General features: G+C 38.1%; 2 protein-coding genes across 2 annotated transcripts; both read right to left on the bottom strand.

Annotated features, from left to right (window-relative positions):
- Nucleotides 1-4,296: 4,296 nt before the first annotated feature.
- On the bottom strand, nt 4,297-48,160 carry STX7 (syntaxin 7). The gene is made up of 10 exons (XM_039324087.1): nt 47,927-48,160; nt 37,429-37,569; nt 23,983-24,052; nt 23,285-23,375; nt 19,378-19,515; nt 17,125-17,177; nt 15,039-15,129; nt 13,892-13,964; nt 9,439-9,521; nt 4,297-5,938 (listed from the first exon to the last, which is right to left on the bottom strand). Exons 2-10 carry the CDS (start codon nt 37,511-37,513, stop codon nt 5,840-5,842), a joined length of 783 nt encoding a protein of 260 aa, XP_039180021.1. The 5' UTR covers nt 37,514-37,569; nt 47,927-48,160; the 3' UTR covers nt 4,297-5,839.
- Nucleotides 48,161-57,106: 8,946 nt separating this feature from the next.
- On the bottom strand, nt 57,107-58,154 carry LOC120298656 (trace amine-associated receptor 5-like). The gene has a single exon (XM_039322620.1). It carries the CDS (start codon nt 58,130-58,132, stop codon nt 57,107-57,109), a length of 1,026 nt encoding a protein of 341 aa, XP_039178554.1. The 5' UTR covers nt 58,133-58,154.
- Between the last annotated feature and the right edge of the window lie 2,794 nt (nt 58,155-60,948).

Here is a 60,948-nt window from a genome sequence, read left to right as displayed (position 1 = left end):
GGCATTCAGAGTGAAAACTCTACAGTGGAAAGTCATTCATTAAGAGAGACTCAAAGGCCAAACAACTATCTTGTTGGCTTCAGCAAATCATGTTTTTAAAAAACCGGGCTCCCTAAGTAATGGATACAAGGGAGACAACTGTGTGCTCTTAAAAGTGTAGATGGACCAATCCTTGGTTTTACTATCTAAGTTACCGTAAATATTCATGTGCAAAAACTAGTAGTTACAAATAGATTCAGCTTGTATTTAGAAAACAGATCAAGGTATAAAACTCCCAAACACTTTTTCTTCAGTATAATTGTGGTGACAAAATATCAGTCTGAAAAAGTGGAACTCCTAACATAATATTCAAACTTGACATTTTTCAATTTCTTGAGAATATGGAGTTCTTCCTTGATTAGTGTGATAAATAAAGAACTAAACTATATTGGAGCAGTCATCTCTTCAACTGAAATTGTACAAGAACAAGATTCTCTTTGTGCGATTCAAGGCCACACAACTTTTGGCATCTATAGAATGTTAAAAGTGTGCTTTATGTGTCCTCATAAACTTCAGCGGTTGGCTGATTTTCAAAAATGCCTGCTTGGTGCATATGGCAAGTCACAGACCACACTTTAACAAAATACAATGAGGTTGATAATTGTCACTTTTCTAATCCTTCTAGGATGTTCTAACAGTCTACAATTTTCATTTACCTTGTTTGCTAACTGGTAGCAAGCCATTATTTTTGTTATGCCATGATGGTTTATGAAAGAGCCCAGGGACATCCTTGTAAAAAAAAAAAAAAACTTTAAAATCAGATAGGACAGGAGCCCAAGAATGCCAGAGATTATGCCCAGAAGCATTTTTGGTCCTTCTAGCCACCATTATTCTGATTGAATTTCATCATGATAGCTCTTTGTGGCTGGAGATTCTGAAGCTTCTCATTCATACCAAAATCAATGTTTCATTATATCTGATAGAATTGTTTGACTAGAAATCAGAACTAGGATTATTGGGGAAAAAATCCACCTAGAGCTTTTCTGCATCTTGATTTAGCCAGTTATCAAAATCACCAGTAATATTTTAATATAGACAAGTATTCATGTACTTATATCCTGCCTGTCTTGTTATCCAAAGGGACTCTGGAAGGCAAGTATCCCTCTGTATTCTCCAATCTTCCAGTTTCAACTGGAAATAACAGAGTTTGTCCCCCCACCCTTTTACGATACACCAAAGTCAATCCAATTTTTGCTTTATGGAGGAACTCAATTAAGATTGGCATGCCAAATGTAAAAGTTCTTGGTCATGCTCATCTACGTTATTGCTCAAGTTATCAAGCTACCTCAGTTGCCATATTTTCTGAAATGCATTCACAAAATGAATTGCACATTGTTTATCCTGGCAGGGCTTTAATATTCTTTCCGCTCATGCTTGATTCAGCAGAAAAGGCAGTTTAGTTTGAAAAGTGGGGGGAGGGGGGAGGTTGTTAGATTTTTCTTTAAATCCCACCTTTATAAGTAACTCAAGGCAGTGATCACACATAATATTCCTTCCTCCTCCTATTTTCTTCACAACAACCCTATGAGGAGGGTTGGGTTGAGAGAGAATGTCTGGTTCAAAGTCACCCAGCTGGCCTTCATACTTCTTTGTATTAAAGAGACTTAAGCAAGGCTGGTTTTAGGTCTAGGCAACCTAGACAATTGGCAGGGGTCCCAAAATTAAACATTTCTGAAATACAGAATACAAAAGTGAAAAGTGGTAACAGCATAACCTCTGTGCAGTATGTGCCAAAATCAAATATAATTTTGCAAAATTATTGCCATATGAAAACAGGATGTGCTGATGTAATTAAAATTGGGTGAAAAGCCAAAAGCCAACATGGTTTTGTCAAAAACAGATCATGCCAGACAAATTTTATTGCAGTCTTTGACCAGGTAACAAAATTAGTGGACCCAAGGAATGCTGTGGATATAATTTACTTGGACTTTGAAGGCATTTGATAAAGTAGATCACAACCTACTACTTGATAAGATAGAAAAATGTGGGTTAGACAGCATCACCACCAGATGGATTCGTAGCTGGCTGACCGGCCATATTCAGCATGTGGTCCTCAATGGAACTGCATCAACATGGAGGGAATGTGTAGCGGGGTATCCCAGGGCTCTGTTCTGGGTCCAGTGCTCTTCAATATCTTCATCAATGATTTGAATGAGGAGATAGATGGGGAACTCATCAAATTTGCAGATGACACCAAGCTGGCAGGAATAGCCAACACTCCAAAAGATAGGTTTAAGATTACAGAAGGATCTTGAGAGACTTGAACATTGGGTGCTAAAAAAGTGAAATTCAATGGTGAAAAAAGTAAGTTCTATATTTTGGCAACAAAAACCAAATGAACCGGTATAGTATAGGTCAGGGGTAGACAACCTTGGCTCTTTTATGACTTGTGGACTTCAACTCCCAAAATTCCTGAGTCAGCATGGCTGGTTCAGGAATTCTGGGTATTGAGGTCCAAAGTCATAAAAGAGCCAAGGTTGACTACCCCTGGTATAGGTGGCACCTTGCTCAATAGTAGTAACTGTGAATTTCGGAGTCCTAGTGGACAATCACTTAAATATGAGTCAGCAGTGTGCTGCAGCTGCCAAAAAAGCCAACACAGTGCTAGGCTGCATTAACAAAGGAATAGAATCAAGATCATGTGAAGTGTTAATACCACTTTACAATGCCTTGGTAAGGCCACATTTGGAATACTGCATCCAGTTTTGGTCACCACGATGTAAAACAGATGCTGAGACTCTAGAAAGAGTACAAAGAAGAGCAACAAAGATGATCAGGGGACTGGAGGCTAAAACATATAAGGAACGGTTGCTGGAATTGGGTATGTCTAGTTTAATGAAGAGAGGACGAGGGGTGACATGATAGCAGTATTCCAGTATCTCAGGGGCTGCCACATAGAAGAGGGAGTCAAGCTATTCTCCAAAGCACCTGAAGGCAGGACAAGAAGCAACGGATGGAAACTAACCAAAGAGAGAAGCAACCTAGAACTAAGGAGAAATTTCCTGACAGTTAGAACAATTACTCAGTGGAACAACCTGCCTCCAGAAGTTGTGAATGCTCCAACGCTAGAAGTTTCTAAGAAGAGACTGGACAGCCATTTGTCTGAAATGGTATAGGGTTTCTACCTGAGCAAGGGGTTGGACTAGATGACCTCTAAGGTCCCTTCCAACTATTATTATTATTGTTGTTGTTGTTGTTATTATTATTTATTATTATATAGTAAATATGATGAACATATCAGAGAAAAGGGGGGAAAAACTGAAAATCTTTAATATAAAACTCAAAAACTAAAAACAAAATCCCTAGAGGGATCCTTCCTGAAATTCAAAGCCAGAAGATGAATCAAGCTATAGGGGATGTCAGAATATGACTTCGCCTAGTGCACCAAAATGTCTAGAGGTGGCCCTGGACCTAAAGAGGCTTCCATGGGTACATTAACCTTGATTCTTAAAGTACCAGCCTCCCTTTAGGTTGATATTCCTATTAATAAAGCCTAGAATACTGGGGAAAAAATGAAGTTAAATGGAGAGTCTCATATGCAGCTGAGACAAAATGGATGTAAACTTGCATTGTCCAGTCACCGGATAGGAAGGAAGGTTCTTATATGGCCATTTAGAATGGAGCAGGTCACAGTCCCGGAAAAAAAAAGCCACCCTTTCCATAGTCAAACAACTAATGATGATTCTACATTGCCTCAGCAGTGGGTGGAGAATGAAGTAGAGGAGACATCATGAGTTCATGTCTGTCAGAAATAATTAGTAAGAAATGTTTGTGCCATGTAAGCAGAATGCAAGGACAAAAACACAGATTAATTAATCTAGGCAATTTCTATTTATGTTCAGGGAACTTAACCAAAATGTGTTCTGGTTCTCCCAAGGCTCAAATGTGCTTTTAGAAATTTAGACCGGAGAGTTCTTAGTGATATAGCTTTTACATTTTTTTTTTCCTGTAAAATGACAAACAGAATTGTAGTTGACTCTCTGCACGAGGGGAAATATTGCATGTATGATCTTTAGCTAAATTGCTAGGGTCCCTTGAGACAAGGGGACTGCCTTATGGCAAAGACCCATCTATAAAAGAGAAGCAGTGTAACAGCACTACCACCATCAGGACATCTGTAGAAAATTCAAATAATGCAGTATTATTTTTCCTAGCCTTGTTGGTGTTCTTTTTCTGGAGGATGTTTCATCCTATGATCTCCCCTCCTTCCAAAATGTTATACATAAGATATAACAACAAAACATAAACAGCAACATGTTCACTTTTTAAGGTATCTTTATTTAGATGGTATAATCCAGGTTTAGTTTTAGTTCCCCCCAAATCTTAAGTCTCAAGAGTTTATCCTGTAAACTGCTGTACAAAAATGTAACATTTATATAGTAATTTAATAAGTTTAATTTATATAGTACAATTCAATACATTTTAAAAAAGCAAAGAACTGATTAGCTGGCAAATAACATCTTTCTAAATTTAAGTTATCTCAAGATGGCACCCAAAAAAGCAGTTTTAAAAACTTTTAATCTTGAGACAATTAAACTTTATATAGTTATTCAGAAATCAAACGTTTTAATACCCAAGTAGTTACATGATGAGGAAAAGAGGATTAACTGCTTTATTAAAAATTGGATATAAGATCTGCTGTTCATAGTGGCAGTTGTTTGAAATAGTTCAAGTATAATTCAAATTGTTCTTGATTGCTCTACGCAAGATCTCCCCCTTTAATCTGAAGTCATGCAGATAGGGAGCCAGATGATTTGACTATGTTTCACTCCCAGTTTAAAAGTTTCTTGGGGGCCCTGTGGGTCACAAATATACACAGGAATGTAGGATTTCAGATCCGTGACTCAATCCACTCACAGAGCTCCCACTGCCTCATTCAGTTGTGTCCCACAACATAATTAACAATAGTTCTCTAAAGAGAGAAGTGCAGACTACGGGCATCTAAACCATATAAAGTTTAGGTAAATTTGCAGCAGCTATACATGTTAACTTTGCCCATAGCCTTTAAACTTCAACTGCCTAAGGAGTGCACAAATGAAGGTGCAAACAACTAATTTTAAGTGTGTCCCAAATGCTCAACTTTAAAGTTACATACACAAATCTACATTCCCCAAGCTTTCTTGTTCAATGAGAATTGGTCAGGCTTGCTGATACCCAGTATCATGTTTATACATCGAAATGTGGCAATAGAAAGACGACGTTTATAAGCAAAAGAGAAACAGCAGAAATGCATTTCAGAAAATGACAATACAAGAACCTATTAGAACTAAGCTTGGCACAGAGTGAACTAAATGGACGTAGATCGTTCTATGATTTATGGAGTCAATAAACGATACGTGATATCTCAAAGATGAGACATATGACATGTCTATCAGAAAGACAGCCTTTGTTTTTTAAAAAAGTATTTGTTCCTATAAAGTTGCAGTTAAATTGATAGATTAAATTGGTGCTTGACAACTGACAGCACCCACCCTCTATCTAGCTTTTGATCCACTTGTGAAAGGTTGACCCAGTTGATCCAATAAGGTAAAAATGTCCTTGTATGCAGTATTCCAAGTAGTTTGGCCCAGAGGAGAAGAAATGAAAAGGAGGTACTATATAAAAACTTGCCTATCCCAGGGTTAAATATTGGTGAATTAGATAGACGTGATAACTTCAAATTAATCCTAATATAGAAGCCAAGAAAAAGCACTCTTGGGATTAAAAATGCACCTTGTGATAAAGCAGAAATTATCAAGCTTGACATATCATTTACTGAACAGCTTTCATAATGGGACATGACCAGAAGCTCTTGCATAATTTAACCTGACTTTAATGATGCCCATATAATTAACCCAAGGACCGTTAATCCTATTGCAAGTATAAGAATGAGGATGCATATTTTCTTCCGGGACTTGCGCTGAATGAGAGTAAAAAAAAAAAAAAAAAAAAAAGGAGGATACTGTTAGGTACAGGAATACACATTCTATCACATTCAATCTCTCTCAAATGAGTGCTTCAATAAGATGCTTTTGCCTGTTTCAATATTGGGCTTTTATGCCATAGATTCCCTCCACACCAATTTATTTATTTAGCGCAGGGGTCCCCAACCTCCTGTCTGTGGACCAGTATCGGACCACGGCATGCCTGCAACTGGTCCCCACAAATAAGCGAAGCCCCATCTGCGGGATGCAGGCAGCTCACAAAACCACGCCCCCTCCGGTCTGTGGAAAAAACTCTCTCCATGGAACCGGTCCCTGGTGCCCAAAAGGTTGGGGGCCTCTGATTTAGGGTATGGCACAGAGCACAGGTAGTCCTCAACTTATGACCAGAATTGAGCCCCAAATTTCTGTTGCTAAGAGAGACAGTTGTTTAATGAATGTTGCCCCATGTTATGACCTTTCTTACCACAGTTGTTAAGTGAATCACTGCGGTTGTTAAATTAGGCTCGTTAAGTGAATCTGGCTTTTCCATTGACTTAGCTTGCCAAAATATCACAAAAGGTGTATCACATGACCCCAGGACACTGCATCTGTCATAAATATGAACCAGTTGCCCAGCATCCAAATGTTGATCATGTGACCATTGGGATGCTGCAATGGTTGTCAATGTGAAACACGATCATAAGTCACTTTTTTTCAATTACGCTGTAATTTTAAAAGGTCACTAAGTGAACTGTTGTAAGTCAAGGATTACCTGTATGCGGATGACAGTAGTAAAAATATATAAAAGGAGGACATAATACTATGGTGCACATATGATGGAAATATGTAGCCCATTTTGTAAGGCATGTGGAATTCAAGAAGTTATACAGTGGGGTAAAAAATTATTTGATCCCCTGCTGATTTTGTATGTTTGCCCACTGACAAAGAAATGATCAGTCTATAATTTTAATGGTAGGTTTATTTTAACAGTGAGAGATAGAATAACAACAAAAAAAATCCAGAAAAACCCATTTCAAAAAAGTTATAAATTGATTTGCATTTTAATGAGTGAAATAAATATTTGATCCGTTCGCAAAACATGACTTAGTATTTGGTGGCAGAACCTTTGTTGGCAATCACACAGGTCAGATGTTTCCTGTAGTTGGCCACCAGGTTTGCACACATTTCTGGAGGGATTTTGTCCCACTCCTCTTTGCAGATCCTCTCCAAGTCATTAAGGTTTTGAGGCTGACGTTTGACAGCTCAAACCTTCAGCTCCCTCCACAGATTTTCTATGGGATTAAGGTTTGGAGGCTGGCTAGGCCACCCCAGGACCTTAATGTGCTTCTTCTCAAGCCACTCCTTTATTGCCTTGGCCGTGTGTTTTGGTCATTGCCATGCTGGAATATCCATCCATGACCCATTTTCAATGCCCTGGCTGAAGGAAGGAGGTTCTCATCCAAGATTTGACAGTACATGGCCCTTTTCATTGTCCCTTTGATGCAATGAAGTTGTCCTGTCCCCTTAGCAGAAAAACACCCCCAAAGTATAATGTTTCCACCTCCATGTTTGACGGTAGGGATGGTGTTCTTGGGGTCATAGGCAACATTCCTCCTCCTCCAAACATGGCGAGTTGAGTTGATGCCAGAGAGTTCGATTTTGGTCTCACCTGACCACAACACTTTTACCCAGTTCTCCCTCTGAATCATTCAGATGTTCATTGGCAAACTTCAGACGGGCCTGTACATGTGCTTTCTTGAGCGGGGGGACTTTGTGGGTGCTGCAGGATTTCAGTCCTTCACGGCGTAGTGTGTTACCAATTGTTTTCTTGGTGACTATGGTCCCAGCTGCCTTGAGATCATTGACAAGATCCTCCCATGTAGTTCTGGGCTGATTTCTCACTGTTCTCATGATCACTGAAACTTCATGAGGTGAGATCTTGCATGGAGCCCCAGACCGAGGGAAATTGACAGTTATTTTGTGTTTCTTCCATTTCGAATAATCACACCAACTGTTGTCATCTTCTCACCAAGTTGCTTGGTGATAGTCTTGTAGCCCATTCCAGCCTTGTGTAGGTCTATAATCTTGTCACTGACATCCTTGGACAGCTCTTTGATTTTGGCCATGGTGGAGAGTTTGGAATCTGATTGATTGATTGATTGTTTTTGTGGACAGGTGTCTTTTATAAAGGTAACAAGCTGAGATTAGGAGCACTCCCTTTAAGAGAGTGCTCTTAATGTCAGCTCGGTACCTGTATAAAAGACATCTGGGAGCCAGAAATCTTCCTGATTGATAAGGGTTCAAATACTTATTTCACTCATTAAAATGCAAATCAATTTATAACTTTTTTGAAATGCGTTTTTCTGGATTTTTTTGTTATTATTTTGTCTCTCACTGTTAAAATAAACCTGCCATTAAATTATAGACTGATTATTTCTTTGTCAGTGGGCAAAATCAGTTAGGGAAAATACTTCTCCCCCCACTGTATATAAGTTACACTTTGAAGTACGTTGGTTCATGAGAATGGAATAAGTCTTCTATATATTAATATCTAGGCAATTTATTGTTTGTTAATTGGAGAAAATCTGTTTTTCCTTCTGCATAAGCTCTCAAATGGCAGCTAGTCACTAAACGATCCAGCGTCTGACAAGGAGCACCTCATGTTCAGGGGAGGATACTCTGCCCCATTTAAATAAAGAGTCTTGACAGATGCCATGCAAGGAGAGACTCCTATTCAGAGATTTTCCAGCATTGGCAGGTGGCATCAAAATCCACTACCGTATATTCCGGCGTATAAGACGACTGGGCGTATAAGACGACCCCCAACTTTTGAGAAGATTTTCAGGCTTTAGAAAGTCATTTTATACGCCAGAAAATACAGTACAATATTGAATTTCTGTTTATAGATGAGCACAATAGGAGCTCCTTTGCTGCTAGAAAGCTTTGTCTTGTTAGTGCTTATTTCTGTAAAAAAATAGGGCTGGCCACTAGGGGGCAGATTGGTTTTAAATTCAGAGAACAGCTACCCGTATATTCCTGCGTATAAGACGACCCCTGACTTTTGAGAAGATTTTCAGGCTTTAGAAAGTCGTCTTATACACCGGAAATTACGGTAATTTTTGTGCCAGGTTAGATATATTTTTTCCAGAATCTGGATGATTGAAAATCAAATTTACTTTTCACTGGAATTTTATATCAAAGTTAGTGTTGTGCAGTTGTTGCCCAAGTATGCATAAAACATACTTATTTCATTACCAACTAGCTTGGTAATGAAAAGTCTGCAAGAAAAATACCAAGGTCAGACAGCACCAAAGGCCCCACGGAACTTTATCTAAATGAAACAGTAGCAACCAATGATGTGGCAGCATCTTTCTCTCCCTCCCCAGTATCACATGTTCAATTAGCAATCATTTCACTTAATGACTAAGTCATCAGAACCAATTGCAGTCACTAAATGAGGACTATATGTACTATTTTTGCTTATGATAACGTTTACCTGGTACTCTGCTGCTCTCGATAACTGCTGGTTTGCTTGCTGAACGTGGACTTCAGCTGTTTCTACATTAGCTTCTATGCTATCTTTGAGAAAGGAGAAAAAAACATTACAATCTGTCCTCTACAATTGACATGCATGCAGAAACATCTTGCTCTGAGACTTTATATTTTTAGATCCCTTTTGTAACTTTTGAGATAATTCCAAGAACAATTGTTTGAAAAATATATTAAATTAAAACCAAGGACAACGGTATATGTTCCAGTACAGGTATTACTACTACTACTACTACTACTACTACTACTACTACTACTACTACTACTACTACCACCACCATCACCACCACCACCATCATCATCATCTTCATATGGCATTGTTACATTAGTTAGGAAACTACAGTGCAATTGCAGAGTAGTAGTTTGGCTGCCAAGGTACCAGCTCTGTTGTAGGAAATGCTTGCACACTTCCCATAGTGCGCCACAAGAGGGCGAGCTGACTTTGCACCAGAAAAAAATACAAGTGGCTCTTCCTGTAGTGTCATCCAAAAACTCTTCCCCCCCCCCCAGAGTTGCCTTGCAAATGGGGTACTGCAACTGGGAAGTTTCAGAGGGTAGGAATCTGACTGCCTGCATGGAGCACCAGCTTGTCCTCCACCCACAAAGTGGTACCTAGTTTACCTATTCATATAGGACAGTGATGGCGAACCTTTTAGAGACCAACTGACCAAAAACCGCCTCACCCCTGCCCTGTCCCTGCATCTCCTGCCCGCAGGGCCATCTACCAACTTCACGGCCTGCCACAGCAGATCGCCCAGGCGGCCCAGCAGCGTCATGGCAGCCATGCCCTCTGCCTGCACTCCGCAGCATCATCTGTACATGATGGGGCACAAAGGTAGAGTCTTATCCCCACTGCCCGGCTGCCATATCCTTGGCTGCGCTGCTCTGCACAGGCTATGCCCAGGGTGACTCTCCTCCAGAGGGCTGCTGTTGAAAAGGGGGCCATGGGGGTGCGGGGTTGGGGCAACGGCATGCGTGCCCACAGAGAGGGCTCCGAGTGCTACCTCTGGCACCCATGCCATAGGTTCACCACTACTGACATAGAACATGTTTTCAAACTTTTAGGTGGATAGAAGCTGAGATAAGTGACACGCAATGCTAAAATTCAAACCATTGGAACAGAAACCATCTACAGTGTCATTAAACCACTGAGCCTCAGTGCCTCTTCCAATGCGGTAGTCCTCGACTTACAACCATTTGCTTAGTAAGATTTGAAGTTGCAACAACACTGAACAAAGTGATTTATGACCCGTCCTTGCACTTATAATTGTTCTAATGTTCCTGCAGGATCAAAATTTGGGAACTGGGTAACCAGCATGCATGTACAGTAGTTGCAATGACCTGCGGTCATTGTCATCACCTTCCCAGTTGGCTATTGATAAGTCAAGTCAATGGGGGAAGCTGGATTTGTTTAATGACTGCATAATTCATTTAACCACTGCACTGATTCACTTAACAGCCATGGCAAAAAGATTGTAAAATAAGGCACAACTTGCTTAACAACTGCCTTACTTAGCATCAAAAATTTTGGTCCCAATTGTAGTCATAAGCCCAGGACTATCTGTGCAGATGCTGCTGAAAATGCCAGTAACAGTATCCTGATACCAGGAAAATGTGTGTTTTCTGTCCCCAACAATAGGAATCAAGAAAGAGACTAAACCCTTAAAAAGCTACCTTGAATACATGTAAATTATGGGGTTGAGGGGAGAAAAAGAATCTGCAATGACTGGCATTTTAGTTGAGCCCACTGTTGTCCTTGCTTTGAAGCATAGTTTCCTATATACCCTACTTCTTTTTATTATGGATCTCACTTCCTGTATTATAATCACAACTATTTTACGAAATGAGCTGTGCATAAACAATGTAATAAAAGATACTTTAAAAACCTCATTGCTTATATATATCCTGTGCATGAATTAAGATGATGAATGGGACTTCGTCGAAACGTCGCCAAGACACTTCCAATTTTATGCAGGAGAAAACCCGAATAACCAAAGACCTACATACAAACACCCGCGAAAATCTCAAAATATATATATATATATATATAATGCTGTATGCTACACCCTGTTGCCCAAATATGGGAGAGAGAAATCTTGCTGCTCAAAGCACGAAGCTGAAAACACCAGCCTGAAGATGACGAATGGGACTTTGTCGAAACGTCGCCAAGACACTTCCAATTTTACGCGGGAGAAAACCCGAACAACCAAAGACCTACATACAAATACCCGCGAAAACCTCAGAAAACATATATATGTATGTATGTATATATGTGTATATATATATATATAATTAAACTAGAATACTTCTAACAATTTTGCTATTCATCCTGATCATTTTAACTCTTTGATCTGAATTCTCTGTAGAGTAAGACTACAAGAAGTAAAGCTTCAGGAAAACCTGAAAAATTCTAGGGAACAGTTTAATAAATTCTAACTCTTCAATATTCTTGTTCCCAAAGAAAGAGAGCACCTGCTGTTACATAAAGTACCTGCATGACAGCTGGTATTATACTGAAAATGAACAAGGCATTCCTTAACCCTCCCATGTAATTTGGGCTAAAACTCTCATCCTAGCTATATAACATGTTCAAGGACCATGATGCAGCTAAGCTTTTTGAATTAATCTCATTTCAGATTCCTAGTATACCACAATTCCTCTTAATGCAAGTCTTTCCCCTAAAATAATTCTAGATTTTCCTCAACTGCTACAACATTTATACTTGTAAAAGCTAATAATAATAATAATAATAATAATAATAATAATAATAATAATAATAATAATAATAATAATAATAATAATAATAGTAAAGTTGGAAGGGACCTTGGAGGTCATCTAGTCCAACCCCCTGCTCGGGCAGGAAACCCTACACCATTTCGGACAAATGGCTGTCCAGTCTCTTCTTAAAAACTTCCAGTGTTGGAGCATTTACTGCTTCTGGAGGCAAGCTGTTCCACTGATTAATTGTTCTAACTGTCAGGAAGTTTCTCCTTAGTTCTAGGTTGCTTCTCTCCTTGATTAGTTTCCACCCGTTGCTTCTTGTCCTGCCTTCAGGTGCTTTGGAAAATAGCTTAATTCCCTCTTCTTTATGGCAGCCCCTGAGATATTGGAATACTGCTATCATGTCCCCCCTTGTCCTTCTCTTCGTTAAACTAGACATACCCAATTCTAGCAACCGTTCCTTATATGTTTTAGCCTCCAGTCCCCTAATCATCTTTGTTGCTCTTCTCTGTACTCTTTCTAGAGTCTCAACATCTTTTTTACATCGTGCTGACCAAAACTGGATGCAGTATTCCAAGTGTGGCCTTACCAAGGCATTGTAAAGTGGTATTAATACTTCACGTGATCTTGATTCTATCCCTCTGTTAATGCAGCCTAGCACTGTGTTGGCTTTTTTGGCAGCTGCAGCACACTGCTGGCTCATATTTAAGTGATTGTCCACTAGGACTCCGAGATCCCTCTCACAGTTACTACTATTGAGCATGGAACCACCTATACTGTACTTGTACATTTGGTTTTTCTTGCCTAAATGTAGAACCTTGCTTTTTTCACCATTGAATTTCATTTTGTTAGTTAGTGCCCAGTGTTCAAGTCTGTCCAGATCCTTCTGTATCTTAAGCCTGTCTTCTGGAGTGTTGGCTATTCCTGCCAGCTTGGTGTCATCTGCAAATTTGATGAGTTCCCCATCTATCCCTTCATCCAAATCATTGATGAAGATGTTGAAGAGTACTGGGCCCAGAACAGAGCCCTGGGGCACCCCACTACACACTTCCCTCCATATAGATGCAGTTCCATTGAGGACCACTCGCTGAGTACGGCCGGTCAGCCAGCTACGGATCCATCTGGTGGTGGTTCTGTCTACCCCACGTTTTTCTATCTTGTCAAGTAGTAGGTTGTGATCTACTTTATCAAATGCCTTACTGAAGTCCAAGTAAATTATGTCCACAGCATTCCTCTGATCCACTAATTTTGTCACTTGGTCAAAGAATGCAATAAGATTTGTCTGGCATGATCTATTTTTGACAAACCCATGTTGGCTTTTAGTAATGACTTTGTTTGCCTCTAGGTGTTCGTTGATTCGTTGTTTGATTATCTTTTCCAGGATCTTCCCAGGTATTGAGGTCAGGCTGATAGGTCTGTAATTCCCTGGATCCATTTTTTTTCCTTTTTTGAGGATGGGAACTACATCAGCTCTTTTCCAGTCCTCTGGTAGTTCCCCTGTGCTCCAGGATCTTTGAAAAATATAGTTCAGTGGCTCCGATATTACATCTGCCAGTTCCTTGAGAACTCTGGGGTGTAATCCATCTGGTCCTGGCGATTTGAACTCATCTAATACAATATAACAAACATGCCCAAATGCGACAAAAAAGCAAGATCTCAAAAGGTTGACCTCTGCTTACCTATCACATCTCCTTGTTCGTGAATCATCATACCCAAATCTTTAAATATTTCATTTATGTCAAGAATGTCTGACTACAAAGAAAGAAACTGTATTAAAACAATGTTCAAATAAGTATAATGCAATCACAGAAATAAACTGCAAGTAATTTAGAGTAGAAAGAACAGAGGAAACAAACACAGGACAGAGATGTTTTGATGAGACATCTAGTTTGTAAGCAATTTTCAATTTGTAATATGGTAATGTTTGAGGAGATTAGAAAACCATCATTGGAGAATGTAAATTTGAAGGGTAGGATAAAAATTATGAATGAGTTGCTTATTAACAGAGATTATATACAGATAACAGTGCAATATAGTATATGTGTTTGTGTGTGTGCGTGTGTGTGACCTGTATCAATATTACAGAGAAACCTTTGTATATTTGTGTGCATATTATTTAATTAAAAGCAAAAATAAGAAGAATGAAAAATAACAAGTAGAAAGCAGAATAAATGTGTTTCAAATGCTGAACATAAGTATGAACATGACTTTGTTCATTTCCTATCTTTTTTAAAATACAATTTTAGACTTAATTCTTCCAATAAAATTATTTACAAATCACAGACTTCATGAGCAAGAATACAAAACTTACAAGAATTCTGAGGCAATTATTTAATTCATGTTTATATCATATAACAATAATGGGGACAGACGTATCTAGTATCTCTGGTTCCATAGTCTTAGTTAATTCAAAGTCTTTGGATTTTACAAAATTGGTGTACTTTTGTCTTAGCAAGTTCTCTGTTGAGTGTGTAGATTACGCTTAGGTTATTCGATAGCGGTATTTACCCCCAAACTGGGGAAATCCATTTGTCTTAGGAATCAGAATCTAACCTCCAATGGGAATTGACATTCTAGCAGATCTTCAAGGTTCAAGATTATGAAAGACCATTTTAATGACACTTTGGTATCCATGAAGAAAGCAAACTTTAAACTCTTGTAAAGTAATGGTAATGCTATGTGATGTCCTGAGCAATGTGGTTCTTATTCATTAATTATAGGAGCTATTAGCTTAAAGGGCAACAAGCTCCATCTCAAGCTGTTTTAGTTCATGGATATAATATGATAAATCACATCTTGTTCTTGATCTCAACAGCCAATGCTCACCTCCAGCTGCCTGATGGCTGATTCTCTTTCTTCAATGAGCCGAAGATCATCTTCTGTGATTTCTTCATCTAGTACTTGGGTCTGAGGTTGGCTTTGGGTTAAACATACACAAAACACCTCAGTACATTAACCTCAAAGTGAGTAATGGGTACAAGCAATCGTCCCAATATTCCAACTTACTAAGAATCTAACAGTTCAATCTCTCATAAAAAGAAGCACAGCATCCTTTTTTAAATTCCAATTACAAGATACTTCTTAAAGGCTTCTTCTCAAGAAATTTTGGGATGCATTTCGTCATTGTTTATCAAATTGCAATCCTATATAGACCCTTCAATGGAAGCATTACATTAACTTTTGAGTCATGGGGGAGACTAAGGTTACAGGTAGTCCTTGAGTTATGACCATAATACAGCACACCACAGTCATAACTTGTGATGGTTGTAAAGCGAAGACTGACCTGATTTTATGACTTTTTTGGGTGGTGGTCATTAAGCAAATCCAAGGGTTGCTATGGGCCAGTTTTGCAAATGCTAGTTTTTGGCAATCGATAGTAAAATGCTGTCATGTGACCATGGGACTCAAATGGTCACAAATGTGGGGAAGTTACTGAGTGCCTGAAGTGTAGTCGTGTGGCCATGGAAGAGCGGCAACCATCGGAAGTTTGAATCTGTGATGTAAGTACTCCTCCCAGATATGTCCACCTTAACTTCAAACAGTTGCTAAACAACTGATCATAAATCGAGGATTACCTATAGTGAAGAGAAGGAAAAGCTGGGGAGGCAGCTTCCCAAACATCCTTGTTATTGGAACTCAAGGAGGCTATCCTGACAGAAAATGTTTTCTATGTTGTGTTTTTTCAGCCCATTGAACCTTAATGCAAAAATCAAGATAACTAGATTGCCTCCAAATAAATTCTCCTTTCCTGTCTACTGCTGCTCTGGAACACTTCTCTGAAATACATTGGTGGAGCAAGATGCAGACTTTTTCTGTTAAGATTTGTCCTATGTTCCAGTAAAGCGTATATGTCACTATTTTAAGAGTTTTATAAAAAAAAAAAAAACCCCAGCTTTTTTAATACTCCCATGGGGCTTTTAATCGATGCTGCACTTAATTTGTTTCACAGAGCTTAATCAGATTTTTAGCATATTGGGCTCAACAGATTTTTCTAACATACATGTACATTATTTACTTTAAAAATGAACATAACAAGAGAATAAGATGTATATGGTTTCTAACTACTTGTGCTCGGAAAGGTAGTTTACGCAGCCCATTTTACTGAATGTGTTTTGGAGAAAACTATGTGGAACAATAGTTGTCCCAGATGTGGAAGTTTGGTTCCTAAACCCTGTATACACTTATAGGAAAGGGAAGAACACCTTCTTAAATGAAAAATAAGTACTAGCAGTACCAGCATTGAAAATTGACTACTACTATAACAATCCTCAAAATCTGCTCCCCCCCCCATTACATATTATGTTACTATACTAGCATGATTCTCATGTTTGTACACTAGAGGGCAATGCCTTTGGCTCTTACAGCTAATCCCCCACTCCTATCAATCTTCCAATTTCTCTTCAAATTGCAGACAATAATGATGGGAGACAAACCATTCAAACAGGGACTTTCGAATGATTCACGTTAACAATGAGGAAAAAAATCATTAATGTAATTCTGAAAAAAAAAACCAGCATATCAAGTTAAAATCACAGTATACTTTGTAATACAGTAGTGTTGTATTATTGTTGCTTATTAGAGACGCAAGGATTTATATCTCTAATAAGGAGCCATGGTGGTGCATTGGTTAGAATGCAGTATTGCAGGCTAACCCTGCCTTTCACTGCTAGCAGTTTGATCCTGACTGGCTCAAGATTGACTCAGCCTTCCATCCATCTGAGGTTGATAAAATGAGGACCCAGATTGTTGGGGGCAATATGTTGACTCTGTAAACAGCTTAGAGAGGGCTGTAAGGCACTGTGAAGCGGTATATAAATCTATGTGCTATTGCTAAATGCTATTGCTATTGTATTTTTTTCATACTTCAATATTTTTTAAGTGGAATGATTTTATATTCTATCATATTTCTTACCTATCCCAAGATACAAGGGTTCCTTCTTTGTAACTTTCTTCTGGGGCACCACCCTGTCAAATGATATAAAAATAACAGGTTACAACTTTGGAAGGGGAGTTAAATGTACTTCAGTGCTCACCAGCAAAAATTTAGCACTTAATCAGATAAAATAACAGATCTGGAGGACTGAACTGTAGTCCCAAATTAAACTCTGATATAACAAGAAGAGATCAAGGGGATTATGAAATGTAATTCCAGAGTCTGATATTAGAAGATTGGTGTAGCACAAGCATTCAACACTGTGTGATGCCCAAATCCAAACACAAGTGTGATTTAGACTAGGGCCTAATACTGAAAATTTAAGAATGTACTCAGCATCTTTCTGATTAAAAATAGCAATGAGGAACTGAAAGACAGAGAATGAAGGCAAAACAGAAGAGAGACATCATGGAGGTTGGAGACTAGCCATATGAGAGGCTTGGGGACATTTTATTTTCCTATTTTCAAAAAACAAGGGTGGGGATCTTTCTAGGACAGGGGTGTCAAACTGCAGGCCCGTGGGCCGGATGTGTCACGAGGAAACCGCGCCCACCCCACTGCTGGCAATGGGGAAAAAGTTCCAATACTCGTGACGCGACCTCACGAGTTTGACATATCTGGTCTAGGACATCAGACAGTTCTTATAATGTGCAAGGAAAAACAATTGGGATAAGGTTAGATGTAATTGCTTACAACAGTAATGTAAAATAGGATCTCCTGCAGATTGAAGATTAAACTGCCTTTTCTGATTATTGTGATCCCGAACACCCTTGAGGGTTGATTGGGAAATTCCTCTAAATATTGTGAGATGAGTGCAAGAGTGATCCAATCTTAGATTATTCTTTCCTTCCATAGCAGCAGTTTTATCCCGTATCCCAATCCTCGATAATGGCTTTTTGGGGGAGGGAGCAGGAGGTTGTATAAGATGAAGAGATTAAAATAGTCTATCAGTTTTAAATTCACCTAAAGAAGGATCAAGTTAATACACTTCCCAGTTCCATAATAACTGCTTAGGATTCACTGCTCAATGCAGACTTCAACTTCATAGAAAAAAAATAGCAGAAAGCAATGATTAGAGAGACAATTTGGTGTATTGGTTAACTAGAAACCAAGAGACTATGAGTTCTAGTCCTGCCTTAAGCACAAAGCCAGTTAGGTGACTTTGGATCAGTTACTTTCTCTCAATCCCAGGAGGATGGCCTTGGCAAACCATTTCTGAAAAACCTTGCCAAGAAAACTTGTAGAGATTTGTCCAGGTAGTGTCTAAGAATCAGATATAATTGAACAGAAGAAAAAAAAAACATGCAGAGAATCTTAAGTTAAGTATTTCCTTAGGCAAGTATAATATCAAATACCTGCACATCATACAGTGTTATCTATTCTATTCAGGTTTCTGTAAATCCCACACACTGACAAAAAATAAGGCTGAGAGTCTTCCTTTTTGGTCCATCCTGTATTCAGATCCGACTTGGGCTGGCATGATTCCTGGACACAATAAAATCTCCCAAGTTATTTCCTCTATTTATCTAACTATAATTTATTGTGATTCCAGAAGATCTGGCATTTGACTGTTATTGCATTTCCTAAATGGACTTTAGTAATGGATTGCACAGAAATGAGATTTCTACTGTACATCATGCACTCTAAAACATACATTGTAATGAGAAAAAAAATGGTATCATCTATCCCAGACATGTCAAACACAAGGCCCAGGGGCCAGATGCGGCCTGCAAAGTGGTTTCATGTGGCCCGCGAAGCCATCCTGGAAACAGTGAGGGAATAGCCCCCTCTGTCTTGGCCCTGGCCCAAGCCAGCCAGGAGCCAATGTACAATTTTGTGGTGGCCATCTATGCTGAAATGCATTCAGTCTTAGCTCCATAAGCCCCCCCCCCGCATGGCCTGAGAGGAACAGTGAGGCTCCTCCAGTGGACCATGTCTTGGCACTTGCCCTGGTCCCATCCCCTTCTTCCAGAGACCCTCAGATCTGCCCCACTTCTGCCCAGGCCCCCACAGGCAGCCTTGACACAAACGATGTAGAGCTGGCCACTCCCACCCAGTAGGCCACACTCAGTAGGCTGCACCCACCCTGGCCACACCCACCTGGCCTCCTGAGGGCAACTGCAATGCTGATGCGGCCCTCAATGAAATTGAGTTTGACACCCCTGATCTATCCCACTTCTTTCAATATTTTCCAGAATTAGTGAAAGTGTGGATTAATTCATTTATACTTACTGATACTCTAGAACTGGCTCGAACTCTTGCTACAAATTCTCTCTCCTTCTCAGCAGCTTGTCTTTGGACCCGCTGGAAATTTGTAAGTGTTGTGGTGAACTCATTCACTAGTCGATCCTTTTGAATTCTTCTCTGTCGCTGAACAAAGAAGGCAAACAAAGAAATCAAAGTAATTTCACCCCAAACCAGTTCTTTAACCAATCTGCTGAACTTTGGAGAAATTTAATTTTATACAATGTTCTACTATTGGAATTTGACAGGCCTCTATCTTTAGACTGGCTTCACGTATCATATGATACCGTTATATTACACTATAACGTAATGTGTGCACCCAGCAAAGAATTGTTCTATACAATTCCATGTCTCATTCCAATGGAAATCAAATCCTTTCTTTAAAATGAGTGTCAAACTTCTAAAAATTCAATCACTCTGTCAATTCTTTTTATGTAGTTTTATAAAGTATATAATTTAAATATGTATGTATTTAATACATATGTTGATTTCAATTCAGTTTCTATCTATCTATCTATCTATCTATCTATCTATCTATCTATCTATCTATCTATCTATCTATCTATCCATCCACCCACCCACCCACCCACCCACCCTCCCACCCACCCATCCAGTTTAGATGGTCGCCCATCTCAATGAGTGACTTTAGGTGGTGAACGAAATTAAATAAAAATAAAAATAATTACAAACATTAAAAAAGTTAAAACTCAAAGCAGCCAAGAAGCACAGAACCCAAATCATTAATATTTTATACCCATTTGCAATTCTTTTTAACATTCATAGAAAAAATATGTTCACCTTCATGTACATTCCCAACATACACATTTTCTTTCATTCTTTTCCAAGATTGCATTGCAAAATGTGGGAAAATGGGGATATGTGTATATAATTATATTTCAATTAGGGAATATAGAGAAGTGGAGATGAGATTCACATTAAAATGCAAGCAAAATAATTTCTTCACCATCATTATTTATGACAAGGTCAACTATTATTATAATATCCCCGGATATTAAAATTATTTTCTTTATAAAGATGCTAAAGTTTTGCACATCAGTGAAATTCCCATAATCCTTTTTGAATGGATTGTATGGAAGTATAAATGTTTAGACATCTAAATGGACATGGGGAGTGCTTTTAAGGGCTGCCAAACCAGTTCAAACAGACATCTTTTGGTAATTGTGACCTACCCAAAGGTATCCATATTCTAGTAGCTTCTATGCTAAAATACTCAGAATATTTATTAACCACATGTATATTCTGCGTTTCCTTTAGAAGTTCAAGGTGATGTACATGGATATCTCTTCTAATTTTTTTTCCCCTGCAACTGTGTGGGGTAACTTGGGTAGAGAAATAACTAAAGTCATCAAGAAGAGAACTATCAAATAGATAATTCAACACAGGTTTCTTTGGTCCTAGTCCCTCTACTTTAGGTACTATATACTACATCTGGTAGATAGGTAAATAGGAATGCAAGAAATATACAGGAAGTCAGGGTCCCATTGATTTTAGAAATACATTTGATGGGACCACGTAAAAGGATCTTTTCAGTGGTAGCCTAAAAACATGGTTTTGTCAGTGGACCTCGGGACCATGAATGGAGAAGGAGCCAATCAAGTGATTGAATTGATTGTATTGCTGCTGCCATGGAGGTGAGGGTGGGGTTATAGGAGTTAGAGGGAGTCATGGTGGCGTAATGGTTAGAATGCAGTAATTGACTCTGCTCATTGCCAGGAGTTTGATCCTGATTGGCTCAAGGTTGACTCAGCCTTCCAAGATCAGTAAAATGAGGACCCAGATTGTTGGGGGCAATATGCTGACTCTGTAAAGCACTGTGAAGCAGTAGATAAGTCTAAGTACTATTGCTATTATAGGTTTTTATGTTATGGATTTTTATATGTTGTAAGCTGCCTGGAGTCATCTATGTGTGATTTGGGTGGCCATATAAATTTGTTTTAACTAACTAACTAATTAATTAAATATAATCCACTGATAAACTGAACATCTGTTTCTAACACGTGTGCTGGATCAATTTAAATGAAAAAGTATGAATAACTTAACTTCTCCTTTCTCAAAAGCCCAGGAGGCTATTTACAGCACAAACAAAACGAAACCAAATGTTATGCTATATATCTTTTACATAAACATCCCCCAAGAGAATAGTTATCAATGCAAAACATTTCAACCTTCAGCCACCTGTTTTGATCTCAAAATAATACATCCATATTTCAAGCATTTTAGTCCAATCTCACATCTCTTCTTGATGTGAAGATTTTTCCCGAAGTCTAGTCAAATCAGTAGTTGGCAATTGCCCTACTGCTATTAATTTAGAGAGGGGAGGATGAGGTAGGAGAGAATATGGAGAAGAAAGCAATGGGTTAAACACATACCAAGAGAAAATGAAATTGCTTACACAAGAGTGTCTGCAAGGCCACTTATTGCTCTTTTGAAAAGATTCTATGCTATAGTAGAGAACTTAAGTATGTATTCAAATAATGAGATTGTTTTCTTGGCTGTTATTCTACAAGCTAAGAAACAGTATCAGATTACACACACACCAATTCATTTACATGCTCAAACAAGAATTTCCCTTATAATATCACAATAAAGTTCCGGGGTGGGATGGGGGGAAGATGCCAAACTTTCTATCTGATCTTAGTGGAATAACATGGCTATTACAAACAAAAGGATGCTGCATTTTTATGAACACTTTTAAGGAAACTTCTCACAGAAATTTTGTTTTTAAAAAAGTACATTTTGTGCATATCTGCCTGGTTTGTTTATCTGCAGGCAAGGAGAAGTAGTAAGTGAGAACAGCTGAGAGGTTAGCTTTTCTGTCCTATTAATATGTCAGCCCAGTAGTTCAGGAATTATTTAAAGAACTTAAAAATATAGTACATCTTTGCTAAAATTAAAATCTCCAGCTCTACCAATAAAAGATTCTAACCTGAACAAACTGCTTTTTCAGTAGGTGACAGCAGACTTGTATTCCCCTGGTTCCTCTGGGGATTTACAGTATTTTAATATTTTACAAACTGTTTTTAAAAATACTCTAGATTCACCAATGTTTCAGCAACATTGTCCAGTAGCAGTCAGCATGGACTGCCATTTCACCTTCTTTTGCAGCCTTTATCCTAAATTTCATTATCTCTGAAAGAATTTCAAGATTTATCATATCAGAACATAGCCAATTAAAAGAAATTGATGGAACCTTTCAATTTGGGTGTTTTATCCTAAACATGAAACAAGATGTGTTTTTTATTTGGTGTGTTTCCTATCTACTATCAAGAGTTGGAATTCAGGAATTTGGAGGGATGTCGCTAGATATCAAAAAGCTGCTGTTTCAGAAATTTGAACTAAGGCCACAGAATTTGGGGTTTCTTTAATCTTTATCCTTTATCTCTCTTGTTTAACACACATCACCAAGCAAAGAAGAGGCAACTTTTAAAAACAGAGTTGTTCTGGATTTTAATTCACCAAGATAGCAACCTAGTCAATGGCTATGTTATACTATGCTACGTTATGCTATGATATGAAGATAGTTCTAAATATTTGTTATAGTTTTATCATTAGACTCCTATATTGCAAATGTAACCATTGACAGTCACATAATTGCATATTCTAAAAAACCAGCAATCAATCATCAATAGAATGATTGCATAATTTTACAGTCTGTGCTGTTATAATGATTATAATCGGCAGGCCATCCTATAATCCAAACAGTTCAGAAATATCTAGCTTTTTAATTGTGACAAATACATCAACTTCTTTTAGTATGTTTTCCTGTATTTGCCTCAGGAATCAATGCTTGCAAGCACATATCACAGAACTGGAAGAATAACAAAACTTTATAAAAAAACCCCAAACTTTTTATACAAACACTACGTTCGTATACCTGCTCACTTATTGAAGGCAGAGATCCAAATTCTTTTATGTATTTGTCTGTCTCTTTCGCAAGTTGATTTGTATATTGCTGCTTTTGTTGCCTAAGAGAGAAAGTTACAGGTGACTTGCTGGCTTACTTTACAAACATTACTGTATCACTATCAACTGTCTTTAAGATAAACCTTTGGGAAATAGATGTTTATTACTGAATGTGTCCAAAATAACTCCTGGCTTTAGTTCAATGCAGATCAAAAGCAAAGAATTGAATAGTGCTGAAGCAGATTTCATTTCATAAAAAGAATAGTTATTGATCAAAACTGATGACATAAAATCTACAAAAGAAATTTAGTATTTATACATAAAGAGGCTCACAAAATCTTTACTTTGAGTTTATTGCAGTTTGACTGCAACATTCAATGATAAATGTCAAAGGTAGCAAACGTGTAGTTCAAACTTTCTGAATCAATTTAATGGCTTTCATTAGCTCAATGGTGGGGGGGGGGAGATTGTTTCGATCTGGGTGTCTGGCAATGCCAACAATATACTTGATGTATTAACATGTCAATAAACAGATAAATGTTCGCTCCCTCTCTTTCATTTTGTTCTCAAATGTTTTTAAGATGCTAAGCGCTTTGATAAGATCCTAGCATTTATTGAGAAGTTATCTACAATGCAACCAAATGAAAGGTCATCTCATGAAGCACTTACAGCTGTTGCCGCAATTCATGTGTGTCTTGTGGGGTTCCAAGTTGATTCAGTATTCTTTGTATTTCTGCAGCTGTTTGGGATGGGGGGGGGGGAAGAAGAAGAGATTTTGTAAGTGATACAGTTCCATACGTCATGCATCCCTAATTGAAAATTCAGAAATACATACCAATTAACAGGGTTGGAGAAGATCCAATTCAACACAACTACTGTAATATACATGCACATTGTATAAGATAGATCATAGTACATCTGAACCAGTAAAAGCTGAACCCTCTCCAACCACACTTTAAAAACCTTTTAGCATTTTAAGTAGAATTGATGCTACACAAATACCTGTAGTGCTTAAGAAAAATGCTTACTTGATAGCAGTAATTTCATATCTTCAATCTTATGTCAAGAGAACAAGAAACGTAGATCAAAGCAGATCAAGCAGAAGAGCCTAAATCCCTAACAAGGTACAGATGATTCCTTTCTGTATTATTTCAGGCAATGAATATACTACAGTTGTGACAAATACTGGCACATAAAGATTTTGAATCTAGCTTTTAAGCCTCTAAAATGTAAAGAGATTACTTATAATTTAGCAAAAAGAAAGAAGGATTGTATGTGGGGCTGATCTGTTGTTGTAATTAGGAATCCTATTTTAAAAATTCCAAAACCTTCACCCATATGTCATCAATTATGGGATATGCTGACTAGAAATAGCCCCTTACATATACATCAATTGGCACATGAAATCAAGAATGAAAAGATTTGCATTTTGTAATCACAGATATAAAGGGGTGGTTAAATTGAAAGGACACATGTATCAGCTGTTAGGTAATCTTTTTACTTTTGAATTTAGACTTCACTTTTTCCAGACCTAAAATTGGTGTAGTCCTCCCCAAACTGATGCCCACCATTTGTGTTAAATTTGAACACTTTTAGCTAGACAGGTACACTCAAGGCAGATGGAACCAGAATAAAATTACTCAAGAATTCAACATAGTTAACACACATCCAGGAAAATGAATATGAATCAGAGCATCATGCCAAACCATAGAATATTTGATATGCAGGGGGTAGAGGGAATGCTGTCGAAGGTATCCTAGTTTGTGAAACTATATTAACCATAGTTTTTGCTATGGTTAAAGTCAAATTTAACAGGGTTTTACTAATTCACATTGAAAAAGATTGGTTTTTTTTTAAAAAAACCCTCAGCTTTAAAGCATTTTTAAAATTTTAAAATTTATTATTAAATTTATTTGTACCCATCTTGTAGTTCGAGATGACAAATAAAAAAGAAGGTAAAGAACAAAATTTAAGACTGCTACATATATACCAGAATGTTTTAAACTAATTCTTAAGAGTTCCCAGAGATCATGGTAGAGAAAATATATAAAAATGATTTGTAGATCTATTGAAAATCGTTGAAATGCATAAGCTGACATACTGGCTTTTAAGATTATCATTCAGAATTAACCTATCTTTGAAAGATGTTACATTTACTTAATTGCGCATATTAAATGTGGTCTGAATTGGCTTACAGATCACTAGGACGTTTTATGGGTGATTGCCACCTGCTGGCCATTCTTCTTCAGCCTTAGAGATTAATTCCATGTCAAAATTCACCAAAGAAATAAAAACTTCTATTAAAATGAATTCAGAGCAATTTTTTAAAAAATAAAAATTAGACTAAGTTACAAGGAAACATTCTATTTGTTAATTTGGTAGTCTCTTTGTTGATGTGAACCAATAGGTGCCAGTATCTAGCTAACCTTGTCTAGGCTCAAAAGCTAAGTAGGTTAGAGCTTGATTAGCATTTGGATGGGAGATCTCCAGGTGATATCAGCAGTGGAGGTGAAGCTGGAACATCCAGATGGCAATGGCAAACTACTTCCCAGATGTAGTACAGAGTAGAGCTTGACTTGAGGGTAATGTTATCATTTATTCATGCAGTAGATTGATTGAAAATGTGGCCTTAATTAATTATAGTGAATCTAGTTAAGGTTGACTGAAAGCTAGCTTCTTAAAAAAAATTATAAACTATATTCTTACACCTCTCCTTTCCTCTCCATGACTTCTACTGTGTAATGTTAGCATTTGAGGTACTGGATGAGCCATTAAAATGGAGAAAACTCAGTAAGCCAATTATGTTTTTATTGATGGAACAAATTAAAAGAGCTATGCTGCTTTAGAATCAGGTGGGCAGCCTGCTATGGTCCGAACGTCTTGAACCAGCTCCATCATATCAAGTTAGCAGGGCCAATGGCTAGAGAATGAGTCTGCAGCAAAAGCCACTGCTGCTTACAAGATATGATCAAGGCATCATCTAGTGTAGGATTTGTCCTCAATATACCAAAGTATATCAAGAAGAATATAGAAAGAAAAGTGGACTGGTGGAAGTGTTCAGCTTTACTGTAAATGATGCCGATTGTTTAAAACTATGTCTTCCTAGGACTAGAATGGCTTGACACATGCACTGATAACATATCTGGCAAGAAGAGAAAGTGCTGCTACTCATCCTGATGAGACTCAAGCAGCAAAAATATTATTGATCAGCATGTAACTATGTGGGTGAAAGTCCTTAAAAGTCAAACTAAAAACAGTTGCTCCATAGATGCTTCCTAAGCTTTCACACTACACCCTACAGATAAAATTGAAAAAAACTTCTAATGAATGATGGCTTGACGCAGATCACATATAAAACAACTCTGAATTGTCACTATTCCATAGGTCTGCATTGGGATAAATGGAGAGGAAAAAAAGTATTTCATAATGTTACTTCTAAAAGATGTCAATTATACTCAGAGTCCCAGAAGACTCTGCATTAAAGTTGATCATTATTTTATTCCTGTATTACACAGAAGAGTTATTAACTAAGAAATTTGTAGACCATGAACCATTTGTAGACCATTAAATTGAAAAATGTTTGGGTTATTTTAGATGGTAATATCAGGCTTGTCAGATGTTATATTTTTTCTATCCTGCTCTATAGAGTAGAGAGTTGGTCTCTGACAGAAGGCCACCCGAAGATACTAGAAGCATTTGAAATGTGGATTTACAGGCAGCTGTTATGTATAGGCTGGGCTGACAAGATCAGAAATGAGGAGGTGATAAGCCACCTGGGAAAGCCAAAGGAAACCATCAAAACAATTAAAAAATGAAAGTTAGAATATTTCGGACATGTGATGCGATACCCAGAAAAATACAGCATACTCCATTTAATCCTCCAGGGAAAGATTGAAGGCAAACGAGGTCCAGGCAGAAGAAGAACATCATGGCTTCAAAATCTAAGGGACTGATTCGGACAAAACTCAGCAGCACTTTTTCATGCGGCTGCTGACAAAAATATGATCGTCAACATGATCTCCAACATCTGATAACGGGTATGGCACAACAACAAGAAGAATATAGTTATCATTTTATAAAATAAATTTTTCTGTCTTCTGATCTATTTAATAGGTTATTATCAACAGCAATCACCAAATTCACATATTCCATTAATTGCACTAATGTAGTGAATAATTGTCTGGGTTGTCAAAACACTAAGCTATAAACCATAGTTCACAAACCACAGGGATTAAAGTTTACAACATCCTCAGTCAATACTAAATAAACTACATTGTTATATTTTGGTATCGGTGAGGCATTGACGAGGCAGCAGGTGCAAACAACTACTCTTTTATTAGGTCAAAACAGAAGCAGCCCAAACTGCTGCTTAACCACTATTTATACAGCTCACCACTAGGCGGCAGCCAATAGAATTAAAGCAGTATTTCCCTCCTATAGGCAAGATAATTAACATGTAGATAGTCAGTCTGGAGCTTAAACAGGTGCAGCCGTTTGACCGTTTCCAACCGTTTCCAAGCAATTAACCTCAATACATAACACACATTATGATTCATCAAGATATGTGAACCTAATCAATATGTTGATCATTATTTTATAAAATAAGAATATTTTAGTACATCAGATTACCACCAGGAGATAAAAGGCCCAAGGAATAGAACTATGTAAAGTAGCATTCTATAGTGGTATGTGGGAAAGACCTTGAATTATGGAGTAAAGAGATGCTGCCAAGGGAACGCTCAGATAAAAGACAGCGTAGCCCAGAGATGAACAAGGGGCAGAGCAAGAGGCTCAGAAGGGACCCTCCTTAGTTTCTCAGGCTGTAAAGATAGAAGGAGAGTTATACTTTAAGATTCTGTTAATGTACCCTTACAAAAGTAGCTCATCTGTCCATTATTTCCTGTCTTGTTTGCCTCCTTAATTTTACTGCTTTCTTCTTTTCTAATGAAGTTTGGTAGCCTTCTGGCCACCCCATTCCAGAAAACGTATGATGCAGAGGAAGCAATGCTATGGGTCCCATCAACCCGATTATTCCGGCTAATGGGGTCCAGGAGGAGGGCCTTCTCTGCTGTGGCTCCTACCCTCTGGAACATTTTGCTCCTCGATATGAGGTTGGCCCCAATTCTCCTATCTTTTTGTAAGGGCCTAAAGTTGTGGCTGTGCCAGTTGGCTTGTGGTCCCCGTGGGGGAACAGCGCAATGGAGGTGTTGATTGAGTAATAACAGATCCCATCTCCACCCCCCCTCCACCCCCGCCTTCCCATGTGTCCTTGTTTTAATGTCTTTTTATATTTTAACTGTATATGAAACTGTAAGCCACCCAGAGTTACCCTATGGTAAAATGGTAGGTCAATAAATATTATAAATAAATAATAATAATAAAAAAAGTCTATATATAGTTTAAGAGCAGATTATTTTTAGTACTTTTATTACCTGAAAATTGTAAAAATTAGAGTATTTTTATGACAAGTACAATATAGAATCTTTGCATTATATAATATCTATCACAACTCCCTTGCTAGCTACACAGGATGAAAGCATCACATGTATAAAATAATTATTCAATTAAGAGCAATCAATTATACCATCCATATTGCTTCATCTTAAACACAAATGAACCATAGTTTTGCAGTTCTGTTAATTCATGTATATTTTTTAAGATAAATTCCTAGTGTCAATTCCATGGTGAGTGTTCCAGGACTTTTGAAGGATACTAAACTGAATTTTGCTCAATTTAGAATGATTCAGAAGTTAATAAATCACAGTACTAAGGTTACATACAGAACTGTGTCAACAGCATAATCTAATTGCCTTTGTTTATTCTCCTATCATTCTTACTCAAGGACTTTTCCAATTTTGGAGTTCTGAAGCTGAAAAAGGAAAGAATTCAAATGTTGAATAGTGGACGGGGGCGGAAACTGTTAGTTGCTATGTTCATACATTGTTCTATTATATGTTTAATTAAAAAGATCCAAATGATCAGTATTTGTCAGATTTATGTTAACCCGATGTCATTCTATGTCCCTCAGTCAGGGAAGAACATTCTCTTGCCTTCCAGATGTTTTAACTCCTGGATGTTGCAACTTCCACTATTCCTAATCATAGGCAATGCTGGCTGGTCACACATGAGTAGATTACTAAGACACTACATGTCCTATAATTTCTCTACTGTCATGTAACAATGCCTTCCTTTCATATATTATTATCATAAAAGCTGCTTATCACTGCAAACTCTCTCACACATGATGAAATATATGGAATAGTTGAAATAGTTGTGTGGATGTGAAATAGTTGTGTGGATGTGAAATAGTTGTGTTGATGTTGGATTTTGATGCTTGTTTATAGTTTTATCCTGACTTCCAATTATATATTTGTTCTTACGCTGTTTGGATAGCAAACAACAATTTAAAAATGCAACCTAGAGTCATGACAATAAGATGGATTGCCTTACAAACCTAAATAAATATATAACAGTCTAGTAGTACAAACTGGTGTATTACAGATATTTTGAACTACAGCTTCTACGTGACCGGTCAGTGGGAATCATAATTCAAAATATCAGAACTAACTTGCTTTTTCAGTGGAAAGGATCTTTGTGTAACTTGTCTTCTGTCTACAATTTCATCACACATAAAACAACAAATCTCCAAGCAGTTTGGATGTTATTTGCATGTGAAATAAGAATGAGTCACATTGGTAAATGTTTACATGTCTATGTATGAAAACAAATGGGGCAACTGTGATTTAAATAAAATGTGGTTAAAGGCAAAAGAGGAAGTAGAGCAAATCAAGGTTAACAAATACTTTTAAAGATATACAGGTAGTTCTCTGCTTACAACAGTTCGTTCTGTGACTTTCGAAGTTTCAATGGCACCGAAACAAGTGACTTATGACTGTTTTTCACACTTCTGACCTTTGCAGCATCCCCGTGGTCACATGATCAAAATTCACACGCTTGGCAACTGACATGTACTTATGATGGTTACAGTGTCCCAGGGTCATTTTGCAACTTTCTGACAAGCAAAGTCAATGGGGAAGCCAGATTCACTTAACAACTGTTACTAACTTAATAATGGCAATGATTCACTTAACAAATCTGGTAAGGAAGTCTGTAAAATGAGGCAAAACTCACTTAACAGCTGTCTTGCTTAGCAACAGAAATTTTAGGCTCAATTTTGGTCGTAAGTTGAAGATTAGTTCCATAAAACTGTATTAAAGCTGCTATTGTTTCTAGCACATAATGTCAACCATTAAATAAAACCAGGGAATAATTTTTTTTGTAGCTTTACACTATTTGTTTGTATGAATGTACACATATAAAAGATGCCAGATTCAAAGCAAGCTATAGAGGCAGGAAGAATTGTTCAGGAGGATTTCAGCTGAAACTGAAAATGGAGAATTAAGAGTTCAAAGAAAGACTTGTTTTTTGCGCCGTAGCACATGGCTACGGGATTGCAGAGCTTCGCACCCCATGGCTGATTTCATCCTCCCAGGAGCCCTAAATGGGTCTGAAGTTGCCCCGGAGAGGCGACAAAGAAAGAGGGGTGCCCTGATGATCATGGAACGACGGTAGACCTCTAACCTGACAGGAGAAAGGCTAGCTGCACACCAGCATCTAGCCCAAACTACTTGCAGCCGAAGTCCAAGAGCATGAACCAGAACAATGGTGAACAGCGTGCTTGGAACTGGTGAGAGTATCGATCTTTTCTCCTGTCCTCTGTAACTAAATCCTTGGGAAAGATCCCCAAAGTAAGAAAACCTTCAAAAGTGAAGGGAGGGGACTATACCCCCATTCCCTCATAGACAGAAATGGCGAATAAACCATTAAGGGGGAAAGAAATATATTGAAATCAAAGTTAAAATACTACAGTCTGGATAAATCTAGAAATAAAAAAAGCTGCTAAGACTTTACTTTAAAGGGTTTTGATGAAACTTAAAAATAATAATAAATATTTTTTGCCTGAAAAAGCTGAAAACAAACAATTACTGACACTAAAGGAAAACTAGAACATAGAACATTAACAACACTGACTCAGAAATTGGCAAGACACTCAGAAACAAATAATAATCTGTTCCTTGAACTTTAATAACCCTCAGAAGACAGCTGGTGGGAACAAAGAAAGAATACATACTAGGCCAACCATAAGATTAAAAAGTGTCTGAAGGAAAAGAAATACTTTGATTGTTGTCTAAACTCAAGAATAGCTTACAGAAAAACAAAAACTTTGACTCTGGGCTAATATTTTAGGGGGGAATCTACAGGAAGAACTCAAGGTGGCTAAATAAACTGAACTGCAATTTTGACTGGTTGACAACTGAACCCTGAATAAAAGAACTGTTATGAAATACTGATTTTACTGATGCGTTGACAACTGTAAATAATGTGGATTATAAAAACTATATATAAAGATAAGAGCTGTATAAAATTGGGCTGTTTGGATTCTGAGTTTGGCTGGTTTGATAAGGCTAATTACAGAAACTATGGCACTGATGAAGGACTATTTGAAAGGGGGAGACAACATGGATATTGCATACTTATCAAAAAATGACAGAAAACCACATTTAATACTTACTCCTGAAGGACCTAGCCTGGAATATCAAACACCTCCAGAGGCAACATTTCAAGACAAGACAAATAATTTCCAGGAGGAAATGTATGTAATGCTACAACAGATATAAATGACAATAGCTTCGAACTATGAGGAGATCAAAAATAACTTTGACAACATAAATGAACACATCTCTAATCTAAATCCACAATCAAAAAACACTCAGAAAATGATAGTAAAGAATGAACAAATCAGATAACAGAACATAAACTAGAAGAAAATTAGTTAATCAGTGAAGCTACAAATCAAGAGAATTATAATTTAACATAAATAGGAAAAAATCTACAAGATTTTGACATAACAATAAAAATGGAAAAAACACTTTATTCATCAGAATGTCAAAATAAACCTGAGGATAAGAAAGAAGATTTAACAAAATGGACTATAGAACTGCCAGGAGAACCATTAAAGTTTGGGAGACAAAAGCATATATTTTACGCATCCTGTATTCTCCACTCCCAACAATACTTACAAAAATACAAGCAGAATATATCAACCTGGAAAGTTACTTGGCAAAAGAAGGCCAGAGACAGATTCAAGAAATTTGACTCGCCCTACCAGATGGAGTAAACATTTGTTTGAATATGGTTAAAAGAATAGATATCTTTGGATATAAAGGGGCCTTACAATAAGAGGGATAAGATAGAGGTAATATAGTATTCTTCATAATATATAAAATGTAAAAATATTGGGATGATATATGTGAATGAAAAGTTTGAAATTTAAAGGTAAGTTAGGCTGAAGAGAATCAGGATCAAGGAATGACTGAAATACTAAAGGGAAATTCAGCTTACATAAGAACTTTGAAAATAAGATATATAGTGATTTAAGAAATTAATTTTTACAATTATGTGAAATATAAACTGATCAGAGAAGATGTTAGATGTCATAAGATAGATAAGCAGTATAGTATTTTTATAACGCATGAAATATGAAAACATTGGGATGGTGTATCTAAATAGAAAAGCTGGATATTTAGATGATTAATATTGAGCAAATTATGACTGATAAGAATTGTTTGAATATTAAGAAGAAATTAAGCTTAAATAAGAACTATGAGAATATGATATATGGTGAACTCATAAGATGATTTTTAGAAAAATAACACATTGATAAGAAAAAATGTCACACATGGACATCATTATTTATACAAACATGGAAAAAATGTTTATATTTAACCATTTATGCACTGAAAATATTAAGAATGATATTTGTTTAAGGTTGAAGGAGGAAAATATTACTGGGAGAAGGGAAGATCAAATAAATACACTATTAATTAATATACTAATTATGGAATTACAAAAATTAATTATTATTGATTGTTAATTGTTTTTTCCCAAAATATATGAACCAAGACAACACGCTGTACACTAGGCACTAAGAACTGTTACTGTAAAAAATCAATAAAACATTTCTAAAAAAAAAAGAGTTCAAAGAAGAGAAAGATAATGGCTCTCATAGCAAAAGATGGCGCCCAAAACAAGAGATAGTACCCACATAAACTGAATCAGGCAACAGCAGTCTGATGTGAAAGTACCGGGAGGCATGTAATGGTCAAGCTTGATGGATGTATGAAGTGGAGGTCATTTGGAGCCATAGCAAAAAAGGAAGTACATGGAACTCAAACAGGATCTGTACAACTAGAGTTGGGTAAGATGGGTGTGTGTGGGGGGGGTTTAATTAAGAAAATGAATAATAGAAGTTGTTCTGCTTTTGCTTCAGTGGTTATGAATCTCTGGAACAAGCAACACTGGAGGTGTGACATCTCTTCATGGCCCTCATAGTATATTGATGGGTTCATAAACCTTGAGACTTTTTACTTTAGCATGATCATTTTAGAAAGGAGAAATAGTTAGAACTAAATTATTCACACATCACAAATGCTTTTTCTTTTAGAAAGGTAGCATCTATGGGAGGAATTTTTTTAGTCTATCCTTTTTGTTAGCATGCTATAGTTCTAGATTGTTTTTGCTTTATCTGAAATAATATTTAAAGCTCACATAAATATTATGTGTTATAATGTGTCCGGTGAGGCTGCAATGCTCCTCTGAATTCAATGTGGGACAATCAGAACAGACTTTGTACAAAATAATTAATGGACAAAATTTGACATCAGGATTCAAAACCAGGACACAGTTAATATCAGAACTTTTCAACTTTCCAGGACTAACTTTTCACTGACTATTTGGGAAAATAGGGCTTTAACTCTACTATTGAGCAAGAGGTTATTGACTCACACATCAAAATTTCAGAAGGCAATTTCAGAAGGGCTCAAGAAATACAATGGGTTTTTAACACAACATGATTAATTGATAAAATCCTGGTCCCATCTTTCCCCCTCTTCCCTCACTGAAATTTAAGTCCTAGATCAGTCCAGTCAGTCCAGTCACAAAAGTATATGCCATGTAATAAAAGGTGTTAATTGGAAAATGCGTTACTAGACTTTTTGATTTGATAGAGTAAGCAGTTATATATATATGTACGGATGCTGCATATCTCTCTATAAATGCTTTCATACAGATTAGATGAAGAAGATAGAACTTATTAACATATGTGAGCTATAACTCTGAAGTGTAGTTACAGAAAACGTTTGCATTTTGAGAAACCCATTAAACTTGGGACATACTTCACAAAGAGATGTTCTAAAAATGCTTCATTGTGTATATATTGTGTAGGTTCAGCAAGTCCTGTTCCTAGCCTGAATCCAAAGCTCCACTTCTATTAGGAGAGATATTCCTGTTTATAGAATTCCCTGTAGCACCTCCAAAATTAATTCTGAAAAGAATCCAATGAACTTCCTCATATTCTCCTGAAAGCTTGTCAGAAAGAAAGCAGAAGGTTCAGTTCTATTTTGGACTATCTGCAATTTATCATGCCAACTGAATTTTAAACTGGTTGACTATAGTAAGCGATCACAAATCAGATCCATAAATTGTGGTTGAAGTTTAGTTATATCCACCAACTAAACAAACTATCATTTATCTGGCTTCAAATGACTTGGTGAGCTGTGATTAATTTTAGCCTGTAGTGAAGGCTTTCCAATATCTCTGTGGACACACGGGAGAAGGAAAGGCGAAAGTATAATCCTTGGAGCAAGCTAGTCTTAATCTCATAATAAAAAAGCACTTCTTTTTGTTCAATATGCCATCCAGTTCAGTCCATTCTTGGTTTGCTTTCTCTACTATTCATGAAAGTGCGATTGTTCAGCTTGTTATTCATATGCATAATAAGCCTGCAATAATTTTAGAAAGGAATTAATGAGCATTCGCTAAAATTATTCATAGGTTTAGAAATCTAGGATAGCAACATGGCTGAATGCCAATCTTTAACAGGAAAAGAAACAAGAGTATTCAAATAGGAAGGATTTTTTTCTTTTTGTATTTGGCATAACATGGATGATTTTTTTTTAAAAAAAATACCAGGTTTGTATAGATTTTTAAATAGGGACATTGTTTCATTAGAAATTGTGTCTATTCAAAGGATGATGTGAAGCAAAGCAGTGCTTTCAGCAAAGCCAAGTAGGCATTTAGCATGGGATTTCAAAAACTATAATATCAAACAACTCTGGCAGTTTGCCTACTCCTGTTGCACATTAAACCAATTAGATTTATGTTTCTGGAAATTTTGGGATTTTCCAAGATGTATCCCTCTTCCATTTGAATGGTGTTATGCTGGTAATGTAAGGAGTCCCATTTTTAAAAAGGAGTTATGTCTAAATAAAAAAAATGTTACAACTATTGTAACATTGAGTATATAGATTTATTTATGAGTTCACAAAAGGGGATCTTTATTATCCAAATGTTGAACTGTAATTTTACAGACAGAAATATATCAGCATTAAGTTGTCAAGCCCAAAACCAAGAATGACACATGGTGATTCTCCCAAGCTGAGTTCTTTATGGTTTTCATTTCTATAGACAAAGTCTTGACAGACTGAGGATTGTACCTTTTGGAACTGCAATATACTCTATGAACTCTCTGGGTGGCGAGGCTGTCTTCGCCCTTTTTTCCTCACATGACATCCGGGCTGAGTTGCCTCTTACTCCTACTGGGACTCCACTTCCTTACTACATCTAATCACAAAGCTATATAATAATGTTGAGTCTGAGATGCTGAAAAGCACGTATCGTAAAAATTACCAGGTCCTCATAAAAAGTAGTTATCAATCATCAAATCTGATTGAGTATTTCCCTACTGGAAGACAATCCACATTTTGTAAATTATATGCTAGAATCCACTGGAGCTGGGTGATAATAATAGTAATAACACAGAGGTGGGTACAAAACAGAAAATGTACTTTGTGCTTCAGTTGTTTGGACAATTTTAGGGTTTTTAGGTGGTGTTTGTACAGTTTCTTCGCTCTTTTATGACTTGTGCACTTCAACTCCCAGAATTTCTGAACCAGCATGGCTCAGCTTGGAAACCTCTCCCTTTCCCCTCAGCATGGCTGGCTCAGGAATTCTGGGAGTTGAAGTCCATGAGTGATAAAAGAGCCAAGACTGCCTACCCCTGGTCTAGATAAACCAAAATGGAGAGCATTTTCTCCTGACCTCTTCTAATTGCCATATGCTGTTACTGGTGGTCTTACCTCTTCTACATTATCACTCATCACAATACATCTCTGCCTGGATCTGGTTTTCTTCAGACTGGGTAGAAAGAGCAATTGAAACTGACTGTTTTGGGCACATCCCTAATATAATAACGCTTGGGCTATTATGGTACTTAAAAGCAAATTGAATCAACAATTAGCACAAACACCAACACATTTTTGTAGAAATCTAATTCATATACTTATGAAACTTTACAGCTATAACGTTGTCCAAAAATTATATATTTTCTGTTGTTATAAAATTCTGGGTATGCATTCATACAATTGTCGAAAAGCCAAATGCACTGAACAAATAAAACTGTGCATTGCTAATTTTCTTTAGGTTTTCGGGGACAAAAATATAAATATAAATCTCATACTGATACCTTTTATCACATGCATATAAACATTCTTGCAATAATTCTATTTTAACAAGAGCTTTGCTTTTTCTATTTTTATATGTGAATACCAATCTTGAATTAACATCTCACCATTATTTAAAACAGCAAAACTAATTTCTGCTTATATTCCCCCCCCCCAGAAGGTTTAATAACAGGTAATAAACAGAGGAAATTGAATGGCATGCATTTAAGTTCTAAGTGGAGAATGATCTTTCCAGGCCAATGTTGTCCTCTGCAGTTTTCTTAGCATAAAAACATTAGACAAGGTGAATTCACTTTTAATTCCTCACCACTCAGAATATGTACTTTAGATAAGACTATCAAGAGGTTTACTTAATAGCTAGAGCCAAACATTTACCACACAACAGGCACAAAATATTGCTGCCTAACTAATAAAGTCAAGAATTACAAAAATGAGAGCATGCTAGGTACTTGTGGACATTTAAAATCTCTTTTAAATGAAATTTCTAAATTTGCATCTCTGCCAAAAAAAATGTTAATATGAATAGTTAACTTACTGCATTGTGTGATTTTCTGTATATTAGATGTTATACGTTGGGCCAACTGGTTAGCATCCCCAGCAGTGTTTGCATTATACGCCATGGTGTATTATAATTCCACTAAAGTCATAGAGTTCAGGGACCACTAAGCAACAACACCTGAAAATAAAGAAACACAGTTTAACAACTTATACATAATGAGAAATTGTGCTTAGAAGCCACATTAACTAAGTCCTTTCTAAAAAAAGAATTTAATTTGAAAAAAAAGTTAAAATACAAAATTACAGCAAAAGAGAAAAGATGACAGATGGGAATAACAGGGAGAGTTTAAAATTTGACATTAAAAAAACAAAATAAATAAACGTTATTTCCAACTCTCTTCAATATCAATACCATTATATAATAAAATGAACTCTTGTTTTAGTTTAACAAAAGATACAAAATTAAAAATATAAAGATAATCAAATAACAGCAACAGTATGCATCATAATCTCTTAATTTGAATAAAACATATAACCCATATATGCATCATATTTTCCTTCAAAAATGGACATTACTAGTTATTTCTATAATAAAAATCTATAATAGGACATCCTCCACTTTCAGATTAGCCAAAATATAAACACTAAGGTAAAAATGTTTATCTATCAATCCCCAACAATACAGATTTCTATAATCAGGACAACCAAATCATTTTTGAAATCAGTAACAGATACGCAAATATACATCTGCATAACCAGAATGCCAAATATTACTGTTGGGTTCCCATGTAAAAAATATGGTTCAATACTAGCTTAACATTTTTCAAAGAAATATTAAATTCCTATTTTAGTTATTTTTCACATGATTTTATATGGTTTGTTTTTGGTAGGCTTCCCATTTCTTCTGAAAGATTTGATTTCATTTTGGCATTTGCAACCCTAAGGAGGAATGAAAGCTTAGCAAGGAAGGAGAGAGTTCAGGAGAATGAGACATTGAGGACAATTAAGACTTTCGGCAAATCCCAAAAGAATCACACTAATAAATAAGGACAGCTAGACGGGGAAGGAAGACACAACTCTGAAAAACTGTCGATGCAGAGAAGACCCACACATTTCTATACAAAAATGCACTTGAACAAATACACATCTAACACAGACTGAACTTATCAAAGAGAGATCCAATCTAGAACTAAGAAGAAACTTTCTCACAGTGCTTCCAGAAGTTGTGGTGCTTATCACTGGAGACTTTTAAGAAGAGATTGGATAGCCATTTGTCTGGAATGATATAAGGCAGTGATGGCGAACCTTTTAGAGACCGAGTGCCCAAAAATCGCTGCCACCCCCACCCTGCCCCGCAAGTCTACCCAACGCCTCCACCGACCGCCGACCGTCCAGCAGCACTGTGGTGGCCACATCCTCCACCCGTGCCCCACATCTGCACGTGGTGGGGCGTAAGGGCGGAGTCTTGTCCCCACTGCCATGTCCTTGGCTGTGCTGCTCCACACGGGCCATGCCCGGGGATGACTCTCCTCCAGGGGGCTGCTGGTAAGAAGGGAGCTACGGGGGAAGCGGGGCTGGGGCAACGGCATGTGTGCCTACAGAGAGGGCTCTGAGTGCTGCCTCTGGCATGTATGCCATAGATTCACCATCTCTGATATAAGGTCTCCTGCTTGAACAGGGGGTTGTACTAGAAAAGTTCCAAGATTCCAACCAACTCTGTTATTCTGTATTCTACATCAATCATCCCCAAACTGTTATCTTCAGGTTCACTGAATTATATAACATTCAGATATCATGAAGGATAAAAGAGAAGAGAATTGTTTTTGCCAATTTCAAGGTTTATCTCTGCAAACTTACCAGTTTGGTGACTGTAAAAAGCTTTACTAAAATCTATTTGTCAGATGTAGTTTTTTTTTTAATGAAAATATATCAAGAAGTAGCTGAGATACTTCTAAGAAAGCATAAGACCGATGATCAGAATTAAGTAGCCTTCCAACCAATTTCAAAAAAACATAGCAGAAGCCACAATAGAGATACAAGCTGACGTTTTTCAAATCTATTTTCAAATTCTTTTTCAATTCCTTTTACTACAATGCCATCTTTGCACATGGTAGTTATTTCCTCTTTCTCTGCTTTCAGTCTTTAGCACTTTCTGCAGAATTGGCTTATGGAGATAAAAGAAGTTTCCCACAGACTTATTGAACTCATTAGATCAAGGTTTCCTTCATCCTAGAGCAGGGATCCTCAAACTTGGCCACTTTAAGACTTGTGGATTTCAACTCCCAGCATGTCTTAAAGTGGCCAAGTTTGAGGATCCTTGTCCTAGTGTAATTAATCCTAATTAATCTCAAAAAATCAGGTCTTCTTTAAAAATACAAAAAAATTTTCTGAAATAAAACCAACCACCACTATCCTATCATCCCATTTCCTTTTGGGATAAGCAACATATAATAAGGTGAAGAAATGAAAACATATACATATAGCAAACATATGTATGGTATATACAAACACCCTCACTTTGCCTCTCTATACCTTTCTATCTTTGCACTATCTATCTTGTTTCCACTATATCCATTCACCATTTTAATACAATAGGTTTTTTTCCTTTCCAGCTTTGAACTTCCCATTTCTACCATTTTCAAGAATTCAAAAAATTTCAGCTTTCCCAGTCTCCCTCTCCCTCTCCAACAACTAGGTACTTCTTCCCTTTATTTGTTATGAGAGTTAATCATTCATTCAGTTTCCTTGAACAAGCCACTTCTTCTATACTGGTCACTCCACAATCATTCAGCTCCCATTCATTCTTGATCTACTTCTGGTTTTACTACTCCGTTCTTAAGTGCACTCAATTTACCTCTACATTTCTTGTGAGGTGCTCCACTGCTCCTTTCATTTAACGAAAGAAGCAGAAGTATGCTCTCTTAGGCCTATTTGCATTTATTTTGACATTCATTCCTCACCAGGGATCACATACTTGATTGTGTGCCATTAAATCAGTTTTGAATCTTAAGTGACCATGTAGATTTCCTCCATGATGGATCACTTGTATGTCTTACAACAGGGGTCTTCAAACTTGGCTCTTTTATGACTTGTGGACTTCAACTCCCAGAATTCCTCAGCCAGCATGCCTTTTTCTCCTATTCAGAAAACATTCTACCAATATACAAAATGCATGGGCCTGCTCTAGTAATTTGCCATTTAGAATAAAATAGAATATTCTTTATTGGCCAAGTGTGATTGGACACGCAGGGAATTTGTCTCCAGTGCATAAGCTCTCAGTGTGCATATAAGCAACAAGTGATAAATCATAATCATCATAAAATACATTTTATGCATAACTATTCAGTTTTCCCTGTCATAGCAAACTGCTTTGCCTTCTTGGTAAATTCATTTTCAGATCTACATGCTTCTTGGCATCATGCAAGCTAACATATGTTGCAAATTATTCACGATCTAGCCAACAATATTGCACCAATTGTAAACATGAACATTACACACTCACATGCACACCCAGTCCCCTTCTAAAATCACTACATCCTTTATACTTAATTCATAAATATATTAAACCATGATGATCTTTCCTTCCTGTTGACTGTTGAACCATCTTCAAGTTCTACATTTATTTTCACTTGCTTTACTTCCATATAGTCTTGTTTTGAATTCATTAACTCACTCCAGTTCCATTTAAAACTTTCCAAAATCTGAAATTATTCTCTTTATTACATGTTTTCTCTAGTTCAACAATTGTGGAGTAAACTTTCTCACGTTGATACATATCTCAGTGCCTAACACTTTATTTCCCAACTGTTGCTCTCTGCCTTTCACTCGGTGAAAGATTGTGGGGAGGCCAGTCCCAATATAAACTAGTCCATTGGAAATTCAACTTATAAATCACAATTCAGCACAGAGGCCACGAAATCTAGGACAAAGCATTTCAAATCATCCAAAGAGCTTCTGACTCGATATAATGAAGTTTATAAATTCCTTCTGCAGTTTCCAAGTTTTTGCATTTATCCCAAAATTAGCATAAGGATTCCTTACTAAAGTCTGTATAGTTCTCACTTCTTTGATCTTTGATCATCAGCTGTGTGGGTCTTGATAACATCATAATTCCACCAGATGTCTTCCCAGACACATTTAACAAACTAATCCTCCATATCTTTTGCAATTACTCTTGCTACATTTTCTTCTGTATAGGGGGAACATACTTCTGATCGTCAGACATGAATCCAGCTTTTGCACACCTAAAACAAGTTGCACAGCCATTCTATAAGCAGCCCATATCTACATTGTAAGGTTTTTTTCAGGTGTACCATGTACACTTGCAACCTGGTGGTTTTCAGCATTTTCATAACCCGATATCTTTTCAAATCTGATTAATTAATTAATAATTCTCTCAGAATGAAGGCAAAGACAATCTAAGAAAGGAAATCTGGACTAAAAGTAGGCAGTTGTTAAATACACATCGTGTTTCCAATACTGTATGTAACATTCCAGAATTCTCAGAAAAAAACTCTAAATAAGATCACTAGAGCAATTCAGCAAATTACCTGAGTAAAACAAGTGCACTTTAAAAATATTCATTTTAGCTTAATTATTACAAAGAACTCTTCAACTAAATGATTATACAATAACCAGGAGCATCAGAAATATGTTGTTTGCACAGTTAGCTGTCCTAAAGCTGGGATTAGGTTCAGATTTTATTTTAGTTAAAAGAAAGCAACTAAGGTATTTTAACTAAGAATAATAGAATTGGGAGGGACATTGGAGATCTTCTATCTAGTCCCTGCTCAAGCAGGAGACTTCACACTATTCCAGACAGACGGCTGTCCAATCTCTTCTTAAAAACTCCAGTGATGGAGCACCCAGAACCTCTGGAGGCAAGCGTGCCACTGCTATTTTGCTGATGGACTATCCTACAAATATATTGGGAAATTTTAAAGTCACAGATTTATGTTTCAATATTCAGGCTTTTTCTGAACTTAAAGAGAGCTTATAAAGTTCATCTCAACTGGCAAATACACTGGATGGTTGCCTTGCTGAGAATGGAAACGCAGCTTCCATTAATGGGGAGAATTGAGATCTTAAGAAGTTTCCCTTTGAAGATTGACAGGAGTGTGACATCTCTGCCAATATCCGTGTAAGCACTTACATTTTCCATGATACTCTGGATGGTATCACCAACCCTCTTCTTCAAGAGGAGGATATCTACTACATTTGTGGGCCTCAACTGAAATCAAATGAAGATACTACTCCTTGGCTGACATCATACATACCATAGTGTAATGCCATTGTTCATTTATTTGCACTTTGCTAAATAAATTCCAGTTGGCTGGTTTGCCCATAACACATGACTCTATAAATCATGCATTATAAACCAGTATGGGCGGATTCACACCAAGCCAAATTCAAACTAACCACATTATAATTTAATATCATTTAATGAAAACAGCCATTGTTTCAAACTGCAAGACTGATTGCACAATCAGCAGAAATTCACATACTTTCCTTGGTGTCCTATTATTATTCAGTGGCACTTAAATCAGAATTGCTATTAATCTAAAAAAATGTTTAATATTAGTTATACTACTGATGAGAAAATGTGTAAACAGCAATGTACACATTTTCAACAGAGGGGTTTATTCAAATAACTAGTTGAGATGCCAAACTGACTAAGCCTTGATCTTGCCAATACTTAAGTACTTACCTAAATATTTTGCAAACATTCCTTCAATTTCAAAAAGCATCTCAGCAAAAATGAACTGAAATTTCTCTTCCACTCAGATTTAAAAAAAATAAAAAACAAAACAAAACAAAAAGCCCTCAAAAGACTACAAATTGAAAGAACATAAAATCGTATGGAGGATGATTACCTGCATCTTTTCTAACCTGTTTTTCTACTTAGGAAGCTATGAGCAACTCTTCTGGTCAATCCAGCATTCAGTTCCCACACAGGGAGGATGCTGTTCAGCCCTTTCAGCAATTAGCACTGAGAAACTTACTGCTTCTGATCCTAGGCCTAAGATGCATTCATTACTACTATTTATATATATTATACTATATATAATACACACACACACACACGTATGTATGTGTGTGTGTGTGTGTGTGTGTATGTGTGTATATATATAGTAATATGACTCTTGGGAATATCCATACTATTAAAACAATGATCACCAAGTGAATGCTTTAAGTGAATAAAATTTAATTAACAAACCTAGCTTTTGTCAAAATACATTTGACATCCTCAGGGTTAAAAGGCAAGTATAGAACAGCTGGGGCCAATGACGTGCTCTAAGAGCCAGAAGCAGACGCTTGATAACAGGACGCTTGATAACGGTATATAAGCCTACTCTCTATACTTGCCTTTTAACCCTGACGATGTCAAATGTATTTTGACGAAAGCTAGGTTTGTTAATTAAATTTTATTCTCTTAAAGCATTCTCCTGGTGATCATTGTTTTAATAGTGTATGTATATATATATATATATATATATATATATATATATATATATATATATATATATATATATATATATATGTACATAATACATACATACATACATATATATTTTCTGAGGTTTTCGCGGGTATTTGTATGTAGGTCTTTGGTTGTTCGGGTTTTCTCCCGCGTAAAATTGGAAGTGTCTTGGCGACGTTTCGACGAAGTCCATTCGTCATCTTCAGGCTGGTGTTTTCAGCTTCGTGCTTAGACCACACATTGCTGCTCAAAGCACGAAGCTGAAAACACCAGCCTGAAGATGACGAATGGGACTTCGTCGAAACGTCGCCAAGACACTTCCAATTTTACGCGGGAGAAAACCCGAACAACCAAAGATATATATATATATATATATATATATATATATTCAAGAATATTGGTAAAAATACGACTCCCGGGCATAATTGTAAATAAAAGAATAAAACACGATCACCGGGAGAGTTGAAGTAAAAATACTTTACTAAAAATATATTAATACTAAAAAGTTGCCAAGCTTTCGCTGGGGGAACTCCCCAGCATCGTCAGGGCTAAAAGGCCATTGCAGTAAAGGTGGTTTAAGTAGGTTCAAGTAACATTTGCGCACAGCTCTTAGACCGTGTTACTGGCCCTGATTGGCCAGCTGAAAGCCAAGATGTGTCTATAACGTTATGTTCTTTTCTTCGGATGCCCTTCCCTATCCCTCCACTATTGGTCTTTAGAGGCGTTAGTAACCTTACATCACCTCCTCTTCCGATAATACCAACGTCTGCCGTGTCAGGGGGAGGACTTGATCTGATGTTTTCTTGTGTTTTGCTCCTCGAAGCACGAAGCTGAAAGCACCAGCCTGAAGATGATGAATGGGACTTCGTCGAAACGTCGCCAAGACACTTCCAATTTTACGCGGGAGAAAACCCGAACAACCAAAGACCTACATACAAACACCCGCGAAAACCTCAGAAAACATATATTCGTAGATTTTCATGGGTACAGTTATGTAGGTCTTGGCATTTTCGGGTCTTTTCCCGTGTAAGATTGAGAGTATCTTGGCGATGTTTCGGCTTCGTGCTTGTGCAAGCAAAGTGTGAGCAAAGGAGAGACGGCAGCTCCGATTACACTTTGCTTGCAGAAGCATGAAGCTGAAGACCCCAGCCTGAAGATGATGAGTGAGACCTCGTCGAAACGTTGCCAAGACACTTCCAATTTTACGTGGGAGAAAACCCGAATAACCAAAGACCTACCCACGAAAACGTCAGAAAACAAATATACACACACAAACACACACACACACATATACATACATACACACACACAAACATACATACATACACACAAACATATATAGGCATATTTATATATATACTTACACACCCTGCCTTATTGTTAAAGCATAACAAACAATAACATGATACACTGAAAACAAAGGCTTATTAAGTTTGTCAAGCTAGTTTAGGAGCTATTGACCACCTTCTACCATGATTTTGTTTAATCACCTCTTAAAACAATAAAAGGCTTCCAACACCACAGCATTTTTCCCCAAACCACAACAAAGGTTAAAGTTAATCATGGGTCATATGCTTAATTATAAATTTATAATAGGGGCTGGGCTTGCATATCATAAATACAGTTGGGTTCAAATGCATTGGTGTTCCAATATGTCAAATAAGTCCAAGTATTAATTTTAAATCTGTGAATTATTCAGTGATCTAGAGTTTTTCTTTCCTGCAAGAACTCTTTCACCCAGCAGCCTCTTCCCTCATTTTCTAACCTTCTTTCCATTGACAGTTGTGCACATTAACTCTCAAGAGAAAATCACTGCAGAATTTTCCCAATCATCCTGTTTTGGATAGGGATAGAAGAGGCAGAATGAGGATGTCAAACTTCATTCTTTGCAGTCCAGACTGGAAACAGTTAATTCCAAGAAAAAACCAAATAGTCTGATTAACAGTATTCTTGGAAAGATTAAAGTTACAAGAACACCAGTGAGTACTCTACATTCAGATGAGATACCTATATATAAACAATTTAAAACAGAATTATTCTGTTTCCTACTGGTAGTCTTGCTTCTTTAAGGCAGACATGTCAAATACAAGGCCCGGGGGCCGGATAAAGTCCACAAAGTGGTTTCATGTGGCCTGCAAAGCCATCCTGGAAACAGTGAGGGAACGGCCCCCTCTGCCTTGGCCCTGGCCCAGGTCAGCGGGAGCCAGTGTACAATTTTGTGGTGGCCATCTATGCTGAAACACATTCAGTCTTAGCTCCACAAGGCTGTCTGGAAACAGCGAGGAACCAGGAGAACCTTGAGCAGCAGCCTTGAGGAAGTGGGGCTGGGCTTGGTGCTGCAGGTGCTCAAGGTCCAGGCTGGGAATTTGACCTCTGCTGCCCAAGCTCCGGACAGTCCACACCACCATCCAGCCCCCCCCCCCGCATGGCCTGAGAGGAACAGTGAGGCTCCTCCAGTGGACCATGTCTTGGCGCTTGCCCTGGTCCTACCCCCTTCTGCCAGAGAGCCTCAGATCTATCCCACTCCTGCCCAGGCCCCCACAGGTACCCTTGTCCCGAATGATGTAGAGCTGGGCACGCCCACCCAGTAGGCCACACCCACTCCATCCACACCCACCCAGTAGGCTGCACCCACCCTGGCCACACCCACCCGGCTCCCAGGGCAACCGCAATGCGGCCCTCAATGAAATTGAGTTTGACACCCCTGCTTTAAGGCAATCAGCATCTGTTATCTGACTTAGTAACTAATTATCAATGTGAAAAATAATGTCAGGGAGGGTAAAAGATGCCTATCTCATTTCTTTCAACATCCTCAAATTGCATAGTTCTTTGTCCTTCCAAGCCACACCACTTTTCCAAACAAGGTTCATTTAACATGCTACGTGGTGGTATGGTTTGTGAACCCAGGCAACTGCAATTAACCAGGGTTAAACAAACCAAAAGCCCTACCTACATATGACAGGGTAGCTGTATTGAACTAAGAGGAGTCTGATTCACTTAAAATTGAGGAGTGCTGGCCTTTTTCATGGTTGATTGATCATGTGCCACTGATTATGTGCCATCATGAGTGTTTCCCACTCCTGGGGGATCACATAATGTAGCTAGATTTTCTCCATTTCTTTGTCCTTTTCATACCAATAATGTATGAAAAGTTTGCTTCAGCAGCAGCAGAGACTTTAGCAGCAGTGGCAACCTACCACGCTTAATGCTGTTTTCCCTTCCTCCGAAGGCTTTTAACCCCTAGAGAACCACATTTTCCCTACATTATCACCATCACATGACTGCTCCACCCAGAGAAACGAGGCGCTGAGAAAAGCCAGAAAGGAAGGGGCGATTTTGCCCTGGCTTGGCGGTCAACCACATGGGCCTCCACACTTCTCAGGCACCCGCACCCCGCAATTAATTCCCTTCACTCCTCGCCTCCCAGGGATGCTGCAAAACAAAACCAAAAAAAAAAAAAAAACCCACGTCTCGGCAGAGCAGAGCCGTCGGGGGCAGAACTGGCTCTCCCGTTCAAGCAGGAAGGGAGGCGAAATTCCACAGCACCGGGAGGAAATCGAAGGCAGGAAAAACCGAGGAGGGCCGGGCAGAGACTTCGCCCGCTGGTAGGATAACCCCGAGAGTAAAGCGCAGGAACCAAACGTATCCAAGGAGCACCGCCGGGGGGGGGGGAGAGGGAGCAGGATCGGCAAAGCGCAGGGGCTACTTGAGGAAGGAGGACTGCGGGCTCAGACGAACCTCGAGCTCCCCCAATGTAGGGGGAAATGCGGAACTACCGGCCAGCGTAAGCAGCCTTGATGTTCAGCTGGAAAACTGGGCCCAGCGGAGTCTTCGCCTATCTTGCCTCCCCCCCCCCCGCTCCAAAGAGAGGACACCACCGCCTCTCCTGCTCCCCCCCTCCACCGTCTTTCCCTCGGGATTGCAGTAGTTCTGCACCGGGGCGGTGGCCACCTACGCCACGCACACAGCCCGCGAGGGAACTGGGGGGGGGGGCAGCAGAAGCAGGATAACCCCCCCCCCTCCTCTCAATCCGGCTGCACTAGTCGCCTCTTACCCCAAAGCACGCAGCTTCGCTTCCCTGGGACAGGGGTGGGGTGGTGGGGAGAGATGAAGATGAAGCCAGCTGTCCGGCTTCCGGACTTGGATAGTCCGAGCGCTCAGCTGATCCGGCGGTGACGGCCACTCCCTTCAACCCAGCCCAGTTACTGCACCAGCAGCAGCAGCAGCAGCAGCAGCATTCCCGGAAAAGGAGGAGATGGAAGCGATGCAGGCCCCGCCTTTTTCTTTTCTATTTTTTTTTTTCTCTTCCTCTCCAAAAGATGCTTCACAGTTTGAGATTTTTCGGTCTGCCGTACCTGAGGCCCCCCCCCCCACGCGCGTACAAATCGCTTGCGCGCGCACGTGTTTTCCCCCTGGCTGTGCGGGACTCTGTCCTAATAGGCTACTACAACGAACGACTAGGGCTATGTGTGGAAAAAGGCGGTGGACGCAACTAAAAGTGTCTCCTCGGAATTCAAGTTGCCGCCAAGTGTCTTTTAGCTGCCGGATCCTTTAAAAAAAAAAAAAAACACGACGAAACATGACACTAGCGGAAGGTAATACAAACAGTACAGTGTGTGACTTCTGAGCTTTCCCTTCCTTTTTTTTCTTCTTTTGCTTGTGAATAATTCTACATTGTCAAAGAACAGAGTGTTTTTTTCTGCCGCTCTACAAAACGCTGTGCACCTCTAAACGCCAGAACAGTATGGCATTGTTAAACTTAAAACTTATTCAATAAAACAATAATTGTTTACTGTGCTGTGTGGTGTGTGTCAGCCCGCCGAATCTTGTGCTATATGCATTGGAACATGTTTAGTGAGCCCCATTGGGCCCTCTTCCTTTTCTCATGTCCTGGTTCCCCCACAGCAGGGGTAGGCAACCTTGGCTCTTTTATGACTTGTGGACTTCAATACCCAGAATTCCTGAAACAGCCATGCTGACTCAGGAATTCTGGGAGTTGAAGTCCACAAGTCATAAAAGAGCCAAGATTGCCTACCCCTGCCCCCAGTGAATGTAGGTCCCTGAAACAGGAATACAGGTAGTCCTTAATTTATGACCACAATTGAGCCCAAAATGTATGTTGCTAGGGGAGACAGTTCAGTGAGTTGTGCCCCATTTTATGATCTTTTTCACCACAGTTAAGTGAAACGCTGTTGTTAAGTTAGTAACTTTGCTGGTCAGAAGGTTGCAAAAGGTGATCATATGACCCCTGGACACTGCAACTATCATAGATATTGGTCAGTTGCCAAGCCTCTGAATTTTGATCACATTACTGTGGGGAAGTTGCAGTGTGAAAAACGGTCATAAATGTGAAAAACGGTCATAAGTCTCTTTTCAATGCCGTTGTAACTCTGAATGGTCACTAAATGAACTGCTGTAAGTCGACTACACGACAGCATCCTCCACTTGTTCGCAGCCCACTGGGAGGGCAACCACACAATCAGATGTGTCCCATTACAACTTTTATCTCTAAGTCTCTTTAAAGTTATTTCCATATTTTCTCTTATACAAATCTTTTATTGCCTTGTTGCTGTAGGTCACGGGTGTCAAACTTGCTACATCACATGACGTGGTGCGATGTATTGTGACTTTTTTTGGCACTGCCGGAGCTGGGCTGGGTGTGGCCTCTGTATGATGCAACTGGCCCACCAGCCGGCAGTTTGACACCCCTGCTGTAGGTGCTCTGTTAGCTACTGTTGATTTTAATTTAATTCATTTAAACAACTGTTTGAATATTTTTTATTTAAACAACTTACAAATTCTTATATCTCATACAGTGATCTTAGGCAGCTGCACATGTATACATAATCCAAACTAGACTGTGTTGTTTCTCTGTGTCATATAATGTAAGTGGGTATATGCATAACTCTGTATTTATTTTTGTCATATTTATGTAGTGCAGTGTTTCTCAACCTTGACAATTTTAAGGCATGTGGACTTCAACTCCCAGCAAAGCTGGCTGTGGAATTCTGGGAGTTGAAGTCCACATGCCTTAAAATTGTCAAGGTTGAGAAACACTGATGTAGTGTATATTGGAGGTGGTGACTGAGAGCTATATGCAACAAAATTTCATTTTAATGTATGCCGATTAGTGTACATTCAAAGTTATTATTTTATTCTATTCCTGAATCCTGACTGCAAAAGGTGTAGATCAGGATTAGACAACCTTGGCTCTTTTATGATTCGTGGACTTCAACTCCCAGAATTCCTGAGCCAGCCATGCTGGAATTCTGGGAGTTGAAGTCCACGAGTCTTAAAAGAGCCAAGGTTGCCTACCCCTGGTCTAGATAATATACTTCATATGGAGTCCTCTGAGCCTGGGAGATCAGGATGCTCTCAAAAATCAGTTAGTGGTTTGTTTGTTTTTTTGCATTCTTAGGTTAAAAAAAAATTGAAGACTAAATATGATGGAATTTGTACTCTAAAATATCTGAAGGTTAGTCTGGGAAAGCTATTTTAATAGTTTTTGTTTTGTTTTTATATTGTTAAATTTTATATTATCGATATATTATTTATAAATTTTAAAATATTAAATTTTATATTATTAAATCCAAATTCTTACAACTAAAATACTGGCGGGCAAATATTTTTAAGTAAGTAGGGTAAATGCATTGATACAAACTGATATTTAGACCCTGTGTTAAGCAGGTTGGTTCTTGAATTTTCATGATGGCTACATAGACAGTGTTACAATTATCAAGTTGGCCACCAGGTGGCAGACCGATAACATCAATAAACTGATTTCAGTCATTGTGTTTGGATTTGTTTCCTAATTCATTTAGAAATGCTATACTGGTAATCTTCGATTTACGACTACAATTGAGCACAAAATTTCTGTTGCTAAGGGAGACAATTGTTAAGTGACTTTTGCCCTATTTTATGACCTTTCTTGCCACCGTTGTTAAGTGAATCACTGCACTTGTTAACTTAGTAATATGGTTATTAAGTAAGTCAGGTTTCCCCATTGACTTTGCTTGTCAGAAGATTGCAAAAGGGGGTCACATGACCCTGGGACACGGCAACCGTCATAAATATGAGTCAGTTGCTAAGCATCTGAATTTTGACCGCATGCCTGTGGGGATGCTGCAACGGTCCTAAATGTGAAAAATGGTCATAAGTCACTTTTTCCAGAGCCATTGTAACTTTGAACGGTCATTAAATGAACTGTTGTAAGTTGAGGATTACCAGTATACCATCAGGCTACTGAGGCTTTCCAATCTTGTTCCTAATTTATTTAACACATTACTAACTTATCCTATTATGGATGAAAACCATATAAGAAATAAATGTGGAGAGGTTGTTGTAAGAATAATCTTACAATTGTAAGAACAACAGGATAACAGAGTTGGAATGAACCTTGGAGGTCTTCTAGTCCAGCCCCCTGCTCAAGCAGGAGACTCTATATCACTCTGGACAAACCTCTTCTTTTTTTAAAAAAAAAAATGTCTTCTTAACCCTTTATTGAAAAGACATATATGAAAATGAAAGAAGAAATGCAAAATTAAAGTACAAGACTTTGTGATTGGAAAAAAAAAAACCCAAGAGAAAAAGACCAGTGTTGACTTCCTTGTCGCAACAAGGAAGGCTAGAATGTCATTTTAGAAGGAGTGTTTCCTACTTTGCCAGGATACCTTTTGGCATTGCATAGAATGCAGGATGGATTTCATTTAAAAGGCTTGATTTAAATCAACTCGATTTAAATTGTAATTTTTAAAGAGCAACTGTCATCTCTGTTCCTCAGCGGCTCCTCTACCTGTTGTTGACTCACCGACAGTCCCACTCACTTTAATGGGATGGCCTACCCCACCCATCCTCCGTAGCATGGCAGTCTGGCTCAGGAGGGGAGTGAAAGGGAAGGTCACCAAGCAAGGACTGGCCGTTGTAATTTTGAATGGTCACTAAACAAACTGTTGTAAGTAGAGGACTGTCTGAATTTGAATAAGATTTGAAGAGGCCAACCAGAAAATAGGCTTCAGTTTATTTCAGAGTGAAATTCTGGGTAGCTAATACAATAGAAACATCAATCCAAAAATAAAATGAGAGAGCCAATTTGGTGTAATGGTTTCAATGGAACTATTTTAATTCAGATTAAGCTTGAATCGAACCAATGCATTCACCCAGGCCTTTATCCGTGCGGTGGGAATCTGATCCTGAAAACCCAGTAGTGGTTCTGCCTAATGGTATGCAAAAATGGAATCTTGAATAAAATGTTGCTGGGTAGGCAATCAGCAAGTAATATATTGGGAGAAGATGACAAGCTTAGAGCAAGTATGAAAGGTCAGCAAGCTGTACATGTAAAATGTCATCTAGCCACAAGGGGGAGCCAAATATCACAGTTTCATAAAGTCCTTTTCATAGTTAGCCAATACTGTCCAATGATCAAGTGTGTGGGTGTGTGTGCCATGCACACAAACTTTTACTGTTTATTCAGTCTGTTCTAGATTTTGGTTTGTTAGATTTACAGTATATCCACCCTGCCTTTCCTCCAAGAGCTTAAGTTACCTTACGACAAGCCTGTGAGATACGTTGAAAAAGAAAATGGCCCAATGATATCCACTGAGGTTTCTGCATAGAGGAAGCAAAATGACAAGAGATGTCCCCTTTTTCCCATTGTTGTCCTAGGCCAGAGGTAAGCAACTTTGGCTCTTTTATGACTCATGGACTTCAACTCCCAGAATTCCTGAGCTAGCATGACTCAGCTTAAAAATCTCTCCCTTTTCCCTCAGTGTGGCTGGCTGAGGAATTCTGGGAGTTGAAGTCCACAAGTCATAAAAGAGCCAAGGTTGCCTACCCCTGTGACCTAGGCTAACATTTTAGCACTATTTTATACTGGTTATGAATTTCTTGTTAGGCTGTGTTGTTATCAATAGGATTAACATTCTGAAACTGCTTCTCACATTTTCCACCTGCATCAGAGACAGCACTCCTTTTCCATGCCTAGCCTGATTTTAGCAAAGACTTATCTGAGACTATTCTGAGTTTCTTTTCAGAATAACAGAGCTGGAAGGGACCTTGGAGGTCTTCTAGTCCAACCCCCTGCACAAGCAGGAAACCCTATCCATTCCAGAGAAGTGGTTGTCCAGTCTCTTCTTAAATACCTCCAGTAATGGAGCACCCACAACCTTCATTTTCATCTGCAGTTAAAAGAACGTGTGATTTATTCTGGTTTTTTAAACCTTGTAGATTTCAGATTTTTAGTTCTTTTAATTGCTTTTAATATATAAACATAAAGAAGGAGAACAATAGGCATATACACAAAAGTAAATAAAATTTTAAAACATAAAGGGAGAGGTAGAGGCAGGAGGAGAGGGAGAGGGAGGAAGGGAGGGGGAGAGAAAGATGAAATAAATTAAATACAACAAAAATCTAAACCATCAAGTTAACTTGAACACAGAATAATATTGATTAAACCCTCCACAACATCAGTTGAAGGATGATTTATTTATAATAAGTGAGTGTTCTCCATTCAGGGTTTTAACTCATGTGTAACACATTTTTTTCCACAGTCAATACTGTGGAGAACAACAAAAGCTAACAATGCCTTCCTGGCAACAGATAGACAACCTATCCTCCCAGTATGCAAGGTTCCCGCTCTCCCAGACTGTCTCATATATCTGGTCACACACAAAAATCATCTATTGTAGCAATGTAGTTGTATAGATCAGAGTTTTCACACATTGCATTAAACCAGAATGTTCACTTCTGACTTAGCCTGTTGTCTGAAGTCCAGCCAATATTGTTTCTAAAGAACAGTTTGTGACAGTCGTTTGTATGCACCAAACCAACTGTGGTTTAATGCACAAATCATCATTAAATAAACTATAATGTAGCATAGTGCGTGAATCCGGTTATTATCTTTGCCTTGTATATTTCAGGATCAAGTCTGCAAATGCATAGGGCAGCACCTTCCTTTGTCAAGTCCCATTCTTAGATGATGTCCATACTCCCATTTAATATGTAATAAAACTTGTGCTGAACCTCAGAAGATATTTACCATCTTGGAATAATGAGATCTTTTGGGTACTACACAGTAGAGATTTTAGATTTTGGAAGTCATGGACATCCACCACCAGAAAAGCCAGATTATTCTCACAAGAGTACAGTACCTAGTACAGACATGGCTGAAATTTCCCCTTGGAAATTTCTGGGCTCTTATTTCTAATAAAGTTTGTTGCCATTCAAAAGCAGGTACTAATTAAATCAGTACCTAACAAGGTTGCTGCCTTAATGCAGATTTTGGATGTAATTTTTTGTTTCGTAGCTTGAAAAAGCTGGTTCTTCTCTTAGAACAGGTAATTGACAATCTTACATTGCAAGGTAAGAGCTATCTTATTTATAATGCTCAGCATGGTTGATTGTTCAAGAACAATTTGTCAACAATGCATCCGGATAAACACTGCTAAGCTAAATGAAGAATGGGATACTAGTTGTTCTTTCAAAATGCACCCAATTTATTGTGATTTTATTCAGAATCCAAGGTGTTGGACTCTATTGCACTATAAAACATTTACAGACAGTCCTTGTTTAACTACCACAAATGAGACCGGCAACTTCGTCATTAAGTGAAGTGGTTTCTAAGTGACACTGCAATTACTTCTGATGTTATTTCAGTTTTATTTCGCTTTACAAAGCTGTGAAGGTCATAATCATTATCAAATTTATTTCTCACCCATCTTGCTGATGACTCTGGTGAATATGAAGATTGTTTGTAAATTTATTTTTTTCACCACTGTCCCTAACTGAGGTAGTCACTAAATGAGGACTTAACTATATTTCACCTTTTAAAAAGCCTTTTTCATGGGAGAAGAATATCATAACCAAGTGAAAAATATAAGAAGGTCTCTAATTGATCAGATTAAAGCTGACCAGCATGGTTTTCCCAACAAGCAGCCAACAAGATCTCAAGAAACCGATAAACAAGTCCAAAGTCAGGAGATCTTCCCTGTGTATTCCCCCTTTCCTTATATTGATTATTCAGAGATAGACTGCCTCTGTTCATGAAGGTTCAGTGACATATAACAGTACCTAACATTCAAAAGCAAATTTGAAGTGAGACAGGGAAGGAATCCTCTTTATCATTCTTGCCATGATGAAATTAATAGTCTAATGTGTCATTATAAAAATTCCCAGCTTGTGGTGGGGGAAAGTGTGTCATTGCAGAAAGTCGGTCTTCCTTCATATTGGCACACATATTGTAAGTCAAATACAGCGGTGCTCGAATTGTGTTGTCATAAATTACATTTCATCATTTTGGTGTTATTGGGGTTAGGAACAAATGTTTGTCTGTCTGTCTGTCTAATTTCCTTGTCAGTTGTGTCCAAATTTAGGGCATGATGCTCATCTCCGTTCCTTGGTTGAGGGAGCCAGCGTTATCCCAAAACAATTTCCGTGATCATTGGCCAGTATGGCGATATGCTAAAGGTGCACGGAACCCTGTAATCTTCCCACTGAGTGGTACCTATTAATGTACTTGCATTTGCATGCTTTCAAATTGCTGGGTGCTAAGGTAGCTTGGGTCTTGAACCTGGGCTGTCAGCTCTCCAGTTGGCAAACTCAGCATCTTTTACCACTAAGCTGGGTGCCCAGTGGTGGGATTCAGCCGGTTCACATCACTTCGGCAGAACCGGTAGCTAATTTTTTGTTGCCCAGGCCCAGAATGGACTCCCGGAAGCGGCATCCACACAGAGAACCAGTTGTTCACATATTTGAATCCCACCACTGATGTGCCCCTGGGAGAAAAGCAAGCTACAACAATTTTGCTTTACCAAAATGGTGGATTGAAATGAGCATAATAATGTTGACCGAAGTATTGCTGACTAAATTTGTAATGGGAAGGAAAGAAAAAAAAAAGACGGTTTCATCTTTTTCTTTTTTTTAGTCCAACAACTAACTGCCTAAAATTGCCTAATCTAGAGCTTACGAGTGGTGAGTGAACTTCACTTCTGGTTCATTTCTTCCATTACCATGAAATCCCATTTACTTTCTGTGCCACCACAAATAAAGTAGTGGCGTTTTTGTGAAAAGTATACCATAGTTATAAGTAATTATTTTCAGCTAGAGATTTGCATATGAGAGGAGGAGAGGTACAGCAAGAGGACAAGGTGGGAACAGCAACTATTTCTGACTTTTCCACAGAAACTGAATGGCCTGGCAACATCCTCTTTTCCCATGTCTGAAGTAAGCTTAATTTAATATAAGACCCAGTCTTATTTTGGGGAAAACACGGGTACAACTGCAGAAGCCAATGTCCATGGCTTTGATAGGAAGCAAAAAGGAGACAGACACATCTTGCAGTTGATCAAGAGAGTTCAGCTTTTATTGCTTACACATAATTGAAGCTCAAAGATGCTGAACAGATTATTGATATTTACATATTTCTTCACATCAAATAATTATTTCCAAAGAGATTCGTTTGTGTTACTTATTTGCAAGCAGTCCATGATCAAACATGGGGAAAATATTTTCCTAATAAATAAGTAGGGATGATTAGGTTTTGAACACGCAACCACAGGTAACATCTTTCACCAAGAACATTTCTCTTTCTTTATATTTCTGTTTGTTGTTTTGTTATCATTCCTTTTTTTTTACTATTCCTTATTATAGTTGAAATATTTTAAAAGCAAATGAGCTTTGATTTACTGATGTCACCAAGTAAAATTGCTTTGTACAATTAATCTCCAGTTCTTATTTTTCCTGATTAACTAGACGGGCTTTCAATCCTATTTTGACTCTGCTTGCTTGAAATGAATGGCTAGGTCTGGACAATGCTGATCTCATTTCATTACTGAAACAAAATCATTCTTGTAATAAATGTAGAAAGAAAAATAAATGAATAACGGCACATTAGGTTGCCTTGAAAATAATGGAATGAAGTTCATCAAAGGACAGTGGACTTTAGCACTACTCTCAGGAAAAGTAAAGCATGGTGAGATGGACAGCAAACAAATTTAACAAACAAACAAAGAAATAAGGCACCTACCCAAGAAAGTGATTGGGGGATGAGTGTCATGAAAGAGCAAAAAATGACCAGCTATTTAATTCATTATTGTTATTTGGTTGTCAGGAAGGGGAAGACTCTCTGATAACAAAATAGCTTCATTGACCTTCAGTTTTATGTACTTTGATTGCAAAGTGGGTGGGAATGCTATTTTTTTTTTTACTTTTCCACAATCATATTTGCCTTCCAAACCATAAATTATTCCTCTTGATATAAATCAACTGAAGATGTTCTTGTAGAGAAGGCCTGGCATGTTAAAATGAGCTTCACAGCTTTCCTGAACCAACGGTAGGAAAACACATAAATCAAGGGGTTACAGGCAGAATTAAAGTAAGCAAACCAAATGAGAACATCAAACACAATAGGAGGGGTAATGAAATCCAGCAGGCTGTCTACCATAGTGTCTAGGGTAAAGGGCAACCAGCAAAAGAGGTAGATTCCTACTGCGATACCTAAGGTTTTTGCTGCCTTCCTTTCTCTTTTTGCAGCTCCTGTCTGATGTTTGCTCCCTCTGGGCTTTTTGTTCACGTTGCTGATCTGTTTAGCTTGTCTAGTTGCCACTATAAATATTTTTGTGTATAACCCTATCATGATGAGGCAGGGAAAGAAGAAGACCGGGAAGTTGATCCAGCCCCAGAGTTTGTTGTACAGCAGCTGACAACTCCCAAGGCAGGGCAAGTCTTGCAAAAACTGGCCTAGCCCTTCCTCAATTTCTTGGTTGTAAAGGAAAATGGACGTGTAAACCACAGGAACCCCCCACCCCAGGGCTATGTAGATGCAAGCAACCCGTATGGTGAACTTGGTCGGATAGAGCAAAGGATCACAGATGGCAGAGTGACGGTCGACAGAGATAAAACAGAGATGAAATATGGAAGTCAAGCAAAAGACTGTGTCCAGAAAAGTGTGGAGCCGGCAAAAGTCATCCCCAAAATACCAGCAGCTCTCCACAGAGCGGATTGTGCTGAAGGGAAGGACTGTTAAGCCCAGGAGGAGATCTGCCAGGGCAAGAGAGAGTAGCAAGAAGTTAGTGGGAGTGTGAAGTATTTTGAAGTGGAAGATGGAAAGCACCACCAAGAGATTCCCCATAATGGTAACTAACACACCAATAGCACAGACCACATAAATGGCTAACTGGACTCCAAAAGGATGGAGGGTTCTTGAGCAGGAGCCATTTATCTTCAAGCACAGTGGGACTGGCATAGTTTCTTCTGTAATGGAGATCATTTGGTTTCAGACTGCCTTAAATTTCTTTCTAATATAGCAAACGTTCTGTAAAAAAAAGAGATTGTACACAAGTTTACCTCTTCAGCTTTTGAAACAAGATCTTAATGAAAGCAAGGAAGGATTTTTCCAATTTATTTGTAACAGGGCTTTGGAACAACTGGATATTGGAGGGTTCTGCCCAATAAGAAAAAGAGAAGGGAGAATTAAGATGCACTGTGGGGACTCCTATAGAAGGGAATACTGGAGGAGGAGGCTAAGGGGAAATTGAGAGGATTATCAGAGCTCTTTGTTAAAAAATTAATTTGATTTTTTAAAAAAATTTACAACCATAGCAGTTGTGTGACAATGTGCACAAGAATGACAAAGAAGGATTTGTTCAGAGTAGTTTGGTGAAATCCTTGGAGATGAAGGAATAAAGACAGATACTACAAGAGTTACAACCTGATTCTACATGAGGATACTTTTGTCTCTCTCAGCTAAACTGGCCCCAGATTAACAGCAGAAAGAGAAAGGAAACAGGATGTCTTTGTTTGCCCAGACCATCAAGTACAGTATGTTCTTGTTACTCTTCCCTGTAACATCTGTGACTGAAGAGCCCCTTGCTAGTGTTGAAAGAAAAATCTTCATCAGAGTCCAGTCCAAGCCGGGAATAAACAACACGGAGACTGCTTTAGAAAGAAGATTGTAGTTTATTGAAGAGGAGAGCCAGACAGAAAGATGGCTTTGGTGGCTTCTGCCTAGGGGCTGGGCTGATTTCTGGAGGTTGGTTTCTCTCCTTTTTAAAGATCTTCTCCATTATTCCTTTGGGGAAATATAGTCTGCCTTTTTAATATTTTCCAAATATTTCTTTCTCTGGATTCTTCCGACACTAGCAAACTACCCACCCTGTATGGTTTATATTTCTGGATACTCTAATGTATATCCCTAATGATTTCTACCATCCCCAGGTTTCCTACCTACAACTTTTTCTTTTCATCTTCTCTTCCACCAACTATATATTTGCATGATTCTCTCTTCGTTGTTCTCCTCCCAACCTTACCAAATTGCTTGTCAGGGTGGGTGAATGGGTGGGTGCATCTCCTTTTTCTTTTTCCTGTAGCTTAAACAAAATTTCTGGGATGCTGCATACATGCATCCATGCCCAATATCTTCATTTCTCTAGTGGACTAATAAGGAAGGGAAAAAAACACACAAGAAAATGGAGAAAGACAGAAGAGAGGAGCTCTTTTTTTTCAAAAGAAATAAGTCATTGAAATTAGAGGCTGTCCAAGCCAGAGGGAATGCTGTGTCCATATGCATAGTAGCATGTGATTGAGCATTTGCTAAATTATACACACACACACAAACACACACATACTGCTTAATCTTGTATGTCTTTTGCATTGCTGGAAAGTGGGCTTTTTTCCAAACGACAGATAATAATTGATTATAATATGAATGAGAAAGCAAAGAGGATTTTTTTTTGTTATTTTTAAACTAACAGTGCAAATAGATTTGTGTGTGTGGGAGAGATCCTGGTCCTCTCCCATATGAAAGCATTGTATCTCTCTTTCTCTCTCTCTCTCTCTCTCTCTCTCTCTCTCTCTCTCTCTCTCTCTCTCTCTCTTCTTTCAAGCAGACTTTCCTTCATTTTCAGTTACGTGAAAAATATAAATAGAAACCCAACTTGCAGGTAACAATTACAATGCAATTATTCTTTAGCTGATGTACTGACGTACTGTTTAATAATTAAACTTCTAGTTTACAAAACAAATAAGCAGGGATAAAGAATTCTGCAATATAAATAGTGTCTATACTGATTTGGAAATGCAGAAAGGCGGAAGTGAACCTGAATAATGTGAATGTGCAATTGATAGGTATATTAGGAGACATCTGTTTTCATATCAATCATCTTTTCAGCTCAAGGCAGTATAGATTAAACAATATACATTTGCATTGAAAAGAACTGAGTGTGTTATTAAAATAAACCTAAAGGCTTTTTACAGCTGCAAAAAAGAAGGAAGAATGCATGCTTTCTTGGCTTGGGACTGAAATATATAAATAACATAGAAAAAAAGCTTACCTGCTAGAGTCCACTGCGTTAATTTTCAAAGTCTGTCTTCATTGTGTATCTGAGGAACCGGAAATCAAGTAAGGCCTTATATAATCCAGTTGGAATAATAGGCCTCTCTAGTGAATATTATATTGGAAGGTGTGGTCTTCAACATGTTCATTTAGCAACAATGTGTGTGCAAGTGCCTGGAGGTTTATGGACCAGCGTATTCTTTGCTGCTTAACAAATGATAGCATAATCCTCCAATATACTGTAGTACTGTAATGACTTGTTCCGATAAAGATTACACAGCTGCTACATAAGGGACAAACTGCTTATAAAATCTACCATAAAAGTGACACCTATCTCTGAGTCGTGCTGAACTGCAGCTCCTATCATTGCTAGGCAATACCTCCTAATTATGATTGCTATTTGTTAAGCCGAGTAGTAGCTGCCCAAAGTAGCTGCATCAGTGAGATGGACGACATAAAAATCCAATAAATAAATAAATTAGAGGCAGTAGGCTAATATTACCAGTTGTTGGAATAAGACTGAAGAAACCTAAATGGACAAATATTTATTTATTGTGTTATGTTTACGTCCTCTCTTTCAAATAGGAACTCAAGGAGGTACAGTATACACTATCGTCCTTCCTGTTTTTTGCCTAAAACAACCATCTGAGGTACATTGTACTGGGAGAAAATGGCTAGCCCCAAGTCACCAACTGAACTTCCATGGCTGAGGTGGACTAAAACCTGGGTTTTTCTTCTCCTAATCCAACACA

The sequence above is a fragment of the Crotalus tigris genome, unplaced genomic scaffold (genome assembly GCF_016545835.1).
Source record: "Crotalus tigris isolate CLP2741 ecotype Arizona unplaced genomic scaffold, ASM1654583v1 scf7180000017611.44802233496:7321179, whole genome shotgun sequence".
NCBI lineage: Eukaryota > Metazoa > Chordata > Lepidosauria > Squamata > Viperidae > Crotalus > Crotalus tigris.
Note: the sequence above shows the minus strand (reverse complement) of the source record. Positions and strands in the feature narration are given on the sequence as shown.

Excerpts from the sequence above, each read along its gene's own strand:
- STX7 (XM_039324087.1), bottom strand. The coding sequence starts at position 37,513 with ATGGCGTATAATGCAAACACTGCTGGGGATGCTAACCAGTTGGCCCAA. Across the intron at positions 23,376-23,982 it reads CATGAATTGCGGCAACAGCT|GCAACAAAAGCAGCAATATA; the intron begins GTAAGTGCTTCA and ends TTTCTCTCTTAG. Across the intron at positions 15,130-17,124 it reads ACCCTTGTATCTTGGGATAG|CCAACCTCAGACCCAAGTAC; the intron begins GTAAGAAATATG and ends TTTAACCCAAAG.
- LOC120298656 (XM_039322620.1), bottom strand. The coding sequence starts at position 58,132 with ATGATCTCCATTACAGAAGAAACTATGCCAGTCCCACTGTGCTTGAAG.